Below are 72,089 nucleotides of genomic sequence, written 5' to 3'. Positions count from 1 at the left end.
CTTAGGTAGGAGGTTTTCTTCTAGTACCTTTTGTAGGGCTGGGTTTGAAGACAGATATTGCTCAAATTTGGATTCATTACAGAACAGCTTCTTTTCTCCATCTATGGTGATTGAAATTTTTACTGGGTATAGTAGACTGGGCTAGCAATTGCGGTCTCTTAGAGTCTGTAGCATATCTGTCTAGGTCTTTCTAGCTTTTAGAGAGAAGTCAGGTGTAATTCTAACAGGTCTGCCTTTATATGTTACTTGGTCTGGTTTTCTTACAGCTTTTAATATTCTTTGTTCTGTATTTAGTGTTTTGATTATTATGTGTGAAGCAGAGTTTCTTTTCTGGTCCAGTCTCTTTGGTGTTCTGTATGTTTCTTATACCTTTATAGGCATCTCCTCCTTCAGGTTAGAAAAGTTTTCTTCTGATTTTGTTATAAACATTTCCTTTGCCTTTGAACTGGGATTTGTCTTGTACTCTATTCCTGTTATTCTTAGATTTAGACTTTTCATAGTGGTCCAGATGATTTCATGGATGTTTTGTATCAGGAATTTTTTAGATTTAACATTTTTAAAATGTTTTAAGTTATTTACTTTTTATTAATTACAAAGTTTATTCACTTTGTATCCCAGCTGTAGTCCCCTCCTTCATTCCCTCCCAAACCCACCCTCCCTCCCTCTGCTCCTCCCATGCCCCTTCCCAAGTTCATTGATAGGGGAAATCTTCCTTCCCCTCCATCTGATCCTAGTCTATCAGGTCTCATCAGGAGTGGTTGCATTGTCTTCCTCTGTGCCCTGGTAAGGTTGCCCCCTCCTCAGGGGAAGGTGATCAAAGAGCTGGCCACTGAGTTTATGTCAGAGACAGTCTCTGTTCCTATTACTAGTGAACCCACTTGGACACTGAGCTGCATCTGTGCAGGAGTTCTAGGTTATCTCCATGAATGGTCCTTGGTTGGAGTATCAGTCTCAGAAAAGACCCCTGTGCCCATATTTTTTTTCTCTCCTTGTGGACCTCCTGTCCCCACCAGGTCTTTCTATGTCCCCCTTCTGTCCAAAGTTTGGCTATCAGTTTCAGCCTCTGTTTTGATACAGAGGGTAAGCAGTGTAGTCTTTCAGAGTCTCTTTGTGGTAGGTGCCTGTCCTATTCCCTGTTTTCTCATTCTTCTGATGTCCATCCCGTTTGCCTTTCTGGATAAGGATTGAGCATCTTACCCAGGTTCCTCCTTGATTAGCTTCTTTAGGAAATCAATTTGGCACTTTCTCAGACAATTAGGAATAGTGCTATCTCAAGATCCAGCTGTACCACTCCTAGGCATATATCCAAAAGATGCTCAAGTGAACAACAAGGACATTTGCTCAACCATGTTCATCACAGCTTTATTTGTAATAGCTAGAAGCTGGAAACAACCCAGATGTCTTTCAGTTGAGGAAAGGGTACAGAAATTGTGGTACATTTACACGATGGAATACTTCTCAGCAACTAAAAACAAGGAAATAAAGAAATTTACAGGCAAATGGTGGGAACCAGAAAAGATCATTGTGAGTGAGGTATCCCAGAAGCAGAAGGACACACATGGTATATACTCACTCATAAGTGGATATTAGACATATAATATAGAATAATCATACTAACATTTTCTTTGACTAATATGTTTATTTCTTCTACTATATCTTTAACACCTGACAGTCTCTCTTCCATTGCTTAGTAAAGCTTGACTCTGTAGTTTCTTTTCTAATTCCTTAATTTTTCATTTCCAAAGTTCCTCCAGTTCAGGTTTTCTTTATTGATTCTATTTTCATTTTCAGGTCTTTAACTGTTTTATTCATGCCCTTCTACTGTTCGTATTTTTCTGGATTTCCTTAAGAGATTTATTCATTTTCTCACATTGCTTGTTTGTGTCTTCCTGGCTTTCTTTGAGGGATTTAGCTATTTCCTCTTTAGAGGCCTCCATCATCTTCATAGGGGGGGTTTAATGTCATTTTCTGGAGCGCCAGCTGTGTTGAACAATTTAGGGTCTGCTGGGATAAGATAGCCAGGCTCTAAGTGAAAACAGTGTCTTGGCTGTTTTGATTTTTTTTTAACTCTTTCATGTAGGCATTTGGGCTTATGATGATTATAGGTCTAGTTGCTGAAATGACTTGATCTGTTAGGTGGATATTTTGATCCCTGGTTTCTCTTTCCTTTCTTTGTTTTTTTTGAGTGTGATGGCTATGTGTTCTATAGTAGGAAATTTTCTTCACACTTGATAGTTGTGGGACTGAAAATGCCAGGTAAATTTTTTTTCTTTTATTCTGGGTATTGATAGCTGACACTTAGGAATGGGAATAGGCCAGAGGTCTGAAGGAGTTTGCAGGAAGGAGGAGAGCAGAGTGTTCAACCAGGATCTGTTTATTTTATTTTTGTCTCTGTCGCGCGCAGCCTTTGCCGATAAGGATGACGCGGCAACAGAGGATTTGTCCAGCAGCAGTTTTATTTCGAAGCTCTTGAAAGTAGATGGAGAAGGACCCCAAACCCTGTGCGTGCTCTGCTTAAATAGCCAGCAGGGTGACTTGCTCGTCTGTGATTGGTGCTCTACACAAAACCCAATTAGCATGTGTTCTCCAATAGGGAGAACAACCAAACCTACATTAGCATAAAGTGGCGCATGCGTACATCGCAAGACAACGTTTGGCAAGAAGAACCAGGAAGCAGGAAACCGGCGCCATCTTGTAATGGCGGGAGCGGCTCCCGACAGTCTCCTTAGATAGCAAAGGGAGGTCACTCCAGAGGGTCTGCAGCAGTTCTGTGGGTCAGCTCAAAGCTGTTGGATCTTGAGGAACAGAAGGAAAGGAGACACCTTCCCTGCTTCTCTGGCAAGAGTGGACTGTGAGTGAGCAAGGAGTGTCTGCTGGAGTTGGGTGGGGGGAGGTAAAGCAAAAAATGGGAAAAGGGAAGTCAGAAAGGGATGGCCTGTGTGATCCATAGGACATGTGGACAGAGAGGCAAAGGAGGCTGCAGCAGGTGTTCTATTGCAAGATACTACATGATGAGACTGGGGGATTGGGTTGGGAGGAGAGGAGAGAGTAGTGAAGGCCTTCCGTTACCTGTTTTACCTGGCCTGCTTAGCTGTCATGTTCCCAGAGAATTCCTGCTGGTGTGGGAAGCGGGGGTGATAGGATTCGTTGGGGAAGGGAGTTTGGAGGAGAAGTATACAGGGGACTTTTACTTGCCTGTTTCAATGGTTGTCTCAGGGGCTTACTGCCTCCCTCTGCTAACCTACGCCTAATCCTGGAAGCTTCTACCTCCATACAATCTAACCCAGGCCGAAAATGTTTTTAGCCTCTGAGACTAACCATGGAATAAACTCACTCTTTCTGAGCTCTGGGCTGGCTTGTTCAACTTAGCTGTTCTGTCTCCTCTCCCAGATGACTTATACAATCTGGCTTCTCTCTCAGCCCCTGAATGTCTCTGCTTGGCCTCAAACTAACTCCAACAATCTGTTCTAATCTTCTGGCCCCTTTTCATTCTATCTGTGTGTGTGTGTGTCTGTGTGTGTGTGTGTGTGTGTGTGTGTCTTTCTCTGTCTTTCTCTCTCTCTCTCTCTCTCTCTCTCTCTCTCCTTTCTCTCTCTTCCTCCCTTCCTCTCTCTGCCTCTGTCTCTGTCTCTGTCTCTCACTGTCTATTATAGTCCCGGTAAAACTGCCTCCTCTCCTCTCTGTATGCCCCTTAGTAGCTTCCCTTTCCCATCTCCTCTGTATTCTATTCTGTCAAATCTTCTCTGATTTGTCACCTTTTCTGATACTCAATTAGACATCAAACATGGGTGCTGCCTTCTACAAACTTTCATTGTTTAAGATTAAAAGCGTGTACCAACACTCCTGGAATTAAGCTTTTCTTTACCTGATACCACAATGGCTTTAAACTCTTAACTGCTCACCTCTGTCTCCTAGAGGATTAAAGACGTGTTTGCAGGCAGACTTCATGGCTCACACCTGCAATCCCAGCACCCTGGGAGGGAAAGACAGGTGGATCTCTAAGACTTCAAGGGCAGCTACACAAAGAAACCCTGACTTATGGGGGGGGGACTGTTTTATTCCAGCCAGATCACATAGACCTAGGTCTTTGGATGTAATCTCTTGCCAGAGCAGCCATGTTCTGAATTAAAATCTCTCTATAGAGAAGATCTTTGTGATCCTTTGGGGGATGGGGTCAGAAAGGAATGGGAGACAGAGCTGGGGGTGAGATTGGTGGGATTAGAACTGGGGGAGCCGAAGAAGAGGTGTGAATCTACTATCAGCCTATCTGATGCTCTGTCTGGAGCAGTCCTTGGGTTAAGAAGTGGTGCCTGATGAGGTAGGGAGCTGAAGGAAAGCAACAAGTAAGCGAGGAGGTTAAAAGGGAAAAATCCTGAGGTGGGTTCCTCAGGAGGTAGAAACCAAGGGTAAAGAAGACTGCAATGGTGTTCTGCTACAGAGTTGGAGATGAGACTGGGGGGTTAGATAAATCTAAGAGAAGAGAGTGACACTTTCCCATGTTAATGGCTTCCTTTGCATGCTGTAATTTCCTCTTGCTGTACCTATAATGACTGAAATCAAATCATATAAGAGTCTAGGTCACTTATTTGACCAATGGTGGATGACTTTTCTGATACGCTTAAGCTCTGTGTGGACAGAGCTTTACTCCCAGGACCCAACATAAACTAGCAACAGTAGGATATTGGACAACAACCAAGCATAAATACAAGCTTTTCTCTCTTATGGTATTCTGCAATAGAGGTACTTAATGGCAGATATCATATACTATAAATTTGACCATTGAAACGTGTGAAATCAAACATCAGAGCCGTCATTAATGAGCCCTTTAAACAAACCTATTCTTAACTTTCTCATCAAAAGCTGATGCTGCAGTTCTGGGAAGACATTTCAAATTATATCTTTTATAGTCCCCAAATCTGAATAATGTAGCTTAATAAAGAAAGCTTTGGTCTCCTGGCAATTTTGTCTTTGATCCCTAGTGGATTTAAATGTCCAGGATTCTGGGTTTCTTCCAACATGTATATCTTGTTTTAAGATAAATCCCCAGAACATGCTACATGCAGGATGCTAACGACTGAAGAAGGGTTTCATCTTAGATGACTAAGCCAGAGGTACTTTGCAGCACCTAAGCTTCACGACCTGTGTACTTACCCGTAATTGTTTGCTTTTCCAAGTTTTCATCATGATCAGCCTTCAAAGTGAAATAATACCATTTCCCTCTTGAGTATTTTTCCTGAGGTCTAAGGAGGAAAAGTAGGAGCAAAATAAGCCAAGTTCCTTTTGATAGTAAAGGCAAGAGCATATTATTCTCCAGCCTGGGCACACCCAGCATCCAGCCATAGGGCACTGTGAACATCTGGAAAACATCTGTGGAGCCACAGGGCTGAAGACCGTAGGAGCGAATGCTTGTGGCTAGGCCTTCTGGAAAGATGCAGTGTGCCCCCTTGTTCTGTCCAGGCAGATGGCTAACTTTACATGAGAGTTTTGGGAAGAGAGAGACACTGGAGATAGTATACTTGCTATGAGCGAATCTGAGGACCTCAGTTCCAGTTTAATCTAACAATCCTGTTTACCTCGTACCATAGCCTATGTGTGGAAGATTTTTAAGGTTTATAAGGATTCAGACTTCCTTGTGGGATGTCAATGATTTGAATGAGCCCCACAATTTATAATTAAGCAGAGTAATTTTAATCCTTAGCTAACAGTGAGAAGGGGGTAAACTGTTTTTTTTTTCATGAACTGAAAAAAATTAAGACAAGAAAGAAGATTATGAGGATTCCACTTTCTATTAGCTCCATGTTCTAGCCAACTGCACTAGCCCATCAGATGACCTTTTTCCATATTTCAATTAATAAAGTCCTTTGGGGATCAGATTCGCAGAGGCATCAAAGCTTAGTGTATCCCAACTTTGAGGTGAGATGAAAACTGGACCTAGAGGAGTAATGGTCCACCTACACTGTACAGCACAACTGTGTCACAAGGTCTGGAAGCCTGTTGGGCTGTGACCCCAACACCAGAGAATCTGACATAATGAATCCACTTGCGGCCTGGGCATCTAGAGTTCTCAGATCTCCCCAGGTGATTCCTATGGACAACTAGGTTGAAAACCACCGGAGAAGTGGATTCCTGAGAGCCAGTGGTTCACAGCCCAGGTGACTCATTAACACCTAGAGTCCAGAGTAAATAAGAAAGATGAGATTATAACAACCCAGGTTCTGCCACTGCTACCTTATTGGTAAAGATAAAAGTTCTTGGTACAGTTATTAGTCAGCTTTCCAGTGCCGTGTCAAAACACCCAAGCAGAGCAACTCAAAGAGGGAAGGATCTATTTGTCTTGTAATTTCAGAGTTCTCAGCCAGGGCCACTGGCTGTGGTGATATAGATAGCATAGTGTCAAAGAAGTGTGGAACACAAATGTCCAGCTCATGGATGATTCACAGCAAGGGACTGGAGAAAAGGTATACCTTCAAAGGCATATAGCCCATTTCCTACTTCTCCAACCAGACTCCATCACCTACAGTTCCCACCATATTGCAATAGGTACATCCATCTATGAGTTATCCAATAGAGAATGAAAATGATGGCCCTCATAATATGATCACATCTTAACATTGGTGAGCCAGGGATAAGCTTTCAACATAAAAAGTCTTTGGAAGGCATTTTATTTCTATCTAAAGCATAACATTCCACCCCTTGCCCCCAAGGCTTATATCTATACCATAATGCAAAGAGCATTCCATATACCTCTGATGTTCCCCAACTCTCGCCAGTGGAAGTACAAAGTCTCCTCTAAGACTCAAGGTAATTCTTTTTTGTAAGTTCTTAGAAAAATAAACAGCAAGCCTTATACTTCTAAATCAAAGGGTAAACTATTTCAAGAGGGAAGAACAGGAGAATGCTATAGAAAGTTGAGACCAAAACCAAAACCCCTCATGGAAATCATAGCCCATCCCCAGTACACAGTATTCAGGAGCATGTCAGCAAGAGATCAGCTCCAAAGGGCTTGGGCAGCCCAGCCTCTATCACCTTGACATTGGTGATCCATGTGGGCACTCCCTTTGGCTAGTTTGTGCTTGTTGTCTGTGAGCGTCTGGTAGATATTTCACCTTCCCAAAACTTCTACCATTCTGGAATCTCCGTGGAGCTTTTCCTTCACTCTCACATCGTTACGCAGCACCCTATCAAGGGTTACCCCAGGGGTTCCAGCTTTGCCACACACTGCCTCACCTTCCTTTTGTGTCTGGGTGGAAACCTTTACGGTGCTACAACTCTTGCATTCTGCATGCTTACAAAACAGAATTCTATGGACAGTTCTGCTGCCAGCTCAAGCAGTAGCTGGATCCATGCGGATCTTGGGTAGAGCAAAGTCCCAGTGACTGGGTGGCTAATCACACTGAAACTGAAACAGGCAAGCATAGGGAACAGGTGAGTAACATGCTACTCTAGTTGGACTGGCTACACACACACACACACACACACACACAGCCCTCTCCAAATAATTCACCTAACAACCTCAGGACTCCCACCACCACCACCTTCACTGGGTTACACACAAATCTTGCTTTGAATAGGGAAAAGTTTCTTCTTTCCTTGACAACCATCACATTTATGAATTAATTGGAAAAGTTAGTGCTCCCGTAATCTAATCACCTCTGAATGTTCCATCTCTAAACATGGCTGCGGCAAGGACCAACCCTCCAACACATGGGGCTTGGTGGTATGTTAGATATTAGATATCTTATATCTAAGCTGGAATAGCTACCGGTCAATGCAGGTCATTCTTCTACCTACTTTTTTTTTTTTTTTTTGAGGTTGTGGGCTAACTCATAGAGATAAAAACCCAAAGTGATTGACAGCAGGTAGAGCAACTATGTTAAGGCTTCCATATCTTTATACTTCCCTCAACAAGCTATGGAAAGAGTAACAATATCCAAGGTTCCATATCCAGAGTCCAATATGTGGTCTCTCAGAGCTTATGAACAGTATGCACACGGGTATGGATATTCTGTAAACCATGCATGCAAAAGACTAGCCCTACGATCAGGTAATCAAACAGAGGAGAGTACATTCAAGTTGCCCTCAAACTGTCCAACACCAACACAAGTAATAAAAATTGATAACAGAGACATATAAAGAGAAGGATATAAAATGAAAATAACTATATAGTTACAAAAATGGAATGTTTTGCACATTAGAATTTTTTTAAAAAAATTCATAGTATTTCTATACACCACAATTCTAAGGATGTAAAAACCCTTTAAAGATGTTAGGTCACCCAAAATAACCAGAACTTTTAGAGACAGAGTACGCTAAGAAAAACAGGACCACAGTGGAGCATTTTACTTTCAATCACCTAAAATATAAAAAACTAAATAGCTCAACAAAGGGAGAGTGGAATACATAGGCGGGTACCAGTTACATGTGAAATAAAGACACCAATACAAACTGAATACATTTTGACTGGCCTGATGATTTCTAAGTATCCTAAGGTGGCTTCAGACTTACAGCCTCATGTCTCAAACTGCTTGGTAAAGTCTCAAAAAAAATACATTTTCTCCCCAAAATGTGGATCATAGACTAAGCTTTGTAGTGCATGCCTCTACACCCAATTCTGGAAAGTTAAGGTAAGAGGATCTCAAGTTCTGCCCAGCCTGTGTGGCATAGAAAAACTCGGCCTCAAAAATAAAAATAAATGTGGGCCATGACATTTCAGTGACTCATTGCTGAGATTGGGTAGATTGCTAACATCACTTCTACGTGTGGTAGGGTTGGAATGAAATGGAGAATGGATGTAACATCTCACAGCCCACTACCCATGATGATGCCGGTGTTGTTCCAAAATACCAGCAGAAAATATATCAGTAAATTTCATATCGAAACTTGAAAGTCACTGTTTTAAAGTATACTGGTCTAAAGTAATTCTTTTGCTTTTACATATCTTTTGCTACAAATATTTTACCTTCAGGTTTTCTGCCAGCAATAGTTCTCACAGATGAAAGAACGAAGGAATATATGACTAGGTTGTCACCAAAGACTGAAAGCTAGGTCTTCAATCACCAGTGCCTAGAGCATGGTGTGAAGAGTTATAGACTGGGGAGGGGACTTACTTTCCTGGTATAGTTCAAGTCACGGTCTTAGATCTCAAGGAAGCTTGCAGATTGTCACAGTAACTGATACCAGATTACAGCTTCTAGAATGCCATAACATATAAGCCGTTAAAGCGATCATGGAATGATGGAACTTGAAAACAGTATTTTTAATGAGTAAATTTTGTTCTTTCACAGTCTCACTCATGTATGCTATGTATTTTGGGCTTTGACTCTCCCACCTACTCCCATGCCTACCTCCCTCATACCAGCTTCCTCTTCCATAATGTCATTCTTCTATTTAATAATTCGGGTTTTTGTTTAGTCTCCCTCAGAGTTGAATCGGAGATGTCTGGTGAAACTAACTTTGGAACTAATCATTAGAGCCTTGTGGGCTCACCAGTGGATATACAACTGAATGTCATGCTCTGCTTCCCTCCACAGTCTGTCAGGTGCCAAAAGGTTAGCAGTATGTGATAGGACTCCATGAGTCCCTGGCCCCCCCCCCCCGTCTATGGCTACTATGAAGCCCCCACTTCTGTGGATCTAGTGCCAGTGTTCACAGCTTCTGGGAGTTCATAGTTTCCACGTCTGTGCCCTGCTTAGAAGCTGGTGTTTTGGAACGCCTTTCTCCATCCTTCCAGCTCTACATTCCCTCTCCTCCTCTTTTCTACTATTCCTTAAGTCTTAAAGAGGTTGTATAAATGTGTTTTCTAGAACTGAGAACTCAACCTTTTTTTTTTTTATTCCTAACATCTTGTACAGCCGTGGGTCTTTGCATTTGTTCTCTAAAAGGAGAGGCATCTCAAGTTAACACTGGAAGTAGCCTTTCTCTATGAGAATAAATTCATATGGTTTGACGACATGTCCATTCAGCTGAGCAGCAGTTTTAGGTTCCCCTGTCGTCTAAGATTTCTTCAGCCATGGGTTTTAAACCATGTTTACAGTATTAGGAATGGATTCCCTCTTGAATCTCAAGTCTCAAATCCAAGCAGAGAGTGACTGGTTACACAAATAACAGTCGTGCCACCACTACACCAATTTCCTGTTCCAATAAACCAAAATAAATTCTTTTTTCCACAAGTTACTTTTGGTCCTGGTATTTTATCACAGCAACAAAAAGTAATCCAAAGGAGAATCTTTGTACACTACCGGTGAGGACATAAATTAGAAAAGCCACTGTAAAGATCAGTCTAGAGATTCCTCAGAAAGCTAGAAGTGCACATATTGGTCACAGAACATGAAGAAATCAAAGTGATGTTGATGAGGAGGATTTCTCCCTGCTAGCTAGCTTGTATACACTGAAAGTTGCTAGCTAGGCTGCTGGGGGAAAAAAAGTCTTCCATAGTCTTCCTGCTGTGCTCCGTGTGAACTACAATAATGACTAGCATGGCAAACCCTAGCCATGGGTGCAGTAATAGCTCAACTGTGATAGGTGTAGCCAACTGCTTTCTCATTCACAGGAGAAAACACCTGCCTGGTACTGTAAATCGGGCCAAGAACCCCTGACTGGAAAGCTCCCAGGTGCCAGGAGTAAACCCACTGCCATCATTCTGCTAAACTGGTGCAGTATCAACTGTATCTCTGACCATTGATTAGCACAGCTCTCAGACCTCACCAGAGAAGTTTGGTTTTGTTTTTTGTATTTTTGTGCAGTGGACAGTGGTTGGGGAGCGGGGGGACCCACAACTGCCCAAAGTGCATAGAAAAAGTGTCAGTGGAGCCTTCAGCTACAAATGAGATACCTATAAACCACCACTGCCACCCAAGGCTCCACGGTCATTGCAGAAGAAGGAGCAAAAAGATTGTAACAGACCGAGGTCAGGGAGGACTGGAGCAAAACGGTGCCTCTGAACATAACATATATTGCACTCATGAACTCACAGCATCTTTGGTTGCCATATACCGTCAAGACAGTTAACATTCTAGCATGCAGGGGGAAGGGCTTCATGAATTCCCACCCTAACCAAGGAACTATGGGGAGTAGTGGCCTCCAAGGAAGGGAAAGTCCATTTTCTTTAAGGATATGGCCTCTGGTGTGTTGACTATGCTTTAGAGCATGGCTCTACTGTGGAGAGCTGCGTGTTTGTCAGGCTGTTTTGTTACTAAGCTCTCAGATGTTTTCACCCCAGCCTTCACCTGGAGACAGGGATAGGTAGGATATTTTGCCAAGTTCATTTCGTTTTGTCTGTGTGAGGATCACACAGACAGGTGGTTGACGTAAAGAACTTTGACTTCTCCATGAACCCCTGCATTGTATAGAGGTGTTTTGCTCTGATTGTAAAAAGGGATTGTGGGATAAACGGGTGTGACAGTTTCTCCTGGCAGCCCTCTCGAACTGATGCCATGTATAGTGTGTTGTTTTTTTAATTTTCTTTCAGTCCTCACTGCCCACTAGAGAACTGTTTGACTCTGCCAGTGGACTCTGGCACTCTACAATCAAGAGTATATGGTCAGGATAAATTGGACTCTGTAGGTTATTTTAAAAACAAAAAAGAAGAGAGTGCGTGAAATGAGGGGTAGGGATGTATTTTAGTCAGTGTTCTATATCTGTGAAAAGACATCATGACCAAGGCAACTCTTTTTTTTTTTAAGCACTTAATTGGGGCTTGCTTCCATTCAGAAGTTTATCCCAATATCATCGTGGTGAGAAGCCTGAAGGAATGCGGGTAGACATGGTGCTAGAGAGGTAGCTGAGAGTAAGAAAGAGAGATACTGGGCCTAGCTTGAGCATCTGCAATGCCAAAGCCCATCCCCCTCCGCTGACGCATTTCCACCTACAAGGCCCCACCTACTCCAATAAGGCCACATGTCAAGTAATGGCACCTATCAGCCTATGGGGGCCATTTTCATTCAAACCACCCCAGGGGGGATCTGGGAGGAGTTATGGGGAGGAGTGGTATGTGAATAAAATCAAAATATATTTTATGAAATTCTCAAGGAATTGGTAAAGATTTTTTTTTTAATGTAGAAGTGAAACTACCATATTACCCAGTCACAACATTTCTCAGTGGAGACTCTGAGGACGCCACATCCTGCTTCAGAGACACTTACCCATCCATGTTCATTCATGCTGTAGTCACAACAGCCAGGAAATGGAATCAACTGATAAATGGATAATAAAAATGTGGCCCGTGTACATGGGAGGGGAGGTATGAAATTATAGGAAAAATTCAGATGAAATTTTCAGGAAAACGGATAGGATTGGAAGAAAGAGTATGCTGAGAGGGTTTATCCCAGGCCAAGAAAGATGAAAGCTCCTGGCCCCATAGTTCAGTTTTGGTGCTTATCTTAGACTGCCTCGGGAAGCTGAGAAACTAGAAAAGTGGAAGCCATGTTTAAAAGCCAGAGAGACAGCACCTCATAGGTTAAATAAAGGTAAGGAGGGAATAATTGGGAGGAAAAGTTCAAAGAGGGAGAAGGTGGGGGCAAGGGAGATCAGGAAAGGCATGGAGGGTCAAAGTGAAGAGGAGATGTAAAAAAACAAGCAAACAAACCACTCAGTAACCTACTGTCTGGAAACCCAATCAGAAAACAGTGTTAAGATACAAATAACTCTCAGAGTGGTAATGTTCTCAGGAGCAAATGATTGTAAGCTTCTTCTTTGCTTTGCATTAAGAACTTACTGAGGACCTTGTTACGTGGGACTTAAGTGTGTGGCGTGGAGTAATCTAGGCATGGAGCGATCTAGGCATGGAGCATTCTAGGCATAGAGTGTGCTACTTTATCTTCTAAACCTGCAGTTCCTGATTTTTTTTTTCATTTTGGCTTTTTTTAATTTAATTACAGTTTATTCACTTTGTTTCCCACCTGTAGCTCCCCCCTCCTCCTTCCCAATCCCACCCTCCCTCCCTCTTCTCTACCCATGCCCTTCCCCCAGTTCACTGATAGGGGAAGTCTTCCTACACCTTCCTTCTGATCCTAGTCTATCAGGTCTCATCAGGAGTGGCTGCATTGTCTTCCTCTTTAGCCTGGTAAGGCTGCTACTTCCTCCTCAGAGGGAGGTGATCAGAGAGCAGGCCAATCAGTTCATGTCAGAGACAGTCCCTATTCCCATTATTATGGAACCCACTTGGACACTGAACTGCCATGGGCTACATCTGTGCAGGGGTTCTAGGTTATCTCTATGAATGGTCCTTGGTTGGAGTATCAGTCACAGAAAAGACCTCTGTGCCAAAATTTTTGGTTCTGTTGCTTTCTTTGTTACTATCTCCCCCTTCTTTCATAAACTTCCCTAAACTCTGCCCGAAGTTTGGCTATGAGTCTCAAAATCTGCTTTGATACCCTACAGGGTAAAGTCTTTCAGAGGCTCTCTGTGGTAGGCTCCTGTCCTGTTCCCTGTTTTCTCCCTTTTCTGATGTCTATCCTCTTTGCCTTTCTGCATGTGGATTGAGAAAAGAATTAGAGGAAGATAAAGTCAAACAGATTATAGCAGTTCCTGATTTTAAAGGACAGCAATCATAATACTCATTTCACAGAATCCTTTGCTAGCACTTGGCACAAATTAGGAATGAAAAGAAAGAGTTAATTTTGCCTTCATTTATCTTTATAAACTTCACCCCAAGCCCCAAGCAAGGCAGCACGTAATAGCTACTCACTAGTCAGCCCACAGGAGATGGATTGTATGGACTCTGGAGGACCAGGCATTTTTCTTTTGGACTACCTAGCTGTGTGCCAAAGTCTTCTTTAAAGATAGCAATTCTGGACACAGAATCCATCTCCCTATTGTGCTGGCTAATTTTCTGTCAACTTGCCACAGGCATGAAAGGAAGAAAGAGAGAACACCAATTGAGAAAATGCCTCCATAAGATCTGGCTGTAGGCAAGCCTGAAGGGCATTTTCTTGATTAGTGACTGATGTGGGAGAGCCCAGCCTGTTGTGGGTGGCATTTGAGGACCTGGAGTTCTATAAGAAATGACACTGAGCGAGCCACAAGGAACAAGCCAGTAAGCAACACTTCTCCATCAGCTCCTGACTCCAGGATCCTGCCCTGTTTGAGCTCCCACCTTTACTTCTTCCGGTAGTTAACAGTGATGTGGAAGTATAAGACAAATAAACCCTTCTTTCCCCTGAGCTGATTTTGATCATGGCGGTTCATCACAGCAATAGTAGTCCTAACAAACACCTATCCTGAGGAATGTTCGTAGTTGATTATGCATGTAGGAGAAAAATGCCTTCCCCTATACCACTGACAACTTTGTCTAATATTATACCTTTCTTTTTATCTTTTTATGCCTTTTCTTATGCTAGGGCCCTGTGATGCCTTGAAGGCCTTTGACACTGAACCTTATAAAACAGTTGTTGTGACTGAATGAGAATTACCTTCACACAGTAAATTCACCAGGAAATGTCTGACTGTTCTTGAGCGTATTTCACGCCTTTGTGTGGAAATGCAATGGGAGTGCTTCTCCTACTGTCTTTCCTCTCTTGAAGAGTAATAGCACAAATGGAACATTTTAAGCTTTTTGAAGAACCTAAATGAAAATACTTAGCATTGAAAAATAATAGGTAAAATACACCATGCTTTTTCAACAGAATCCACAGAAATAAACACTTTTCAAAAAGCTAAAAGGTAAAAAGCCACTTTCCCCCTTTTATTGATATGACTATGTATTTAACATATCATTTTATGCAGCCTTTATATTTCTTTGTGATGTTACACATTTCAAAAGTCTTTTAAGAATATAGTCATTCTGTTTTAAAAAAAATGATACTGACTCAATTTCCAACCAAATAACCTCATGTTTAAAGATAAGTGCTTCTTTCTGGGTTTGTGATTAATAATACTTCAGATACAGCTGGTTTCAAAACAAAGCAATCATTTGGAAGTAAGAATGTATTTTTAGCAAGATCCAAATGAACACTACAGATGAGACTCCTTACCATGCAGTAAGTGTTTCTGTTCCCTAATGACAGAGAGCAAGTATGCCTTAGACAGGTTGGTGATACCACTGAATTATATTAATCTGGGGAAATGCATTGTTCTAACTTGCCATTCTTTACATTGCACACAACTGATTTATTCTCCAAACTATAAGAGGTACATACTACACAAGACTGACCTAAGGGCAAGGATGGAAAATAGTCCTCCACGTGAAAACCATGAAAATCCTGAGCTCAAGGCTGCCAGAGTGCTAGCAGAAAGCTGTGTAACTGAAAAGCTGGCATTTAAATCAAGATAATTTGCAATCACAACTCAACTCATGAGCATTTTAACTGTGATAAATACAGCATTATGCTTTCGAGTTCTTGAGACATACTCTAACCTTCCAAACACATCATCACATGTCATGCCCAAATGCTAATTTGAACTGCAGGTGTTGTAACCCAGGCTCACCTGGAGCTGGGACAGGAGAGAACCCTTGCCGGAACGGGTGATTGGCAGTTGTGCTCTGAGGGAGCACAAGGCGCAGAGTGCCAGCACTTCAGCTTTAATTCTCGGGCTGAGGCAGATGACTCTCTAAGTTACTTTACTACATTCAATAAGAGAAACCGTGTTCCAAAGAAGTGGTACTGGGGCTCTGTTAATGTGTCCATTAGCAGTGAAACAGACACCTAAGACTCTTCACTTACTTGTGTGTCTGATCAAGACCCCCTAAAAGTCTTTTTCCCCAGGATGACCTTTTAGTGCCATTTCCAACTGACCATGGAGGCTGTGAGGTTGACCACTTCTGGGTGATGCCACATATGCAGCAGAGGAGCTCACGAGAACACGGTCACTCTCATCCCTTTCTTCATTGCATAAATGCTATGGACCAGGATGCTTCCACTTATTAATGCTAGCTGAGGCTCCATGGGTGTAAGAGACAAAGTCAGATCCGGAAGAGGTATTTATTCCTGTGAGCGCAAATCACTGGCACTTCCAGGACAAAACTGATCCAGCGATGTCAGCTTGGCACCAAACAGCTGGCTGGCCTCAGCTACTTGAATGGGACCCTAGGAGCTCAGCCTGGGATGCCCTGCTGTGAGGTTAGATATTCAGATATTGGCCCTCATGTGTGACAACCCTATACTATGTGGGCTTTGCCTTGCATCTGTGGCCCCCTCATGTGTGTGCTTAGGGTGTGTTTCTAACAGTAACAAAGGCTAGCTAATAGCAAGTATCTGAAGTGTTTGTCTATTTGAGTCTTTTAGGACCTGTGGTGGTTTGATGAGGATGGCTCCCATAGGCTCTTGTATTTAAATACCTGGTCCCCAGTTGGTGGAACTGTTTGGGAAGGACTAGGAGATGTGGCCTTGCTGGAAGAACTGTGTCACTGGGAACAGGCTTTGAGGTTTCAAAGGATTCTTGCCATTCCCAGTGTGCCCCTTCTCTCTGGATTGTGGATGGAAATGTGATCTCTCAGCTCTTCCTGTTGTCATACCTTTCTTCCAACATCGTGAACTCTAAACTTCTGAAGCTGTAAGCCAATTAAACCCATTCTTTTATTAACTTGTCTTAGTCATAGTGTTTTATCACAGCAATAGAAGAGTAACCAAAACAACCTCTTTAATAGCCCCTTCTGTAAATCACTCATTAACACATGGACGAAGCAACACACCACTGCAGGGTTGTTGGGTTTTGTTGTTGCTCTTGTTTTATTTTTGTTGTTGTTGTTTGTTTTGGGGAGGTTTTGTTTGTTTGCTTGTTTCCTATGCCTGTCTTCATACTTCCTACCATAGACTGGATTTCTGATTCAAATTGCTTTCCCTTCAGGATCATTAATAACCCTATAGGGTAGTCATTATTGTCCTGAGGCTTGTATATATTGTCATTCAGACCACTTCATCTTCCTCACAAAGCATATGGGCTGATGCACTGTTCAACGTTCTCCTAGAGGAAGGTATTTTTTCCCGCCACAGTACTCTTCGGTGCCTTTGCTGCACATTGCTATGTTGCTCTTACTGATCATTTTCAGTTCATTTCTATGAACAAAGCAATCCAATCACAAGCCAGCCTATAGACGAGTACTGTGACAGCCGTGTTGAAGGGCAAGAGGTCTGAGGTACTCACGTTCTTGGCTGGTGGTCTTGACCACCCCATTTCCATTTTGCAATGGATTGTGCTGAGCAGATCAAACAATTTGGCATGGTGGGTACAACAGAGCCCAGTCAATAACAGGCACTTCCAAATAGGAGCTCTTAAAGGCCTGTGGAATGTATGCCTCTGAGAAAGAAAGCTGTTCTCGTGGCAGCCAGCTGCGACATTATTCTGTCCTGTTCTAACATTCTGTTCAAAAGACCTCGCAGTCATGCACTTTCCCCTTTGTAACAACAAATTTAAAAAAATAAATAATTTTATGCTCTAGAAGAAATGCCCTAAAACCATTGATGAAGTAGTAAAACTCATAGATGCCTCCTCCGCCCTCTGCCATATATTATATATCCAACATGCAACCCAAGACCAAAGCTAGCTTTGAATGCGGTCCTTTTCACCTTGGGTGGCGCTGGAGCATGAACTTTGCAGATGACTATTCAGCATCTCAAGAATAAGCAGCAAGGCCTCCAGTGCTCCAACTAATCTACATCCTTGCTGACAAGTATCAGCAGCAGCAGTGTGGTAAATACATGTCCTGAAAGCTGACTCAACAATCCACATCCTTTTAGTCGCAGCACAGGACAGGAAGTCCAAAATATTCTTAGGTCAACTATACATGTATACTCTTTTCTATCCTCGTTTGGAAACTGTTTACAACTCTTCACTAACAAGGCAAGAAAACAAATGCCGTGGCTAAAGCAATGGCTACACATTGTGTCACAAAGGCCTATTCGTTTACCCTCATAAACTGGAGGCACACTGCCAGAGCACCTGAGGCACGCTTCTGCTCCTGTCTGCATAGTTCACAGTCCTTCTCCAGAATGCATCCAGCTTCCCACAGACCAGATTGGCTAATAAAATGGATTTGTGATGAGACCATCACTTCTACATCCTTAATGTCCTCGAGGAAGCATTAATTACCACTTTTTCTTCCCTGATCAGCTACTATCCTTAATTTACAAACTTGGCCAGGAATTATAGGCAGACCGTTTCAGGGCTTCCCCTCAGCTTTTCCTTACTATCATAGCTGCTACCTGGTTAAAAAAAAAAAAAAAAAAAAAAAGAAAGAAAGAAAAGTGTTGAAGAGTTGAAAAGAGTTCAATTTTTCAGTTTCTTCATCCCAATGATGTACTTTGAAGTTGAGAAAAGACCGCTTAGGAAGAGTGGGTGACTGGGTACAAGCCAAGGAGCTTTAGGGAGTCCGCTGCATAGACACTCAAAGAGTTACATACCCTGCTACAAAAGGGTGGGAGAATTACTACCCTACACACTTGCCCCTGCCACGTAGATCCACTTGAAACAAGCTAACTGCAAGTGGTGAGTTCTGGGCCTGAAAACTGGCTCAGGTCCAAGAACGGGAAAACAGACCCAGAACTTTTTATCAGAGTGAGTGCCCAGTTTCTTCCTCTTCCAAAATTGCCTTCTGAAATCAAATCCTGTTGTATATTAAGCAGTACTTTCTTTAATACTGTCTCCATTTTATCCCTAACAGTGGTATTTATATTCTATTAAGTATCTCTTCACAGCTCTCTGTAGATTTAGACCCCTTGGCTGCCACTCAGGCCTGGAATTTTTTCCAAAAACGTTCAACCTCCTGGCTTCTGGCACTTAAGTGCCACCACCTGGCCTCTACAGCTTTGGCACGCTGGAGTCCTCGTTAGTATCAGGAAGGATAGCGACAACCTATCTTGCCATCCGCTTCTGCCTGTGGAGAAGAGCTGTGTGGAAACAGACGAAGGCTACTCAAATACGATAAACACAGTCTGTTTATTCAGAGTTTTCTACAACAAGGGAGTCACTCACCATTATTGGTATTTGGCCTAGACTGACAGGCAGGCAGAGGCCTGGGCAGGTTTAGCTTGGTAAAGAAGTTTTCAGCTGTGTTCTGATGGAAGTCTAGTGGCACCAGGGAAATCGGAGCAGGTTAACCAGAAATGGGCATCTTACAGCATCACTCAGGAGCAGCCCCTGGTGACTGGTGTCACGTTAGAATAAAAAGAACATATAGAAACTAGCCATTATGACTAAGTTGTGGCCATTCTGGGAAATTGTTGCAAAGTTTGTGGCTTGGGTTCCCAGGCTGTTTGCAGCAGAGATTTTGGGCATTTTCCATTAATTTATTTATTTAAGTTCATTTATCTTTATTTTTGGCATATGAGTATTTCGCATGCACATACACATTGACTGATCTTTCAACATCAACTATCTTTTAAGTTAATGCCCCACACTTATCAACCACACTCCTGGGTAGGTCCCAAGCCTAGAAGTAGTTGGCCAACAAAAACCCCGACTACATAAATTTTTGTGAAATTTACATTTTGTTTTGGTGGGCTTTGTCTTATGTGGTTCTTAATTTTGATTTTTGTTTTCGAGGCTAAAAACAAAATGTGGGTGTGGGTGGAGAGAGAGGTGGCAAAGATCTGTGAGGAGTTGGGAGAGGGAAAGAATATGATCAAAATGGCTGTGGAAAACGCAACTGTAACTTGGCACATGTGTTTGTGGTGTTCAAGCTCAAAAGCTCTGTAACATTCTGGCTAGGGGTGGGGTGAGGAGGGGGTGTCGCTGTGTCTGCAACTTGGACATAATTGATCAACTTGGACTGATTACAATAAATTTTTGTCATCTGCATTGAGAGAAAAAAGAATATGATCAAAATATATTGTCTACAAAATCTTATAATTACTAATAAATAAACAAGAAAAATGGTGCCAGAAACCTAAAATGATGTGGGAAATTTCACAAGGTAGCTCCCCAGGATGAAGAGTACAGGCAATATCAATTGGTGCTTATAGAGGAAGAATAAATAGGTTTTCTCCAGAACAAGCTCCCTGATAGGTTATCCAATCCCACGTGGTCGGCCACATAAGCAACATTAAATGGACTCAGCTGGTTTTATATACACATATATACATATATCTTATATAAATATTTATATAGGTACTATTAATATACATAATAAAACAACAATAATTAAGGAAGACATAATGAATTTAAGAGGGAGTGAGTGGACATGGTAAGAGTCAGAGGGGAAAGAGGTAGATGATGTAAATAAAGTACTATAGTACTCATGTACAAGATTTAAAAGAGAGAGAGAGAGAGAGAGAGAAGGAAGAAACTGTTGCCAAGTGGTTGTAAGTGGTGACACGTTGACATTTAAAACTGACCTTCACAGCATCTATGCCCTACATCTCACGCCAAGCAGGCAAAGAATGATCAGTGCTTATATTAGCCAAGGTTCTCTGTAGTAACAGAACTTCCAGAATGAATCTCTCTATGTATGTATAGAAAGGGGACTCGTTAGAATGACACACAGGCTGCAGTCCAGCTAATCCGACAGTGGCCTGACAGTGGCTGGCTGTGAATGGAAAAGCCCAGAACCCAGTAATTGCTCAGTCCGCATGGCTGGATGTCTCAGCTCGTCTTCAGTGTAAGCTGGAACCGAAAAGAAGTAGGCTCTGATACCAGTGAAGAAATGGACTTGCTAGCCAGGTGAAAGCAAACAGGAAGAGCAAAGGCTTCCTTCTTCTTTCTTCCGTGTCCTTATATAGGCTTCCAGCAGAAGGTGTGGCCCAGGTCAGAAGTGGGTTTTCCCAGCTCAAATGATCTGGATTAAAGGTGTGTCTTCCTGGCTCAAGATACAAATTGAAGATGTGTCTTCTTACCTCAAAGACATGGATTAGAAATAGATCTTTCTACTTTGAATTAAGCAAAAATTCCTCACAGGTGTGCTCTCCATTTTTTTGGTTTTAGTTAATTCCAGACGTAGTCAAGTTGATAATCAAGAATAGACATTGCAGCTCCCAAATACAATTCTTGCCTTCTTGGGCAACTCCTGCTCCCTGTCCCCCAACACACTCCTATTGGGTCTCTTGAAAAGCAGACACAAGGACACTAGCTATGAAAGTTTTAAAAGGCCAAGGACAGATAGAGCTAAACATGAAAGACTCAACGCAATTCAGACTAACAAAATGTCAGCCAAACTTCTCGATGCCCAAGAAAGGAGATAGGGAACGATCCCCATTGGAACAGAACCACACTGGACAGGAATGGCTGGCATTAGCTGAGGTTGCCCAGAAAGCTAAAGGGAACCTGAAGTTTCTAGCCCTGGAGAAAGTGAGGAGACCGCACTTCTTGTAACCGAGTAAGTTCCTTCCAGAACGGTCTGAACCGCACAGGGCTGCCGCATCTTCCTGCTCATCCTTGCCTTGCCCACTTCGCCGACTGTGCTGCCACTACAGGGCTGGTTAATAGCAGATATCTTCTACCGCATTTAAAACTTTCCTGTGAATGTCTCACAGGAGCTTGACTTTAGGTTTCAGTTATTCTTTATCATGTTAAGGAAACTTGGTCTGTTTATAGTTGAGCTGAAGGACATAATTAAGAAAGAATGCAAATGGTTCCTCAGCGTCCTTTTAGGTCTTTCTAACATACTGAAGTAGCAATATAATAATAGAGTTTGGCTATTATTGATTCTTGTGTTTATTTTCATTTCCTCTAGCCTTACTCTTTCTCTTTGCCTGTAAATATTCATTTCTCCTCCTCTTCCTCCTCCTCCTATTCTTCCCCCTCTGCCTTTCATACCTCCCCGCCCTTATTTTTAACCCACAGTACACTGATCTGGTTACCTACATGGTCCTATCAAGAACAAAATCCAATGCCGTTGACTTAGTTACCTACAGAGTAACTTCTGAAGAATAGAAGAGTTCAGTTCTGCTCTTCCTGTAAAGGGCACAGCCTTCTGTGGTTTCTCCCCACATGATAACTTTCAGAGTACACTTTCAGAATATGCCCGTTAGCCCTTCCACCGTTACCAAGCTGTATCTGTCAATATAACATCCAGGAAGAGCAGACGGGTCTGGGAGCTAGCTTTCCTGTTGCAGACTCCTAGGACACCCTATTTCTTCTATTAGAAAAAATGCTTTAAAATAATTTGAGGCTTGTGGCATTTATTACTCTGCTGTCAGCCTGTAATTTTATAGGCAGAAACCATTTATGGGCCAGGTTGCATGATCTCAGTATTGATCCCTGGCTTTTTACTGGTCCTTCGGAGCCTTTACTGTAAAGCCAAAAGGGGACCAACGTAGATGAGCAATGGTCTTGAAGGGCACACTGTGACCCCAAATGTTACAAATATCCTAGAATACCTACTCCTTCATTTCCTCCTAGACTAGCCGATGTATCTTTTCACGATCTGGATGTGTGACCTTCTGCTATAGCAGCCCCCTTTATGCTGATGTCATACTCCTGTTGGCATTCAGAATGTGGCCTCAGGGAGCAGCTGAGCTTGCTGGGCAATTACTGCCCCGAGGAACAGCTCAATATCAATTAAACTAGTGGCAAGATCGCTTCTTTTGGCAAACACCCTTCAGCATTTAGATAGCAAGTACACACCAGCTCTATTAAAAAGATTAGCTCATTTCGTTATCTAATGAAACATTTTGCAATTAATTCATCCAAACCTGCTCGTTAGAATGCAGTCCAACACAAAATTAGGCAGGTTTAATTTTTTTTTTTTCTAGGAAAGAGTCAGAACACTGCTAGGCCAGTTTTCAAAATCCTCGTGATAAAACCTTGTATCAAAGTTGGATCATAGTGCCAAGACTACACAGCCATGCTGGAGGCAATGAAAGCATGGCAGAGAAAGGGTGGCTCTGCCGCTTCTCAGACCCTTCTCATTGCCTCCAAGCCCTTGGCCTACTTTTGGGATTTTGCCTTTCATGGTCCTGCACGTGTGTGACTGGTTGCCACCACAGTCCTAGGACTGTTCTGTTTTTTAGGGCTGCATAGACAGAAGTACTGAAATTTGACCCTTAGTTCCCACCACACCACGGGAAGTCACTGGCCGTCTATCTGGCTCCTGAAGGCAAGAATACTGGAGCCAGTTCCATGAAGTTAAGTGAGAACATTACGGATGCAAATACAGTTTCTACCCTCATGCAGTTTCTCACAGAACAGTTTCTTCAGAAAGATACATTCCTGGGACCCTGCCGCCACACCCAAATGACCCCTGGTGAGTCCACACCACCGGATCTCTATCCACAGTCCATGAGAGTGATCTCAAGGCTGGCTGTCACGTAGGTTTGCAAACTAAAATCCTTGGCCAAAGGAATGTAACCCCTGCCAGCTCAATGTGTGTGCTCAGTAAGTGGTTGATATTATGATTAGTATTCATAAACTAAAACTATGTCAATTAAATTTTACTTGGGAGATTATACAAAGTAGATTGCATTTCTCCTAAGCAAAAAAGATGTTTCTTTTTTTCTGAAGCTGTAAGCTGATAATTAACAATAAACCATAGTATGTACGAAATCTATACATGACCACTTTGAGCTGCATAGAAAATTTAATAATGTGGTTATATCAGTAAGCAGAAAGAGTCACTAAAGTATCAGTAGTACATAAATGACCTTATGTGTATAAGAAAGGAGAAAACATTATTATTATTAATTACTGTGTCATCTGCCAAATTGAACTATTCTTTAATAAATCAGAATGCCTTACAAATAAAATTCCAAGTTGTTATATCACAGCTGGCATAGAATAAAATCACTTAGCACCCTTCATTTAAACTTGCTTCTCCTCTCTTTGCCTGTGTGTTCATTGTTGGCATTGCCATCCAGCCATGCACCAAGATACACGTCTGAGAGGCAACCCATCTCTCCCATTCTCTCCAAGCCACCAAATCTGCACTTTCTTCTCTTTTTTGTTTATTGCTGCAATTTACATGCCTGGTCTCAATCACATTTCTCCTGGACCACCACACAGACTCCCATCTCATCATGTATCATTGGAATTCTAAGAGATCTGGCATGATTCTTGCCCACCAATCTGTACCCTATAAGTTCTATTTCAGGAATGACAGAGCACTTGCAATTCTTTATACACTTGTTTTTAGACATGATCAGTTCTGCCTAGAATGCACGTTTGTGTGCTGTTTCAAATCCATAGCTAAACATTAACCTCAAGAAACGTGATCTCCGGGTTAGCGCGGGGCCGGAGGTTGAGCTGCAAGTCCTCGGGGCCGGTCGGCGGCTGATGGGGAAGCTCCAAAAGCCCGGTGTCCGCTGCTCCGATCATCCAAGTGTTTAAGCATGGCAGAAGGGGATACCTTGGTCTCAGTGGATTACGAAATTTTTGGAAGGTTCAAGGGGTGTTTTTCCGCAAGTACACTCAGGCTGAAGGTAAAAAGCTAGGCTTGGTAGGCTGGGTCCAGAACACTGACCGGGGCACAGTGCAAGGCCAGCTGCAAGGCCCCATCTCCAAGGTGCGGAACATGCAAGAGTGGCTGAGGACAAGAGGGAGCCCTAAATCACACATCGACAGAGCAAAATTCAACAATGAGAAAACCATTGTAAACTTGGATTTTTCAGACTTCCAAATTATAAAGTAATGACCTGAATTTTAATTTTTTCAAAATAATCTCACTTTTTTTTTTAAATCAAGATAGAACTATTCTGTGCTCATTATTAGAATTTGTCAGTAAGTTATTTTGGTTGCCTATTGAAAGTTACTGTGTATTGCATGTATGCTGGAATACAATTGTGTACAGTTCTAACCAATAAAAACACATTAGAACCTTAAAAAAAAAGAAAAAGAAACGTGATCTCCAAAATCACTTTCCTAAGCCCCAAAGTGAATCCAGCCTCCATTCTCTGCTTATGCCGTCCCAAAACATGTTCCCACCATTTGTCAAAGTCCAGCACAGCAATGACCCTCCATGCTAATCTCAAGAGCAAGAAATTCCCAGGCTCTGATCTGGCTCCATCACTAATCTGCAAAGCCAGGTCATAAAGGAGATCACATGAAATGCTGATAAAGGACTTGGTACAGTGCTCGGAAAATCATAATGCTTAGCAAACTGGAGGTCTCCTCATGCTGCGTGTCTTCCGTTGGCAGACCTGTTCCAGCTCCTCATGAGATATGGATGCTCGGCACCGCCAAGCAGCTCAAGAGGGCATCGATTCACCTGTCTATGAGGAAAGGGATGAAGGAGAGAACAGACGCTCTTCCACTGAGAACAATGATGACCAGAGAGGAGGGACCATTTACTTGTTCCCAGGCACACCACGCCTGTCTTTCTGTGCGTCTTTGAGCCATCTTCACCACCTGCCCAGTGTCCAGCCAGCAGGTGACCTCAGTAGCTTTTCCAAACATGGCGCAGTAACTAGAACAGGCTGCACTACCACACTCAGCAAAGTGCCTGGTCGCACACTGGGAGTGTAAGAAACATTTCAAAGAAATAGTCTTAGAGTTTCTATCCTCGCTGGAACAAAGAAACAAGACACATAGATCACAGAATGGCAGGGAGGAAACTCTTCTCTCTTCCTAGAGCAGAAAAAGATGAGTGACAATAAAAAGAACATTCAACCCCCAGCTGAGACATAAAAATACAGAGAGAGGGCCATTAAGTTCAGAATTGTCGCCCGACTCTCTCCTTGTGCTCCTCAGCATAGGTGGGAACAAGCCCAGAAGGCCAACAGCTCTCCTCCCTGCACGGCATACCCTCCTGCTTCCCACCTGCCCCCTTTCTCTCAGTCGTCGCTGCCTGCCCTGGCAGCAGCTTTGGAATGTTCTCGCCCAAGCTGTCTTGTCATCACAAACTTATTCATGTGTTCCAAATGTACGAAAAAAAAAGGCATAACTCAAAAATTTCCCACCTACCTACATTCTGAGCAAACACCCTTTTAATAAGATAAAGTAAAACCAACTTTGTACCAAATGCATGCATTTATCATCTAGCCAGAGGCTTGGCTAATTTTATAGAAAGCATCAGACACCTTCCCTTGGCATGACGCTTGGGGATGTCTACGTGTAACAGCAAATATTGTGGTTAAAACTACATATGTACCATGCGACAAGATAGATGCTTCCTACTGGATAATGAGAATCATTATCACCCAGTTTCCTACGGAGCTGAAATGAAACCACACACACAGTATCCATAGAAGTCCAAGAATGTGACTGACAGCTCAAACAAAGGTCAGGAGGCAGAATTTTTTTTCTCTCTTTTTATTACCTTTTAGTTTACAGAGCACTAAAAACTCCTTTCTTTAAAATTTTATTATTATTAAAATCTCAAACTTCTATAAAATATGGCTATACACACAGGTACCCATGTGTACACAGTTTTCTAGGAAATGATGCTTGATTTCTTTTTTTTTTATTAATTTTTTTATTTATTTTTATTTTTTTATAAGTTACATTTTATTAACTCTGTATCCCAGCCGTGTCCTGATCCCTCATTCCCTCCCAGTCCCTCCCACCCTCCCTCATCTCCACCGTGCCCCTTTCCAAGTCCGCTAATAGGGGGGACCTCCTCCCCATTCATCTGATCCTGTTTTATCAGGTATCTTCAGGACTGGCTGCAAAGCCCTCCTCTGTGGCCTAAGAGGATGCTTGATTTCTTTACATTCAAACAAGGGAGATTAGCTACAAACAAAACGAAAGGTCATAGAATCTTGTTCTATGCATCCACTGGGGACTCAGAGAACCAGACTGGTAAGGTTGGAGATTCCTTTAAGGTCAAGGTCAAACTCCTGCTTTGACTATTGAGGGAAACAGAGTCCAGAAGAGTACAGCGATTTTCCAAAGCACTCAGTCCTATGTCAGAGGAGTTGTGAGTGCATTCACAGATCCCCAGGGAAGCAAGAGCTTGTGAAATAAGGACAGGGAAACCAGTTAGCCTCCACCTGTGAGAACCGCCCCCCCCCAAACCTCTAAGCTAGAAAGTTTCAGACTGTCTATCACTAAGCAGAGACCATGTGCACATGTTCATACACGAGACTGATTGTGTGAAGACATGGCTATGCACACACAAGAATGGATGACAATTCTGCCTCATGAGTGCAGTCATGAAGGGCATGCAAACAGCTTGCTCCTCTTCTTATTTTTTGTCCCTTTTTCCCATTCACTGTTATTTTCAGTATTTCTTCTTCTCTTACATATGCTGCCATTTGGCCAAACTGTTTCTCTGAGCACCTTGTATAAAGAAATATAACAGCCATGTATGTGGACCTATCTGCATTGCCCACGTGGCACGCTGGGGTTGGCTACCCAGAGGCTATTTAAGCTGTGGGCTGGCTTTCCCCAGGGTCAGAGGATTGTTCAAGGTTCCTGAATAAACTGCATTGAAAAAAAAAAAAAAAAAAGAAATATAACAGCAGCTCCTGAGAGATCCCTGAAGCAAACTGGCTGGATAGACTGACTCAATCACTTAACTCCGGGCTCAACTGAGAGATCATGCCTCATCACACAAGGTGAAGGGCGATTCAGGATGACACCTGTGGCCAACCTCCTGCTGCCCCATGCACACCATAAACCTGTACACTATGCAACCCACACACACGTGTGTGGTGGTGAGCAGCTCCACAGCAGCTCCTTCACATGTTGGCGGGACGGGAAGGAGAGTGACTGGGCTGAGAAATGAGTGGTAAGAGCCTCGAAGGCTATTTCCCAGTGACACGCCTCCTCCAGTTATTAACTTCCCCCCAAAGGTCCTACTGCCTCTCAAACACCACAACCAGGGGAGACCTGGTGTTCAAACAGCTTGTGGGGGACAGTTCATATTCACATCACAACACTATGTGACATGGTCATATATTTCTTTTATTTGTTTTCTCGTATGTGTTGTATGTGTGTGCAGTTTGTGGGGAAACGAGGTTTCGTGAGGAAAGGAGAATGGATATCAAAGCCGTGAAGAGGTAGGTACAAACCAAAAGTCTGCAGTTGTTAAAGCAATGAGCCAGGAGCCTGGAGACAGAGGCAGGTGGATCGCTTTGAGTTTGAATACAGCCTGGTCTACAAAGTGAGACCACGACAGCAAAGGTTACACAGAGAAACCCTGTCTTGAAAAACCAAGAACAACAACAACAAAAGCAATGAGCCATGGACTCTGCCCCAGTATAAGAGGAAGGGCTCTTTAGGCAACACCACAGTCACTGGAGGCTCCAGGATGTGACAGTGGAAACTTATTTGAAAGACATTCATTTCAAAGAAGAGAGTATGAAGGGAGAGTTTCTGAATAGACAGGGCATAGCACCAGAACCAGGCTCCAACAGAGCAGCCTAGGGAAATGGTGCCTCTGGCTCCACACTGGGCACCCAGAGGCTCTGCCAGCTCTGGTGGATGGAGGCCAGGCTGCAGCTTGACCTAGCAGTTGGGTGCTATTGTCCACATGCTGCCGGCTTTGCATGCAGGAAAATGTAAGAGTAATGGAGTGCTGGAGGCGTGTATGGAGATTCCAGAAAACGGCTAAAGCCAGGCAGTGTGTGAACAAGACTGGTTTCCCTGCAGAGAGGCCCTGAGAGGCCACTGTGTGAAACTATGAAGGAAGGGCCCAACTCGCAGTGCAGAAGGTCTGCCCCACCTCCACCCCAGCCAGTTATTTAACAAAGGATAGGGAATGCCCATGGAGAAAAGCTGCAGGCAATGAGTGGAGCTGACTCAAGAAAGGCTGTGTGCCCTTCAGATGACAGAACTGGAAGGGCCGGGCTACTCAAGCATATTGGAGCCCAAGGCATTCCATTACTTGCCCTTCATGATTTTCATCATGAAGCTATAGCGTTTGTTGTTTTCTCTGCTGGTTTTTGGTCTTGTTTTTCACCTGATCTTTCCTTGCTATGCTTCCATTTGCCACTCTTGGGATAGAAATGCATTGCATATTAAATTGTTTCTTATATACAGGGCTCAGAATTAGGAGATGATCTTGAATTTCAGAGAGACTTCTGACCCCAAGGTTTGGTTTGGTTTTGTGTTTAACAAAGTTGGGAATGTAAGGCTCTGCAGACATTTGAAGTGAGATTGGATACATTTTCTACTGTGAGATGGCCATGAGCCTATGGGAAGGAATGTTATGACTTAAATATGAATGTCCCCCACGGGTTCATGAACCCTTTGTCACACTGATGGTGCAGGGAGAGGAAGTAAGTTGCTAAGGCACAAACTTGGACAAACAGGTACAAGGTCCAACCTACTTCTGGCTAATTCTCTCTGCTTCCTGGCCCACCAATATTTGACCCACCCACCATGGAGCTGCCCTCTGTCCTTCCCCACCATGATGTAATGTGTTCTCTCAAATCATGAGCTAAAATAAAGCTTTTCTCAGTGGTCACGGTGGCACACTCTGCTAGGCAAATGTTGAAGAGGTGTAGGGAAGGGAATCATGAGTCTGAGATGAACCTGAGCTGTACTTTAGGGGTGTGTGGAGATTACATAGTCAGCAGAGTGTTCACTATTGCGAGCATAAATAACTTATCTTAGTCCCTGGCACCTTCATAAAAACACAGTAGCAGTGATGTGGCTTGGAACCCCGCTGCTGCGTAGGCAGAGTTAGGATCTTTGAGGCTTGTTATTCAGTTAGCCTACCTTAAGCACTGAGCGACATGTTCACCGAGAGATTCTGCTTCAAAAAACTAAGGTGGAGAGCAATTGAAGACATTTCATATACATACCCAGATACTACACACACACACACACACACACACACACACACACACAAACAAGCACACACACTAAAATACACACCCAAATACTACACACACATGCACACGCACACACACATAAAAACCTTCCTTTTTGTTTGTTTGGTTGGTTTGGTTTGAGTTTGGTTTGGTTTGGTTTGGTTTTGGTTTTGTTTTTTCAAAACAGGGTTTCTCTCTGTAGCCTTGGCTGTCCTGGACCACTTTGTAGACCAGCCTGACCTTGAACTCACAGAGATCTTCCTGCCTCTGCCTTCCAGAGTTATGGAATTACAGGCATGTGTCACTGCACTCAGCTTTAAGGTGTTTCATATTGGTCACAGAAACAAGAAAAGTAACCAATGCTCATGTTCAGGAATAATCTGCTGACCTCACTGATTGTAACAGCTTCAATATTAGCATTGTTTCCATCACCCAATCACCGATGTAACGGTCCAAAGTTCAAAAACAACATCATCAGTTCAGTTCAAACACACTGGGGGGGGGGGCAAAAGAGCCTATTACATCTTTAGATACTACATCATTCTACTAAAGGGTAATAAGTATGGAACCTACCATATAAAATGTCCTTGTCACTATAGAAAACTGTTTACAAGTAGCAATCAGGTACAGAAGACACTTAGTTCATGCTTGCTTCAGGACCCTTGACATGGCAGAGATTGGAGGAGAGAAGGGAGAAGGAGTATTAGCTGAGAAATGATAATGACACATAGAGAAAGCTCACAGATAGGAAAAAATAAATAGATGGCAGATACATGATAGATGACATAGATAATTAGATAGTAGCTAGATAAAAAAATAGACAGATGACAGATTAATAGATAGATATGATAGGTAGACAGATAGATTATAAGTAGACAGATGATAAATAGACAATAAATAATCTTGGGTGGGTGCAGAAAGGGCAAGGAAAGAAACAAATGTTATTACAATAAATGAATGTAAACCTATTCTTTAATTTAAAAGAAAAAAAAAACCTAAAGTTTAGCCAAAGAGTAAAATGGTTGGTTTCTGTCTCTAAATTACATTTAAATTCATTGTTTTATGAACTGGAAAAAGTCATTATTACCTTAAAGATCCATAATACTATGAATTCTAAATAAACTATAAGTGGAAAATTCATATGAAAGCAAAGATAGAAGATTATTGATTATTGAAAGATGCCTGCCCCTTGTGATATTTCACCTAACTTCTTTATTTGTTCCTGAACAATTATAAATAAAAACTTTGACCTTTTTGCAATATCTCCAAATCAACCTTTAAACTACGGCTAGCAGCAGAACACAGAACCAGTTTCAGTGTCTAAAAGTCAGTGAAGGAAAATATGTCATGTTCATAAACCTAGTTCCTGACTGTTCTTTATAGCATCAGAAAACACCAGACTTCAAAATTTGCTACTTACTGCTCATTACAGGTAAACCATTACAACAATAAATTATTTAGAACCAATGACAGGAATTGAACTTGGTTTTTTGTTTATCTGTTTTGCCTATGACAGGGAGGAAACTGACTTCTTTCTTCCTTGATTAAATAAGCTTTTTAAAGTAGTTTTTAAAACATGTCAGTAGCTGGGTCTTGAAGTAGCACTAATTTTCTGAGAAAGTGCCAGATTGATTTCCAAATTGATTGTACAAATTTGCACTCCCACCAGCAACAAAAAAGGGTTCCCCTTTCTCCACATCCTTTCCAGTATATGCTTTCATTTGAGTTTTTGATCTTAGCCATTCTGACAGGTGTAAAATAGAATCTCAGAGTTGTTTTGATTAGTGTTTCCCTGATGACTAAGGACATTGGACATTTATTTAAGTGTTTATCCACTATTCAATATTTCTCTGTTGTGAATTCTCTGTTTAGCTCTGTACCTCATTTTTAATCTATTACTTGGTTTGTTGGAGTTTGATTTCTTAACTTCTTTATATATTCTGGATATTAGCCCTCCGTCAGATGTAGGGTTGGTGAAGATCCTTTCCCAGTCTGCAGGCAGTCGTTTTGTTCTGTTTACATTGTCCTTTGCTTTACAGAAGCTTTTTCAATTTCATGAGGTCCTATTTATTGACTGTTGATCTTAGAGCCTGTGCTGTTGGTGTTCTGTTCAGGAAGCAGTCTCCTGTGCTAATGAGTTCAAGGCTCTTCCCAATTTTTCTTCTAACAGATTTTGTGTGTCTTGTTTTATACTGAGGTCTTTGATCCACTTGGATTTTAGTTTTGTTCGGGGTTATAAATAATTTTTTCACCTGTAGACATCTAGTTAGACCAGCACCATTTGGTGAAAATGCTATCTTTTTTTCCACTCCTGGGCATATATTCGAAAGATGCTAAACCGAAGGACATGTGCTTAACTATATTCATAGCAGTTTTATTCATAATAGACAAAATCTGGAAACAACTTAAATGTTTCTCAACCAAAGAATGGATACAGAAATTGTGGTACATTTACACAATGGAATACTGCTCAGCAATTAAAAACAAGGAAATCATGAAATTTTCAGGCAAATGGATGGTACTAGAAAAGATCATCCTGAGTGAGTTATCCCAGAAGCAGAAAGACACACATGGTATATACTCACTTACAAGTGGATATTAGCCATATAATACAGGATAAACATACTAAAATCTATAGACCTAAAGAAGCTAAACAACAAGGAGGACCCTAGAGAAGATGCTAAATTCTCATTTAGAAGAGCGAACAGAATAGACACTGGAAGCTATAGAAAAGAGAGAGCAGGACAGGAGCCTACTACAGATGTCCTCTGAAAGACTCCACCCAGCAGGAGACCAAAGCAGATGCAGAGACTCACAGCTAAATTTTGAGCAGAGCATGGGGAGTCATATGGAAGAAGTAGGAGATAGAAAGATCCAGAGGGGACAGGAGCTCCACAAGGAGACCAACAAAGCCAAAAATATCTGGGACCAGGGAAGCCTTCAAAGACTGATGCATCAACCAAGGACCATGCATGGAGAGGACCTAGACCCACTGCTCAGATGTAGTCCATGGCTGCTCAGTCTCCATGTGGGTTCCCTAGTAAGGGGAGCAGGGGCAGTCTCTGACATGAACTCAGTTGCCTGCTCTTTGATCACCTCCCTCTGGCAGAGGTGGCCTTAACTAGGCCACAGAGGAAGAGGATCCAGGCAGTCCTGATGATGAGACCTGATAGGCTAAGTTCAGATAGTAGGGGAGGAGGACATAGTGGGGGAAGAGGGAGGGAGCAGAGGAGATGAGGGATACAAAGTGAATGAATTGTAAAGAATAATAATGAAAAAAATTGTTAAAAAAAACTTACTAGAATTTCTAGAAAAGACAAAACCTATCAATACAAATGACCAATCTAATCCTGAAAATGCAAGCTGTGGGAAGCTTCAGGTCCCTGTGGTCCTCATTACGGATCCAGCATAGCACAGGTAGAGTGTCCTCATTTCTTTACCATGTCAGTATTAGAGTAGCTTTTCCACTACCTATGAACACGGGGTACACAGAGAACAGAGACCTTGAACTTGTGTTTCCTTAGGCCGAATGTGAGTGAGTTGACAGCCTCATTATGGCAAGGGATGGGGTGGGGGGAGAGGCGTTGCTCGCATGCAGGCATGCCTGTCTGTCTGTCTGTCTGCCTGTCTGTTTCTATCTGTCTGTGTCTGCATGTGTGGTGTCTTCTCCAAACTGTGAAACGCACTCAGTGGTGTTTCTCTCGCCTGCACATGGTTAGTTGTTAGTTTTTTCCTTTTTTGTTTTAATTTCAAGAAAAACTAATGAGTTCCCAGAAGCAGTGTGAGTGCTTGGGGCTGACTGTGATTTAAAGCAAGCAGTAAAAGAAAAGGAAGACAGGGAAGGTAGCTGGTTAATTGACCTTTATTGTGCCTTCTGGTTCATTTAGAATTGGAAATTAAATTAACATGATAATTCAGTCCTACTGTGTTAAGGCTGCTATCAACCCATTAAATTTTATGGCCATTGATTTAGCATTTTTTTCTATTAACTGGGTTTAATTTTCAAAATTGTCATGCAGGTTCTGAAAAGTGATTCATTCATCCTGGTTCCTTCAAGTTACTAGTGTGTAGCCTCTTTTTAATAGTATTCACATAATTATTCAACCATGGAGAGCCCAACTGCCCTTCAGCGGCAGGATTCATGTGGAGACAAAGATGTTGAGGTGAGGGGGGGTCCTGCGTGGGGGAAGTCATCTCCTACAGCAAAATCAGATTTCCTAAAGGCCGGACCCCCAAATTCAACCTGCCAGAGGGTGACAGGTAGGGTGTATGCTTTAAGTTGACCCTTCTGCTTTTTATAGGTGTGTTTATTTGTAATTGTGTCTGTTGTGTGTCTGGGTGTGGGTATGTGCGTGTGAGGTCACGTGCCCCAGCAGGAATGGGATCCCTGACACTAAAGTTTAGCCGCCCAGTATGGGGCTGCGAAAGGAACTGGGGTCCTCTGAAAGACTAGTTCCTGGGCATAACCATTGAGCCACATCGCCAGCCCCAGCATTCCTATTTTTAAAGTGTTCAGCTAATATAAAAACCTCGTATCGTAGAGTTCCCAAATACCTTTTTATCTGCTGACCCAGAATTACATTTTTACTGGCGATCTGAAGCTGTTTTTGGCAGACGTCGATTGTATGTGCTCACTTTTCTTAGCATAGCAGGCCTACTACTATTCTTTTAGTTTATTAGCTCAGATACTCAAGTTACACTCTGAGAACCATCGGTGTCTGAGGTCTCTAAGAACCTCCAAAAGATTCTCTTAGTATCTCCATAGTTAGCTCCATAGTACTTTCGAGAAGCAGAAATATAACCTCTTTAGATCTGTATACTTTACCACTAAAGAAAGAAGCGAATGCCTTACACAGTCAGGAACAGAACTTTAGGCCTGCCAACCATCCTGGGCTTCCGACCCTCGGATTAAACTGCCATCATATTTTTTCATTATTTGTAATGGTATGCTCAATTAAAATGGCTTCTTTTTTGCAATCCTGCATCATGGCTGATCTGTTACTATGATAGTCTAAATGGCTGTTTTAATGTGTGCAGCATGCTTTTGTTAGTTTTGTTTAACAATTGGCAATCATAATTAAAGGTCCTCGGAGCCTCTGAAGATATTTGCTCCTGGAAAATGGCGTATAAATACTTGGCTTGCTTTTGAGCAAACAAGCCATATCTAAATACCGTTGCCTTCCAGGCGTGTGGTCGTTGTCGACAAAGTTCACACCAAGGAACTGCACAAATGAATTACAAAAGAAAACAAAACAAATCACAACACACAAAAAAACCCTCTTAATGTGAAGTCCGTGACTTTGTGTTAGGCTGCGTTCACAGCTGTCCTGGGGCGAGCACGGCCAATATGCTACAGATCGGACACGCCTGCTGAATGTTCCCACTCCAAGCCAGTGTTTGTACAGCCTCATATGTGCTTTCTGATTTAATGAACAACCAGATGTGGTACCAATAGACAATGTCATATGAATGTGTGTGTGTGTGTGTGTGTGTGTGTGTGTGTGTGTGCGTAAGCTTGTGTAAATGAAAATTATTCTCTTAAAGGGATAGCAAACATTAGATTGTTAAAAACGGAACCTAGTGAAAAAGTACCCCTACTACTTGCTCATGGAGACTGTGTGTGTGTTGGGGAAGGGGGGTGCTGGACATGGAGAACAGAAAGTGACAACAGAAAGGAAGCCAAAGTCAAAAAGTGTAAGCATGCAGGAAGCTCAAGGGAGACCGCTGCATAAGAAGAGGTGGGGCGGCACTAACGGGAAACCAGCTGACCCCTGAGAGAAAACAGCAGAAATAAGAGGGAGGACGTGAGTGCTACTAGGTGTGGTGGAGAAGGTTTATTGCAGATATGAGGGAGAGCACAGCCAGAGGCAGAGGCAGAGACATCCACGGGAGTTGAGAGTGAACATAGCCTGCAGAATGAGTCAGGGCAGAGCAGAGAGCCAGGAGACCAATAGGCCAAAAAAGCAAATGGGGCCAAAAAGGGCTGGCATAGCCAAAATTAATGGGTTATATATGAATCAAAGAAGCTGGAGGAAGGGAAAGCTTAGCCCAGTTGCTGAGCTGGAGAAGTTGAGAGTAGAGGCAGTGTGTGACAGCCTCCTTCTCCTCCTCTTCTTCCTCCTCCTTTTTCTCCTCCTTCTCTTCTCTTATATATCACATCCTGACTGCAGTTTCCTGTTTCTCCTCTTCTCCCAGTCCCTTCCCCCTCTCCTTCCTCACCCCCCATCCACTACTCCTTCATTTCTCTGCAGAAAAGGGTAGGCCTCCCATAAATATCAACCAAACATGCCATATTACATTGCAGTAAGACCAGGTATGTCCCCTAATATTAAGGTTGGAAGAGGCAACCCAGCCTCTGGTTTCTGGCCCTTCTAGCAATGCCAGGTGTAGGCTCCTTCTTGTGGCAAGGGTCTCAAGCTGGACCAGCCCCTGGCTGGCCACTCCCACAACTTCTGCACCACCTTCGCCTCAGCACATCTTGAAGGCAGAACAAATTGTAGGTCAAAGGTTTTATGGCTGGTTGTTGTCCCAATCTCTCTACTGGAAGCCTGGCCTGATTCCAGGAGATGGCCACTTCAGGCTCTGAAGTCCCCATGGCTAGGAGTCTTAGGTAGGGTCACCTTCCTAGGTTCCTGGGAGTTTCCATTGCACTAGCTCTCTAGCTCCTCTGCAAGATGCCCTCAATTCCAGATGTCTCTCCTAGTCCTCTCTCCATCATTCCCTCACCTGACCCCTCCTGTTCCCTTCCCCACCCCACACCTCACTCCTGTCCTTTCATGATATCTACTCTATTTTCCCTTCTCTGGAAGACTCGTGCATCCCCTCTTGAGCCCTCCCTGTTACTTAGCTTCTCTGGGTCTGTGGATTTAGCATGGCTAGAATATAGATGATATTCACTTACAAATGAGTACATGCCATGTTGCCTTTTCTCAGTCTTTTACTTCACTCAGGATGATTTTATTTTTTTGTAGTTCCATCCATTTGCCAGAAATTTTCATGATTTTTCTCAACAGTTGAGTAATACTCCATTGTGTAAATGTACAACATTTTCTTTATCTGTTCTTCTGCTGGGGGACATCTAAGTTGTTTCCAGTTTCAGGCTATAAAGAATAATTCTGCTATAGCTGAGGAAGTGTCCTTGGGGTAGTATGAAGCCTCCTTTGGGTATATGCCCAGGAGTGGTGTAGCTTGGCCTTGATGTAGGTCGATTCCCAATATCGTGAGGAGCCACTCTATTGATTTCCAAAGTGGTTGCACACGTTTGCAGTCCCACCAGCAGCGTAGTGTTCTCCTTGCTCCGATCTCTGCCAGCATCGGTGTCACTTGTGGTTTTGATCTTAGCCATTCTGAAGGTGTACAATGGAATCTCAGAGTCATTTTGATTTGCATTTGCCTGATGGCTAAGGATGCTGAACATTTCTTTAAGTGCTTCTCAGCCATTTGAGATTCTTCTGTCAAAAATTCTGTCTAGATCTGTACCCAATTTTTATTTGGATTTTTTTTAGGATTTCATTTTGATGTCTACTTTCCTGAGTTCTTTATATTTTTTTGAAAATTAGCCGTGTGTAGGATGTAGGGTTGGTGAAGATCTTTCCTCATTGCATAGGCTGTCATTTTGTCTATTGATGATGTCCATACCTTACAGAAGCATTTCAGTTTCATGAGGTTGCATTTATTAATTGATGATCTTAGTGACTAGACTATTAGTGTGCTGTTCAGGAAGCTGTCTCCTATTCCACACTTTCTCTCCTATCAGGTTCAATCTATCTGGTTTTATGTTGAGGTCCTTGATCCACTTGGATTTGAGTTATATTCAAGGTGGTAAATAATGGATCTGTTTGCATTCTTTTTCTGCCTTTGACACTCGTTAGACCAGTACCATTTGTTGAAGATGTTATCTTTTCTTCCAGTATATATTTCTAGTTTTCTGTTTTTATCAAAAATCAGGTGTCCATAGGTGTTTGGATTTACATCTGGGTCTTCAATTTGATTCCATTGATCAACATGTCTGTTTTTATGCCAGTACCACATGGTTTTTATTAATATAGCTCTGTAATAGAGCTTGAAATCAGGGATGGTGATATCTCCAGAAGGTCTCTTATGGTACCCGATTGCTTTAGCTACCCTGGGATTTTTGTTTTTCTATATGGAGTTAAGAATTGTCCTTTCAATGTCTGTAAATAATTGTATTGGAGTTTTGATGGTGATTGCATTAAATTTGTAGATTGCTTTTGATAAAAATGGCCATTTTCACTTTTAATCCTACCAATCCATGAGCATGGGAGATCTTTCCATCTTCTGATATATTTTCCAATCTTTCTTCAAAGACTTGAAGTTCTTGTCATACACTTTTTCACTTACACCAAGATATTTTGTATTATTTGTGGCTATTTTAAAGGGTGTTTTTTTTTTATTTCTTTTGCCACCCATTATCATTTGTATATGAAAGGGCTACTAACTTTTTGTAGAGTTAATCTTCTATCCAGCCACTTTGCTGGAATTGCCTCATAGAATTTTTGAGGTTGCTTATGTATACCATCATAGCATCTGCAAATAGTGATATTTTTACTTCTTCCTTCTCAAATTGTATCTCCTTGATACCCTTTAGTTGTCTTATTTGCTCTAGCCAAAACTTCAAGTACTATATTGAATAGATATGGGGAGAATGGACAGGCTTGTCCCTGATTTTAGTGGAATTGCTTTGAGCTTCTCTCTATTGCTATGTTTAAGAATGTCCCTAGTATCCCTGATCTATCTGAAACTTTAATCATGAGGGGGTGTTGGAATTTTTCCAGAGGCACTTTCAGAATCTAATGAGAAGATCATGTAGTTTTTTCTTTCAATTTGTTTTTATGATGGATTTTATTGACAGATATGTTGAACCATCCCTGCATTTCTGGGATGAAGCCTACTTGATCATGGTGGATGACATTTTTTATGTGTTCTTAAATTTGGCTTGTGAGTATTATATTGAGTATTTCTGCATTAATGTTCAGGAGAGAAATTGGTCTGTAATTCTCTTTCTTTGTTGAGCCTTTATAGGGTTTGTGTATTAGAGTTACTGTGGCCTCATAGAATGAATTACACAAGCTTCCTTTTGTTTCTATTTTGTTGAATAATTTGAGGAGTATTGTGTTCACTCTTCTTTTAAAATCTGTTAGAATTCTTTGGGGTTGGGAAACTTTTATTGACTGCTTCTATTTCCTTAGGTCTATTTAAATTGTTTTTCTGATGTTGACTTAATGTTGGTAAGTGACATCTATCAAGAAAATTGTCCATTTCTTTTAGATTTTCCAATTTTGTTGAATACAGGTGTTTTTAAGTATGACCTAATGATTCTTTGGATCTCCTCAGTGTTTGCTCTTATGTCCCCCTTTCTGATTTTGTTAATTTGGATACTGACTCTGCCTTTTGGTTAGTTTGGATAAGATTTGTCTATCTTGTTGATTTTCTCAAAGAACCAACTCTTTGTTTCATTGATTCTCTGTATTATTCCCTTTGTTTCTCTTCTATTGGTTAGAGTCCTGGGTTCGATTACTCCCTGCCATCTACTTCTCTTGAACACCCAGCTTTTTAAACGTGAGTTCTGATATCAAATGCAGGTCCTCGTGCTCCCAGTGAAAGCATTTTGTCCAATTGAGCAATCTTCCCAGCCCAGCCCTCTAACTTTGTCCTGCCTGCTAGGAGAAGAGTGTATGTAGGAGAAAAGAATAAGAAGTAAAACCAGCATAGGGCATCCAAGCACCTTTCTCTTGTTTGGGGGAGGGGGGCTGCAGGTAAAATTGGCCAGAGTAGTGTTCACTTTCTTTCTCAGAACTTTCTTTCCAGAGAGCAGAGCTGGGAGGCAGAATGGCTGATCACTCTCATCTCTTAGTTGTACCTTAGATGTCCCTCTGCCTTAACCTACCATTACCTCTATCATGCTTCTTCAGTTCTTACACGTCAGTGTCCTTTAGACCCCCAAACTTGAAGATGAGGGGTAGTGATAAGGACTGTGGCAGACTCAACCCTCTCTTCTAGATGAAGATGTCAATCCTGTGTGACTCGATTGTGCTTGGTGAGCAATGGCTGGGATAAGCCAACAGTGATCAAGAAGCAAGAGGAAGAATATAGAAAATGTGATGCCCCTATGCTTCCTGCAAAATATATTCAAGAAAGTTTATACATATAAGTATAAATACTGTTTGCTAATTTTGCTATTATTTTAAAAATAACACAATAAATGCCGGGTGAAATTTAAGGGCGCTACATGCACTAAACTTCACATAGATGCCATTTGACTAGTTGTTTTTCTATTTCATACCTGTTTGCTGGGAGGACTTAGAAATAATAACAGCCCAGAATTAGTAAGCACAAACAATACACAGCTCTTCGTTTCTTTCATTTGTTTTTTTATTTAGGTTTTTGTTTTGTTTTATTTTGTTTTTTCAAGAGAAGGTATCACCATGTAGCACTGTCTGTCCCAAAACTCACTATGTAAAACAGACTGGCCTCAAACTCACAAAGATCCACCTGACTCTGCTTCCCAAGCATTTGGAGTAAAGGCATATGCCGCCATCCCCAGAAAGATTTTGGTTTCTAATACCACAGTTTAAAAGAACTGAAGCTTTTTTGATGAAATAATTAATTCTAGAAGCACAGAAGAGAATATGTAAGATAAACATGGAGTGTTTTATAGAGTCGTAAAGTAAAAGATGTACTCAGAAAACAAAGGGTGGGCAGATAGCAAAGAGGCAGAAAAGACAAAGCAATTGCCAGAATTGCCAAAGCTGGAGCAGAGAGGGGACCAAACTGAGTGTAGCTGTAGATTATAACACAAAAGGTAGGGTCTATTCTGATACAAAATAATTGAATGCATGAAGGAGTGAAAAGAGAGTAGGAAAAGACAAGAGGACTTCCAACTGGTTTCTGGAGAGACTCCAACCTCAAGAAGCTGGAACCTAACTCCTCACCACTCATGTGTGCTGAGATTAGTGACTTCTTTATGAACAGCAGATGACAGGGTGAGAGTGACAAAAATTACTGGCATTGGAAAAACCAGTGATCAGTGGTGTTTATACAGTGTTTATCCAGTGATCAGTGGTGTTGCCACAGGGAAAGTCTAAGAAACTAGCAGACAGCAGAATAACAAATTATGTTGTCTCTTTCGCATGTACTCTTAGAATTTTGAATGGACACCCGAAGAAAGAGAAAGAGAGAAAGAAAGAAAGAAAGAAAGAAAGAAAGAAAGAAAGAAAGGAAGGAAGGAAGGAAGGAAGGAAGGAAGGAAGGAAGGAAGGAAGGAAGGAAAGAAGGAAGGAAGGAAAGAAGGAAGGAAATGGGCAAAATTGTGACATCCAAACAAGCTGTAGAGATTGGTTAATTAATAGTGCTCCAATATTGTCTTTGATTATGACAAGTATAATACAGCAATAAAAGATGTTTAAAATTAGAAAAACTGGATGGAGAAACACAAAAGGGCTGTTGGTACTATCTACAAATTGGCTACAAATCTAAAACTATTTTTTTCTAAATTAATAAATAGAAAAATCTATGTATTAATATTTACATTAAGTTAAACATCTTTATACTGAGAAGTAAGTACCTGCCAGGTATTTCTTTTATGCCAGCATTTCTTAGTGTAGCTGGGTGGGCCTAAATAAGGTATATGAAGGTGTTCCATGGACACATGGAACCTTTTAAAGACACACATTGTTTGATCAGATCATATAACAACTCTATAGAAACCTTTTCCAGTTTTGACTTTCCATATCACTGTCCTTTGCAATATATAATGTTTTCAATTAACAAAACATGCTTATGATAAATAGGGCTTGTACTGACTGATCAGAATGTCATATCACTCTGGGTTCAGTTAGTGGTCCAAAGACTGAGTACGGAACCCAAGCGGTGTCAGGCATAGACAAGGGATAGATGGTTACAAAATAGTTGGTATCCTGAAAGTATGAGCTGTGCTGAATTATATAAACATTCAATCACCAGAACACTTTTCCAAATTGTAAGATAGTCTTTCCTGGGAGAAAACACTCAGAGGGAAAAAAGAAATGGATGTGAGAGAAAGACATGACATTCTCTTAAAAGATCTGGATGGAATAGTTGACGCCCTCCCCCAGACCTTCAGGTATCTGATTTCATAAACAGCTGCTTTCGCTAACGGGAATCTGAGTCATATTTCTGTTGCAACAAATATCTTAATTAATAAAATAATGTCAAGATTGATTGGCTAGATGGGTCATTTTTCACTAATTCTAGTTATGTTTACTATAATAAAGTACTAAAAATTCTAGCATAGCTACTTTCTGCCAAGTAATGTACTAAGCCATAGAAACACAGAGATGTAAAAATTATAGTCTATACAGGAGATAGACAAGAAGGTGAAAAATCTGCAGTTCAATGTGATGCATAATACACTAAAGTGTGTATTATTTATCGGAGGCCATGCACCCTAGACGATAGTGCTCAATGCAGAACTGCTGTGACACCCTAAAGAAGGGACATGAGCTGAGTTTAGAAGAATGAGGTAGAGTGGGAAGCAAGCCGAGATGGGGGTGGAAAGAGACTGACACGGAGCAGAAGGAGCAGCTTGTGTGATACAGAAGCAGGAGGAAGCCTATCTGCTTTAACTAACTGCACGGATTCAACATAACAAATCCATGAGGACAGAGCCACAGAAGAGCATATGATAAACAGGGGAGTTGGTGACTAAATTATAGTCCAAAGACAATTAAGAATTACAAATGACAGTGGATTGTATCTCTGTGGGTAAAGGGCACACATTTTAAATGTTTTCTATTCACACACACACACACCTTTCATCTTATTTAGCCATGCATATTTTTCCAAGATTCAGTAAAATATCAAAACAAAACAATCCTTTCATTTGTAGCAGATCAACCTGCTTTAGGCAATTTGGACTGACTATTCCTCTTCGTCTACACGTGCATTCAGGGTGTACTTCAAATTCCCAGTAAGAATTGTTGTGAAGGTTTTGCTTTGATTGATGAAATAAGAGGAGTGCTTTCTTCCTTAGGAAAAAACATGTTCAATGGCCTATCAACGACTCACTTACTACAGACGGGTACCGAGAACATATTATCACTGGTTCATGAAATTCAATGAGAATTTATTTAGCACAATTGTGGTGTCTGAGGACCAATTTGAAAAACTGTGGATCTGGTTCAGTCCAACAAATACCCATTAAGTTGCTACACTGTGAGGGCCTCTCTTCTGGAGATGCTAGAGGGACAAGCTGAATTCCCCATGCAGGAACAAATTTCCTCAATCATGCAGTGAAGGGTTCTTTATATATCAAAGTTGGCAGGAAATAGAGAACTAACATCGCTTCAAACTGTTGTTGGCAGTAGGCTTCTGTGTGTGTTAATTACACTCTGTGTTTGATGCTCCTCATTCAGTCAACAGTAAGAGTGCTGTGACTGACTAAATACCAAATTACTATGTGCAGCTTTGGGGATTTTTTGGGTTTATCAAATTTACATCATTTCCACACTTGGTGATTTAACAATTTGGGAAATTTTTCCAGCCCTAACTCCTTTGATAAATAATTAGTCATAAACATAGCGAGTGCAAATACAGACGCACTTGTGAAAAGGGGGCTTGAAAGTTAAGGACCTTTGAAGACAGCTAGATATTTACACAAATCTCTTCAATTTTTTGTTTGAAAGGACCTATGGCTTAATAAACAACAGTTGATCTGCATCTCAGCATCTTCTACTTACAAATGAGTATATCTGGCATGGACATAAGGAAAAAGTTAACAGAATTTAGTCAATAATACAGTCTGTGTGCCTACATGCTTGTGTAATCTGTAATGGTGTGGGGGGGGATTGTTCATTAAAATAACTGAAGGTAAGAAACATAACAAACACAGATAAAAGGGAAAACGTCTGCTTATTGTTCTTGGTTTTATGTTTGATGTGCAATATTCAATGTTCAGGTGGAATGGGTATTTTAGCATGAAGTCGGGGCCCAGCGGGCTGCCTGTATTCAGTCGTGTGCTGGAACTGGCTTCCAAGAGCCGGTTATGTGAATCTTGTTGGCTCAGTGCTGAGTGGCTTAATATATGGCTCTACTGAGGACAGTTACCCCACAGAAATTGGCAAATGTTACAAATCACTGCCTTTCTCTTCCAGGAGAGATTTTTGGTAAGCATTTATCAAAAGACCACTGCATATACACATGTGCACACATGTACACATGTGTGCATTGTTTGTATATAGAACATATGCACATATATGTGCAGAGTATATGGAAAGGAACAAAAAATTAAGCAAATACAAGCTAGTCATTTATTTTGGTACACTTATATAGACATTAGGCAGACTTTCTCTTTTGTAGGGGAGATGATAATGTCAGAAAAATGCTAGATAATAAGTAGATAGGTTGATGATAGGTAGATAGTAGGTAATGTTTGAAAAAGTAAATATAAATTTAAAACTTACAGCAAATAAAAATATTCCTGTAAAGGAAAATAAGCAATTAGCTTTCTTTTATTACAACAAATGCCTGAAATAAAGGAAAAGGTTAATTTTCACTCCATTTTGAAGTTCCAATCCATGACTGATTGGCACCATTGCCATAGGCCTGTGACGGTATATCATGGGAGATAAGAGAAATAGGAAGGAGGGAATCTGTCTCTCACTGTTCCCTTCCAGGTCATGTTCTTCCACCAACAACATATAGAATTCTCACTTGGCTCCACCTTATAAAGGTCCCCCTACCTTCCTTCTGAGGCCAAGCTGGGGTTGAACATATGGGTCTTTTGAGACATTTAAGTTCTAGACAACAGCAAATGTTGATTAACTACGATGGTGATGCGAAGAAGAAAGGAAATTCTGAAGCATTTTTAAGAACTGTTAAAAGTGAGGGAGGGAATTTCTTTTCAGTGACTCCAGCTGTTCAGTTCACTGGGAAGAAGACAGATGCACAGACATTTACGTGACTTGCTATAATCGTAAAGTGAAGAAAGCTGAGGAAGTCGTAATGAGGCTCGGGTCTCCAAACCTGGGTTCTCAACAGGCGCATTTGACTGTTGTGCCCCTTCATGGCACCTTAACAGAGTGAAACATCAAATCAAAATCTTCTATTTTCCATCAGGCCATCCTGTTATCACAACAAAATATCATTTGCTTTAGGATCTCTGGAGGGGGAAGAACTATAGCACAGATGTTTCAAGCACCTCCAGTTAGGGTCCTTCTACGTGGCGGCTATGATCACCGGCATCCTTTAGAAAGCTTGGAGCAAAAAAAATTTGAGGTGTTAGCAGGCTTTAAGTATTTCCTTTGACAAGATTCCTTCTCTAGCCAATTGCGTTAGCAGTTTACCTCATCATGTGATGTAACCATAAAGAAAATGTCTTGATCGTCTCGGAGTCCTAAGCTAAGCTACTCTTATTCTTTATTTAAATTTTTATTAGCTTACGAAGTAACAAGTTTCTCCATGGCATTTTCTTTCTTCATTATGAAGGTCTCATAACGTATTTACATAACGTACATAACGTTATGAAGGTACATAACGTATTTAATTAATTAATAATACGTTATGAAGGTACATAACGTATTTAATTATACCTGCCTCCATTGCTCTCTCTTATCCACTCCCACTACTGTTAAATTGTCTTCCTCTTCCCAGTGGCTCTCCCTGCTATTGTCATGTCTTTTTTCATGGTTTTATAAACCATTGAGTTTTGTTGTCTACAGGGCATGAGTGATGGGTTGTTTATAGAAACATGGACACCTTTACAGTAGTGATACCACTGAAGAAAATGTCTCTCCTGCCCCCGGAAATCATCAGTTGCATATGAAGACTCAAAGAAAGGTGAGGCCAACACTTTCAAACCCTTTCTAATGAAGTCAGCATTATCCTTGTACCAAATCAGAGAAATACAGAACAACAACAAGAAAGAAAATTACAGACTAATCTTCTTATAAACATGATTGCAAAAAAAAAAAAATCTCAATAAAATATCTGGGAGCCAAATTCAAGAATACAGCAATGCCTCCCACAAACGGCCTCTGAAAGGTTCTACTGATGGAGGTATCAAAGCAGAGGCTGAAACTATTCATAGCCAAACTTTGGGCAGAGTGCAGGGAATTTAATGAAAGAAGGGGGAGATAGAAAGACCTGGAGGGGACAGGAGCTCCAAAAGGAGACCAACAGAGCCAAAACAAAACAAAACAAAACAAAAAGCTGGGCCCCAGAGGCCCTGCAGACACTGATACCCCAAACAAGAATCAAGCATGGAGAGTACCTAAACTCTTGCTCAGATGGAGCCCATATACTCAGTGTCCAAGTGGGTTCCCTAGTAAGGGAAGCAGGGGCTGTCTCTTGCATGAACTCAGTGGCTGGCTCTCTGATCACCTTCCCCTGGCAGGGGTGTAGTGGGGTGGGGGAATTGCAGCCTTGCCAGACCACAGAGGAAGACAATGCAGCCAGCCCTGATGAGACCTGATAGGCTAGGGTCAGATGGAAGGAGAGGAAGACCTCCCTATCAGTGGACTAGGGGAGGGGCATAGGAGAAGAGGGAGGGAGGGAAGGATTGGGAGGAGAGAGAGGGGTGCTACAGCTGGGATATAAACAAGGACATTTGTTCAACTATGTTCATAGCAGTTTTATTTGTAACATCCAGAATGTTAAGAATAGGGAACAACCCAGAATGACTTGGAGAAGAAGATATGAGTAGCTCAGAGAAAATGATCGACAGTGGCATACTGGAGCTAGAAATGGCACATGGTTTATCTCTTCCCAACTCCACTTTGAATGGCATCCCATCAGTAGCTTGAAATGGCCTTCGAGGGGTGTTGATGGCACAGAAATTGGCAAACCTTATAAACCCATCTTTCCCATGTTCCAGGCTTTTACATAACCAAGAATCATCCCAGGAACCCCGAGTAAGTACCACCGATTTCATATCCTTACTATCTGTCTTCTCTGGCTGATGCCCAAACTCAGTCAGAAGACACAGGTCATGCAAATTCAGTGATTCCCTTTCAGGTAGACCTGACTCACTCCTATTTATAAAAGGGGGTGGGGTAGATATGGAGTCAATGTGCTAACATTTTTCCATTCCTGTCACTTTCTTTATTGAGGCCAGCTAACAGACTTCCTGGGGATGACCAGAGTAAGTCTTTCTGTAGTGATTTGAATGAGAGATGCCCCTATAAACTCAGTCATTTGGACACTTAATCCCATTTGGTGGCTGTTTGGGGAGGTTATGAGGAGTCCCCACTTGCTGGAAGAAGAATCTATACACATGGAAATCTGTGATAATGGGGAATTCCCCGTCTCTAGCACAAGTCAGGGGTAAAATCACCAAGTATCCTTTAGTGCATATAGTTACTGGCCTACCTGCTTCCAATAGTGTTCTCTTATGTACAGCAAACCTTCTCACCATGTCCTGAAGAGAGCAATGATGATCTTATTTGAGTAACTAGATCATTATTTGGGAAGTCTTAGCCTGTCTGATTCTGGTCTGACCTCTGGAGGTTACAGATCGATAATAAATGGTGATGGAACAGTGGGTATTAGCTGGGAATCTGTCTTCATGTATTCTCTGGGCTTCTGCATGTGGCTATTTTCCTTGGGCTAGGTTGAGTTTTGTTACATTTTACATTTAAAATGTCCACAGTGTCCACATGTTTTGAGATGTTCCCTAGCTGGTAACACCATTTGGAGGAGATAATGGAGCCATGAGATCAGGCCAGGCTTGCAGGCCTTTAAGGGGACAGGCCTTTAAGGGCTATAGCTATGCCTTTAGCTTGGATTGCTCTCTGCTTCCTCATGAGCCACAATGTGAATAATAATTCTTTACCATGTGATCCCATGTTACCACCATGCCTTCCCTTTCATGACAGACTGAAATCAATCTAAGCTCGGGAGCCCAAATAAGCGTTTCCTCCTTTCAGTTGTTTCTAATCACATATGTAGGTCATAACACACTAAAGTAATTAATTCAAATTTCCCTCTTGTAGCACATTGGCCTTGAGGTGTTTTGATGATTTAGAAACCTAGAGCAATTATTTCAGGGATCTATGCAAAAGCTGAATTATCTTTTATCAGCTAGATAATATCACAGTGGTCATGGTGAAGAGCCCATCCAGGTTCAAGAGAAAACATAAAGCCCATAGCATAAACAGAGATATTACAGCTGCCATTTCTGGTACATACTGATTGCCAGAGGTACCAAAAAGGCACTGATTCAAATGAACCCTTCCCAAACCAACAATGGTACCCCACTTTCACTATTCATTTTCTATCAGAGGGAAGGTCTGATAGAAAAGGACTCATACTGCACTTCAGCAGAGAAATGTAAGAAAGAGAAAATTATCTTAACTCTCCTGATGCAACTTTGAAAGGAGAGAGAAGCCAGGTGCGGTGTCACATGCCTGTAATCCCAGCACTCAGAGAGACAGAGGCAGGAAGATCTCTACGAGTTTGAGGCCAGCTTCATCTACAAAATGAGATCCAAGACAGCCAAGGTTATACAGAGAATCCCTGTCTCTGAAAAAAAGAAAGAAAGAATAGAAAGGAGCACGAGAGAGAAGTCTAGTTGTTGTAGAAAGTAAAGTAGGAAATCAGTAGGATGTTATCTCCTCTCCCTAAGAATGGCTCTATTTGTTGTCAAATGAAAACACATTCCTCTGTGGTGTTTGGGAGCAAAAAGAACAATACATCCTTCAGATACAGTGGGAAGTTACTATTCTTATAATTGTACAGAGCCCCACAGGCTTGAAGGAAAGAAGATGTGGATGAGTAAGGGTCGTCTGTACACACGGATGTGACAAGTGGTCCTGACTGCTGTCATCACCAAAGCAAGGCCTGAGGGAATGCAAGTACTCCATGAGTTCAGAGCAAGGCTAGATCCGTGGGAATCCTGATGACCTACCTAGAGATAACTCTCCAAGGAGGAATGATAATTGTGGTGTTGGGAACAGGCGGCTGCTTTGCTATGTGATTGATTCCTCTGGCCTTGGACCAGGGAGAAAGAACAGTCTAGGGCTAACATAACCAACTGTGGGAGTCATGTTTGAGAGAGGCTAATTCTCTTTCTCAGTAGTCACTAGTGGCCCCAGAAACCATATGCACACAAACAACAAAAGTGGACTCAGTAGGTTGTATTTATATATTCGTGCATGTTTGTGTATGTGCAAAACCATAATAAAAAGTGATTGAAAATAAAAACACTTAACAAGGACATCGGCAGAAAAATCCCAAGTGTTCACTCTGCCCTCAACATTGTGAAGGTAACATCTCCTTCCTCCACAATAAATAGGAAGTTATATCAGAATAAAGGAGAAAGAACCTTGGGTGGAAAAAAATCAAGATAGTCAATGCTGAACTCACTAAATATTGAGTGGAGCCATGCCCATTCTTAGCTTTACTTTTTGCGATACCATCTTGCTATACATAGCAAGTTCATACCAGCCTTGAACTCACATCAGTTCTCCTGAATAGCAGACTTATAGCCACATGCTTGGCTTCCATTGTATTTATCTTAACAACAACAACAACAACAAGATCAGTGCTCTGGACTGGCTTAATTTGAAAACCCAGTGGCAGAATTTAAAGTCAATCTTGAAGTAAAGCTAGGGTTTGGACCAGAGACACATGACCACACAGCTAGTCCAGCTCCAGGTATGTGTGACACTCTGCAGCGTAACCCAACCTTCCTGACACGGTTTGTCACTAGTTTGGAAGTAAAGAAAATGGAGCTTATGAGTTTAAAAGAAAAACGCAAGACAGTTGAGAGAGAACATTGGAAAGAGTAGAAGCCATTGACAAAGAAGTGTCAAAACACTTGTCAAAAACAGCCAGAAGACATGAGATTGGGACGCTAGTTAAAAAGTGACATTTTTTCAAGGGATAGCAACTCCAGGGCGTGGCTTAACTTTGTTCTTCAAAATCTGAGAGAAGAGATAATGCATGCGTGTGTGTGTGTGTGTGTGTGTGTGTGTGTGTGTGTGTGTGTGTGTGTAAGGCAACCAACTCTTAAATGGCTCCTCAAGACCCACTTTTATCTTTTTGAGATATTCCCATGTTTCCTAGGCTAGCCTTGAACTCTATGTAGCCGAAGATGGATCTGAACTTCTGCTGCTCAGGCTCCCACTCCAGAACACTGGAATTACAGGTTTGCACCACTTTGCCCTAATTAAGACCCATTTTAATTCTGGCAAAAAGCACCAGTTGAGAGAAATTCTGACAACCTAATTGTATTGCAACCGAAGCAGACAATTTTTGTTTTCAAATCCACTGGCAGGGACCAGGATTCCTTCCTCTCTACATTGCAGATGATACTATGTAGATTGACTATATTTAAACCACTCCTTTTAAAGCTCACACAAGAAAGTTGCAACTCCCTCCCCACGCCTTCCCACATCAAAGTCTCTTTTTCTAAAATATGTGAATATCAGACTCTTGCTAATTGATTTTACTGGGGAAAAAAAATCAACCAGCCTCCCAGTTCTTAGGTTCCTCTAGCCTGGCTTTGATCCACTGGAAATTACCTGAAATCATACTTTAGCAGCCATACACTTTGCCCTGAGACAGGGAAACAAGGGAGGAGGCTTTCTGCCAGGGTCCCAATCTAACATGGATTCAGGTGCGCATCGTCTTCAAACCAGGTGTGACCTCTCCGCAGTGGCTGCTCAGGGCAAAGGCAGCAAACAGCAGAGAGGCTCCAGGTGGGACAAGTGCAGCCAGACCAGCATCTCCTCTACCGAGGGAAATCGTCCTGGGGAGGGTCTGTCCTGAAAGCTCACTCTGCCTGAAAGGGCCCACAGTTCCCTGAGTGAGGCAGGCTTCCGGGTTGTTGTTGTTATTTATCTAGAACCCCAGGTGTACAGCGAGCTCTGTAATAGGTAGCACGTGCCAAAACAAAGAATGCAGCCTTTGCCCGGAAAGGTTTGCCTTCTAAAGGCACATTTGGGAACTATTATGCTCCATGAATCGGCAAAGCTGAAAATAGAGACACCAAGGAACACATCGTTGCTGAATGTGTCAGAACTTTCAGAAACGGGGGGGGGGGGGGTTAGAAGAGTTGTGGCTTTTGGTTTTTGTTGTATTTGGTAAGAGGGAAAAAAAGGAGAGATTCTGCTGTTCTTAGGATTCAAAGAGATCTTGGACAGCTTAGAGCAATTTAAGGATCTATGTTTGCGGGGGGGGGGATCAAAAGACAATTTAGGAGCCAGTTATAAATGACTATCATCAACACAGCCTTACACTTGAACACCCCAAACCTGAAGTTGATCTCAGGATGAAGACGAGGCAACAACCGGGGTTTGGGCTGTACCCACCACAGCCCTGCCCATCGTGGCCAGGCACCTCCTCCTAAATCATCCGCAGCTCCTGAACCGTGAGGTCAGCTGGGACCAGATTTATTCAAAACATGAGCCTGGGAGGTCCCCTTAGAGCTGATCCAACAGAGATCTGGATGACGAATGTGATGTGGTTCAGGAAAGCCCCAAGCAGGGTCTAACCTCAGCCAAGCTGACACACAAAATTAACTACCCCAAGTAAGAGCCCAGTTGCTGTGCGCTCTGGCTGGGTGTGGGTAGTGTTGGGCCGTAATTCCTCGGAACCTGAGGCTGCAATCAGAGCTGCGCCAACAACTGCCACAGAGAACATATCCCAACAACCTCGGGTTGCCCAGATTCACCTGGTAATGTTTGTAAGGATCCTGCCTCCCTCGGCCAGCAGGTATGTGTCTGATTAGGGAAGGGGCGCACGCTCTCCCCTCAGATCCTGAATCGTAACATTCCTTCCAGCACTCCGGGACTGCTGATTAGTGACCACAATGCGGACACTGCAAATACAGGAAAGGCTTCAAGTTCGTTTCAAAGGGTACAGGCTAAAGGTCCCACTGCTGTTAAAAGTCAGCTGTGCTGACTAAGGAGTACTGGAGATGATGCTCGCTGATTGGCAGCCCCTGCTTTCTCCGGTGACTGCGCTACTGCAGCGTCTGTAGTACCCGCGCGTCATTACCTATTCATGCATTCCACATGCCATCTTCCTCCTTTCCCGTTTCTGAGTGACTTTTCACTTGGCCTTTTCTGTAGATCAGCTTCTCAGAATAAACCATCTGGGAAAATGAAGAGTGAGGCATTGCTTCAAATTAAAAAGGGGAGAAAAAAAAGTAAAGAAAGAGACTTTTCATCACCTCGAATTAGACCCAATTCTCCCACTCTGTCACCACCCTCACAAGAGCTGGCACGCTCTTCAGAAGCTGTCCATGCTCCTTCTAACCACGACAGAAGGAGGTGATGAGAGGAAGAGAGGAAAGGAGGGGAGGCAGAGAGGGGATGGAGAGGGGGCACGAGGAAAGGGGGTAGGGGAAGAAAAGACAGGAAAAGAGAGCGCTAGAGTGAGTGACAGCAAGAGCAGGAGAGACAGACAGAGAAAGTGGGAGAGAGAAAGAAAAAGCCATCCAATGCGTTAGGTAGACGTGGCTGGATTGATGTCACTGCTCATTAAGAAAACAGGCAATCTGCATCTTGTTCTCATTGGAGAAAATAAATCTGCACGGAGACCAGCCAAATAATGTGCAGCGAATGATCGATGTTATCCGAGGGAGAAGATGATTGATCCTTTATTTCTTCCAGCCTCTCATGCATAATGCATGCGATCCAGGATGTCCCGGCTTGCCTCGGGACCCAGCAATGATGCACCACATTACCATGCAGAACACTCACTCTGAATTTCTAGCGACAGGCTTCATACCCCTGAGCAAGTGGGAGCCAGCAATGCTTCAGAATCCAAGAGTTCCTGAGAGCAGGATGATGGTTTCTTGAATTCCTTCCAGGCCTTTCACAAGCACATCCCTGACTCATGGGAAGTCTCCGAGAGGCTTTGGAACTCAACAGCCCCTCTAACGCGAGATCAAACTGGGAATATCTATCTCCTTCCCTCAGAATACCAGTCAAACAATTAGAAAAATGGGAACTCTAAAGGAACTGAAACTGGAAATGATGACCAAGGATGGTGAAGAATCTGCTTTTTTTTTTTAATTTTTCATCAATTACACTTTATTCATTCTGCATCCCCCCATAAGCCCCTCCCTCCTCCCCTCCCAACCCCACCCTCCCTCCTCCCTCTGCTTGCATGCCACTCCCCAAGTCCACTAATAGGGGAGGTTCTCCTCTCCTTTCTGATCTTAGTCTGTCAGTTCACATCAAAAGTGGCTGCATTGTCCTCTACTATGGCCTGGTAAGGCTGCTCCCCCCCAGAGGGAGGTGATCAAAGAGCAGGCCAATCAGATTATGTCAGAGGCAGTCCCTCTTCACATTACTATGTAACCCAATTGGACTCTGAACTGCCCTGGGCTGTATCTGTGCAGGGGTTCTGGGTTATCTCCATGAATAGTCCTTGGTTGGAGTATGAGTCTCTGGGAAGACCCCTGTGTTGGGCAGAGTGAATGGAATTTTAGGTAAGAACTGGGAAATAGTAAGAGCTGGACAGGACAGGGTCTCCACAAGGAGAGCAACAGAACAAGAAAGAATCTGCTTTTCATTACAAAGATTGAGTTTCAGAGACCCAAGGAAATTATTTATGATTATGGAGAACGCTGACTTCTCAAAGGTTAAATGTTAAAGTCATGTTGGTGGTTCCCCATAGTCATTAAAGAGGATAGTGGTGGTGGTGGTGTTTGCGGTGGTGATAGTGATGATGATGAAGATGACAGTAATGACAATGATAATAATGACAGCTAATACAATAAAATGCATGCTGGTGGGGTGTGAATTAAGAATTGCATGTGTAATCTCATGTAATATAAACTGTAACATAAAAAATTAATCCACCTATCATTTATCATTGATTTTTAGCTAATTTCTGCCTCTCCATAGAAATGCTTCTAGGCTATAGTTACAGATTAAATGAAGGAAGCAGAAATCAAAGAGGTATTTATCTTCAGCAAGTACACATGAAGGGTAGAAGATCTTACAATCAAAAACTTGCAAACAAACACCACACTTGATGAGTTTAACCCTCTCAATACGGGACCCGTCACCGTACTGGATTCTTTGTGTAAGTTGTAGTAATGATTATTGATGATGACCAGCTGATGGGATAAGCAATTGTTGCTCCGTTTCAAATGCCCATTCTCTGCTGCTCTGAGAGCACAGGGCTGGACCCCTCGGACCACATTTCCCACTTCTCCCAAAGATGCGCCGACTGACCTGTGCCTGAGAAAGGCTGCAGGCTTGAGGAGAAAAAAACAAAAATTGGCCTCTATATTACCTGCTCAGCCTCTTCACAGGACCATCTCTCAGCTGTGGAAACCATATTCCTTCCAGCATACCATATCAGCTTTCATCTAGCAGAAAGGGTATATATAGTTTTTCTAGTAAAGAATCTGCCCCTCTGTGCTGTCCCTCACCATCTTCAGAGGGCTGCACCCTAGCTCTACAGAGCCTTCCTTCCAATCTTCTTCACTTCAGTTGCTGCAGTTTCTTTCCTTTGTTTCCTTTGCTGAGGAGGTGGCAGCTGCTTCTTGGTGTGTCTCCGTGGTATCTTGCCATTTGTTTGATGTTTGTCATTTTCCTTTTACCTGTTTTGTGTACATTTTATGTGTTAACATTTCCTAAAGCTAAGTTCTCTCCATTGATGTCACTTGTACCATTGCTGCTTCCTGGCGAGAGTTCAAGTGGCACAGGCCCCTGTTCTGCAGCGAGGGTGTGTTACACTCACTTCTGAGCCAATAAAAGGAGTTGAAATTACTACCTGATGCCCGCCAGGTTATCACATTCCTCAGGCTATCTCCCCAACCAAGGCAAGAGCATATCTGCTAAACAGGACGTAATGGGAAACATGCAACGTCATGCTAAGTACACACCATGATTATCTCTATCCTGTGTAAAGTAGAGGGAGTCTATGCCCAGATACTTCTTACGAGTATTTTATTGACGTAATGATTACTATGTATATGTCATTCTGAAATTCCTTCTTCCTTGGGTTGGCTTTTCTTTCCTGTTTCACGTGCTGTAAACCCTTGTCACTGCCCAAGGATGTAACATGGAAACTTTCTGCACGGGAAGGATCTAATTCTACTAAGAATTTTGAGCAGGATATAAAGAATGACTTGTAACATTCTCATACTAAGAGGAGCGTCAAGATCTTCAGAGATGTAAGCATTTTCTGTTGCTCTAAGGAAGTAACTGAACTAGTCAGCTTCTAGTGAGAAATGCGTTAGCTGAGCTTGTAGACTGAGCACAATGCAGAGTGAAAATCATGTGCCTCATGGCCAAGGAGCAAGAGGGCCTGCAGAGGGCTCCTTCAACATAATGCCACGAATGACCTCAAAAGCTACAACCTCCCAACAGGCACACCCTGAGGACCAAGCTGTGGCTATACAGGCTTTTGGAGACTACTTATCCAAAACAGCAGAGCTCTGTCACTTGGAAGTGTCTAGCAGGATTCCATCCTGTAACAACAAATATCCAGAGACCAAGAGAGAATAGCGTCAAGGGACGTAGGAGCTTATATGCAGACACCTTGGACCCATCTGAGGAAATGACAAAATGCCTTAACCTCTGCACTTCAAGACTTAAGATAATTGCTGAGTACAAACACAAAGGGAATTACGAGTGCCAAATCTATACTTACCACTACTCAAGAAGTCAAAACAGGCCCCCGAGAAAAACACAGAGGATGCCCTGGAAATCCCAGCATGCCATGGATAATGAGGTAAGTTGGGTTATTTTGGAAGATGGACCTATAAATATTCACAAGATCTATTAAGTTCAATGGCATAGACATTGCCGTGAACAGAAGCCTTTAGGCTAATGCGTACATGATATTTACCTTTTTTCAGAAACTTTTGTTCCAATCGATGGTGCAAGTTGCAGGCATCTCTTGCTCCTCACTTTGCTTTGCTGTTTAAATGCATGGCGTTTGCATACCTACCTGGAGCTCATGTTGCACTGAGCCCATATGAAAACACATGATGAGTGAACTGCTATTTGCATGCTAGCCTAAAAGAACTGACACGACGTTATGAATAATTTGACCAAGCAACTAGCCTACACCACATGGAGAAGTAGAAGAGTGGACTACAGAGACAAATGGCCTCACTCTTCCCTTGCAATGCTTCATTCTAAATAAGTGCCCTTGGCAGCAACTATCCCAATGTCACACATCCCACAGATGCCTAATAAATACTGCTTGCCTCTGATAACAACGACAGGACACAAAGACATTATAATGAATAGTGGGTGATAAAAATATATATAGGTAACGGCTCAGGACTGGTTATGTCTTTATACAGCAGTTTAGAACAATAAAGCCTGTTATTTATTGTTCTAAATATATATATATATATTTATATAGCTGGATAACATTAGATGTAAAAACTATAACCGTCTTGTCTTATGTTACCACAGGAAAATGGAACTAGAAAGACAGCACACAATTCCTTTCCATGGCTTTTAAAACATCACGGTGCTCAAGTGTCTATGTTCTGATTTAGAGACAAGGTCGGAAAACATAAACTCAGGGAAATTGAAAGTACAGAATCCAGAATTTAAGAGCTGAACACAGTTAGTGGTGTCAAGACTTCCAGTGCAAATGTGTTGCCGTACAGATTTAAGCACCAAACTGAGGCAGCGAATTTGAGAAAGGCAAAGCAGGATGTGGGGCTGGGGAGGAGCCCCAGCTGACAGACCACTTACCAAGCAAGCATCAGAGTCTGAGTTCCGATCCCAGAACCCATGTGGAAAGCTGGGGATGGAGGCACGTCATCATCCTTGCACGGGGGTTGCAGAGACAAGCTGATTTCCAGAGCTCACTGGGCAGGTAGTCCTGTCCAATCAGTGAGCTCCAGGCTCCATCTCATAAACAAAGCTGTAGAGTGAGAATGGGAGAGCTCTTTACTGAGCTCTGACCTCCGGCCTCCACATGCTCATGCATCACATGCACACTAACACGTGGTCCCCACTAATCCTAAATGGGAAATGATGTGTTCAAACACCCAATATCCTGCACAATAGAGCTATGACCTAGGAAATTAAGAAACACCATTGTATGTGTACATGTGTTTTAATGACATCCACCCATACATGAGTACATAAACATACATACAACACAAACATAAACAGAAAGCAAGACAGACAAGAGAAACACAAGCTGATCTATTGCATTGAAAACAAGCATAATGGAGAAACATCTCAATAGGAGAGACATGTGTATAGTAGCAAAAGAGGAAGGGTGTGTATTTGTTAGTTTATCCAACAGTGAACAAAGTAAAGTCACAGTATTAAGAAAAGAGGATTCCTGCTACTGAAGGCATTTTTCTGCTTTCGAGAAATCAGCATAAAAATATATTGGCTGAGGATAGAAAAGGAGAGAAAAGAACGAATACACATCAAGTCGTTTCAGAGACACATATTCAAAACAAGTCTTGCAATCTGGATGAGTCCAAACTCATAAATAAATTAGTTGAATCAGACTTCATCAAGAAAAGGTACCAGGAAGGAGACAACTCGCCCTGATACCCGCAATGTATACTGCCCATTTGGGAAATCGAAGCATCATAGTGATTGATAGATATAAGAGAGTTGAAAGTGAGAACTTTACTGTCCTGACAAAGTGGCAGGCCAAAGAAAAGTCTAGACAAGGTATGTGGACCCATAGCAATCCCTACCTAACTAGAGCTGTAGTCTTCTTGGGTAAATAACGTTCTGCCCATATACCTGTCAGATGTGACTTGGTCCTTGAAATCTGAATTGACTTACGAGCAACAAGATCACAAAGCTGAGAAGCAATGACTGCACCAGGTCGCTGCTGCTCCGAATGTCTGTCCTGCAATGTGTCTCCCTGCTCACGTTCCCACACCTTCCACATCAGGCCCCTGTTGACCTTCTCCGAGAAATAGAGGTTGGGATGTGAGCATCACCTTATCCTTAGTTAATTATCACTTATGTACGTAACCACTCCAATGAAGTTATAAAAGAAAAGATGAATGGAATCGAGTCCCCTAGGAAAAAAGCAAGCAGAAGTCATAAGGAAACAGAGAATAGTGAGTGAATATGCATGAGGGGGCTGGAGAGATGGTTTGGCAGTTAAAAGCAGCAATGGGTCTTCCAGAGAACCCAGCTTCAGTTCCCAGCACCCACATGATGGCTCACAACCATCTGTAGCTCCAGTCCCAGGAGATCTGACACCCTCTTACACCCCCTGCAAGACTGCTTGTGGGGTGCAGACACACATGCAGGAGAACACCTGTACACAAAACAAATCAAATTTGTTTAAAAGAATATGAATTGTACACACATTAACACATGAAAGAAATTAAATCTTATGAGCAATAAACGTACATCAGGACAGAACACTTGTAATATTTTAATATAGAAGATTAATATAGTTTTACAAAAACACAAATCCTAATACTGTCCAGACCTGAGAAAACAGTCATTTCCACACACTAGTGATGGAGGCATGAACTGACTTTGCATCTCTACATAAAAGTTTGACTACAATATCAACGTAGATGAAAACTATTTCCTAACATAAACTAATCAAATATAAAACAAAAACACTACAGAAAAATTCAGCATAGACATTTGTTTTAAAAGCAAAATAGTAGAAAAAAAGCAATTGTCCATTGACAGAAAAAGTGGCCAAGTAATGACCAGTCTTTGTAACTGAACGCTGCATGACTAACAGAACGATTCACATCTGAGGACTGCAGACATGGCTCAGCCGTCCAAAGCGTGAGCAGCTCTTGTAGAGGACCTGAGCCCATCAGGCAGCTCACACTGCCTGCCCCTCCAGCTCAAGGTCTAACGCCCCTCTGTGGCCTCGGCAGACACTCCACTCAGAAGCCAAGCCCACATATAGACACATACCTCACACACAGCATTTTAAAACATTTACATACGCTTGTGTGTCTTACATAAAATGATGCTGGCGTTGTGTCAGCTGAAAGTTACAGATCATTAAAAGACGTAAATGTGGTTATCTTGTTATTGTAAAACGTAAGTATGTGTAGTGATGGTTTACATATGTGTATGTAACAGTATGGAAAACTGTAGGTCAACACATTAACAAGACTTACCATTAGACACTCACGTCACAATCGAAAGATACTTTCTCTTTAGACACTCACGTTACAATTGAGAGATACTCTCTTTTATTTTTTTTCAGAATATTTTGCATTAAACATTTCATTTTCATCACTGAAGTGATAGACAGGAGGGATAGCAATTCACAAAAATGAGACTTTCTCAGCTCCTGAGAGCTTTTTCGATTAGTGCTTTTACTACAATATGTGATGTGTCTGCCTACCTAAACTTAACAAGTGTCTGTCCAGTGATGCCCTCAGTGCTGGGAAAGCCTTTGCTATCTACTGAACTCAGGGAAGAATGGGGGGCTCTGAGGCACCAGAGAACATCAGATGCCATCCCAAGAGTTCACCTAATGGAACTTCTGTTTTCTGACCCTGAAAACCCAGTAACGAAAGGGGCCATCAGTCCATCTTTTCATATTTTTCGTTCATGTGTGAATTGTTGACCGCCAGGTGGATTATCAGTGGTAGTTGTGTTGTTCAAGGAAAGTGGAAGGTGGAATTTACAAAACTATCCTTATGTCATGGTGTCTTATATTTGGGAAAAAAAGAAAAGCAGAAACATTTTGTGACCTGTCAATCTTCTCCCTGCTACTCGTCCTGCTTACTCAAATCTCAGTATGTACTCTCAGAGACATGAGACCCCTTTCAAGGGTCTCCAGCAGAGAAGCCAGAATGTCCTGCAGCTCCCTGTCTCCGACTGCAGCAATTGGTCTGCCGTCTCTTGAGCTGGGTGGGATGACCCGTCCGTCCCTTAAGACCCTTATTGTACAGCAGCTGTCCCACACCCCCCTATTGTGGTGAGGATCAAGATAGCCCTTCACACAGCCTGCGAGCAGCTGCTTGGCCATTCCTTCCACAATCTGTAAAAAAACTCCCAGGAAAACTCCCAACTGTGAAGCGAGGATGATTGCGAACACTGTGAGCCCAAGATTACAAGCAAGGAAATTGCGCTAAACCCCACAGGGGTGTTTTTTCCTGTGCTTCACGTGGAGGACCCCCACCACCACTGACCCTTTGATTAAATTGTTAGTTGAATAAATTGTTATCTTGCTCCTTCAGGAAACTATCCCCTAAGACTTTGTTTTTAACCGAAAGCCTAATCCCACTAGTGATGATTTAAAAAAAAAAAAAATGTAAACTGTATTCATATAGAAACACAAATTGTATTCTTATAGAAACACACACACAAGCACACGCAAGCACACAGCACCGCGCTAGGGTAATCACCACAATCCTCAAGTATCCCTCATCCTGTTAGACCCACACAAGTAATGGCTTACATAGCAATTGTCACATTAGATAGAAATGACAGGGATATAACGAAATGAATTGCACAGAGAAAGCCAAGGGGATAAGGAGGCAGCTTTCATTTGCACATTTATATAGCTACAGGAAGTATGCAAGTAATGAAAGCTGAAACTTGTTTACCCACAGTTCTTTTCGTTTGTAAGAAGACCTGAATTTTTAAAAGATGAGAGATAAACAGATGACTGAAGGAGACTGTGTGGTGAATTATTCATCCTAGCTGGGCCATTCTAGGTCACCAGACAGGAGACTTCTGATAATCTTGCATGAGATAGAGGCTGAGGACTGCGACTCTCCTGTATCAGCTCATGCTGTATTCAGTTCCTGAGAACATAGGTTGACACAGCATGGGGAGAGCTAAGAGAGACAATGAGACAAGTTGTCAGGTAGCAGAGGAGAGCGGGCCAAAACAGAAGGCTGTTCTTTAAAGCAATTTTTCCAGAAGGCCAGACAAAGGGGAAATACTACATGAGACTCTTTCCCTTCTCCCAACTTTATGCCACCATTATTAAGATACTTTAATAATAGCTTGCATGGTACATTTTTAGGGTGAACAGGAACAAAAAACTATACAGCCTGAGACTGGCTTTTTAAAAAATTCTGAATAGTTATAAAAAAAATGTATATAGAGAGAAAATTTTAAAGGGAAAGTCAAGAAACAAACAAAGACGATGATTAACACTTGGCATAAAAACCTTGGTCTATTTTATGAGGCTATACATGTGTTTGATAGCTACAGGAAGTATGCAAGTAATGAAAACTGAAACTTGTTTCAATCAATCTAAACTACATATGGTTATATGTAACACATAATTTTCCTTTAAACTGATATAAATAACTCCCCAAAGTTGCTTTTTCTACATACTACTTATAACCTGGTTTCTTTTCACTGAATATTACTGAGTGTTTTATTTTATTACATGTGTTGGGGTGCCTAGAATAGGATCCCTAGAGCTAGAGTTCAGTCAGTGGTGAGCCATCCCACCCCAGTGCTGGGAACCTAACTCAGGAATAGCGCTTCCTCAAGATCCACAGCTATACCACTTCTAGGTATATATGCGAAATATGCTCAACTATACAACAAGGACATTTGCTCAACCATGTTCGTAGCAGCTCTATTTGAAATAACCAGAACAGCAGGTTCTGGTTATTATTCAGTCTCTGGAATAATCCAGGGACATCTAGAAACAACCCAGATGTCCCTCAATGGAGGAATGGATAGAGAAATTGTGGTACATTTGCACAATGGAATACTACTCAGCTATTAAAACCAAAGAAATCATGAAATTTGCAGACAGATGGTGGCAACTAGAAAAGATCATCCTGAGTGAGGTATCCCAGAAGCAAAAATAAACACATGGTATATACTCACTCATAAGTGGCTATTAGACAAATAAAATAGGGTAAACATACTAAATCCATACTCCTAAAAAATCTAAACAATAAGGAAGACCTTAGGGAAGATGCTCAATCCTCATTCAGAAAGGCAAATGCCATGGACATTGGAAACAGGAGAAGACAGGGAACAGGACAGGAGCCTACCACAGAGGGCTTCTGAAAGACTCTACTGATCGATGTATCGAAGCAGAGGCTAAGACTCATAGCTAAACTTTGGGCAGAGTGCAGGTAATCTATGAAAGAAGAGGGAGACAGAAAGACCTGAAGGGGACAGGAGCTCCAAAAAGTGACCAACAGAGCCAAAACCAAACAAACAAACAAAACCTGGGCCCTGGGGGTTCTGCAGAGACTGATACCCCAGCCAAGGACCTAAAACCCCTGCTCAAATGTAGCCCATAGACTCAGCCTCCAAGTGGGTTCCCTAGTAAGAGGAACAGGGGCTGTCTCTGGCATGAACTCAGTGGCTGGCTCTCTGATCACCTCACCCTCGGAGGTGCAGCCTTACCAGGCCACAGAAGAAGATGGTGCAGCCAGTCCTGATGAGACCTGATAGGCTAGGGTCAGATGGAAGCAGAGGACTGATGACTAAACAGAAATTTGGGGTCTTCTAGTGCCAGGGTTATAATGATAATAAAGAAATAATAATAAACACAATCAAAAAAACTGCTGCTCACAGTTTAGTATGAAACACTTACGAGTAGCAGTGGAAAGAGTAAGAACAGAGAATCATTCTTGTTTTACAATTTGAAACAGACACCTCTGTCACAGGCATACTTTGGGGGTACCAGCTTGCTTCAAGTTTCTTAGTGTCACAGCCTCCTTCGATGAGCCATAAAAGGCTGGAGATTTCAAATAGCTCTGTCACCTCTTATAAAGCTACAGGCTCTTAAAATATGACCTAAAATCTCATCGTTGGATGTTAATCCCAGAGTTACCAAACTTATGTTAACATAAAAACCTATAAGTTAATGCTCATAGCAGCTTTGTTTAGAGCAGCTCCAAAACTGGCCACAGTGTAGATATCCTTCAGCGGGCATTTACTCACAGTGATGCCTTTCACTGTAGAACGTCACTCGGTGATAAAAGGAGGGAGCCACTAGGACAATATCATCCTGGGAAACTCTCTCCAGAGATTTATGCTGGAGGGAAACAAATCCCAAAAGTCAACAAACAGTGTGATTCCATTTCTGTAACATGCCTTATACGACACAGTTATAAATATGAGGACCAGGGTAGTTGTCTGGGATTAGGGATGGCCAGGAAGTACGTGCAGGACTGGAAAGTGTAACAGGAAAAATCATGTAGTTAAAGCAAATTATGAGCGTGATTACACACATCTGCCCATGGCAGAGCTGCATAGACCTATACACAGCACACACAGACACATATGCACACAGACCTGCATACCCACTCATACACACAAGAACATGAAGTCTCATGCTATATATTTGATGCCAATGTCGCTTCCTTAGATTTTATATTCTACCACAGTTACAAGTAGGGAGAATACCAACCCCCCCACATACACACACCCCAAACTGTCACTTCTGGTTTCCTACTTTCCTGTGCGGGCCACGTGTGTGCAGCCTCGGATGCTGTAAGTTCACTTGTGCGATGCCGTGCTGTGTTCCGAAAATGCATGTAACTAAAGGTGTTCACTAGCTCTGACCCCTACAATCTTCCCACCTTTTCTGTGACCTGTCAGCCTTAGGGGAAAGTCTCTTAAGCAATGACTATTTCTAAACCAGGTTGTTTAAGAGGCAGCTCAGCACATGCATTCTGATATGGGGGTATACTCTTACAAATTAGAGCCAAATAGAATCATGGGCTGATCCCCCGAGGACGTAAAAAGTGAAAATGATGAAAGGGAACTATTTTTACTTAATATGTTTCCATTCAATTGTAATTTTTACTTGACATGCTTTGATGCATGTCAAATTTTTAGAGAATAAGTATATCACTTTTAAAAAATATTGTATATTCACTTGCCTTTTTAAATGACAAAGGATCTTTAACCTCCTCGTGGACCCCAAGACCCATCATCCATGGATTTGGTGAAGGGTGTGTGCCAGCTGGTCAGGAGCCCTGCTTTAAAAATCAGGGTACCTACACACACGAAGAGAAGTAGGGCTCCGGAGACTCATTAACCACGTTCTGTAATCACTTCCGTCTCTATTCGCTATGACTCTCAGCTGTCCTCAAGTGGGAAATAAAGATTCATTCCTTTGTTTCTTTGAAAATGACTGAATGGGACCCCTGCATTGCAACTTTAGAGCCACACCAACAGTGATCTCCACAAACATGAAGGAATACATTAACATACAAATGACTTCTTACTAAGAGTGCTTAGAAAAACAAGAGGAGAGAGAATGATTCTTTGAGCATGTGTTTACTGGTTATTGTCCAGGCAATAGGCTAGACATTGGAAACAAGGCCAGGGAAAGCAGACTTGTTCTCCATTCAGAAACTACTGGAAGGGTACTTAGCCTGCTTGCTGAAGAAAATCCCATCTTTCTGAAAAACCTGCCATGTAGGAACTACAAACACAAAGTGTATGCAAAAAGTATTGAACCAGTGCCTCCTGGTACCAATTCTTAACGAAAGTAGAGCAAAAAATATATATGGAGACATGCTTAATGCGAACATTTGATTTTAAGTAGTATAGTATGTTCTATGCATTTATCATACATGCACACACATGCACACACACGTATTTGGCCATCAGATCAATCATTCATCTAGACCACTTTTCTTCAACAAAACTCTCCAACCTTCCAAACTGTTCTATAGCCAAACCGAACAGGACAAGGAAAGCAAAATGACTCGATCATCCAGCCATATGATATCTCACTGTTCTTTTTAATGGACGTCTTTGTGGGGAACTACAAGAGCGCATTAATAGCACTAACAAGCCTGGTAAGAAGATCCATGAAATATTCAAAACATTAGAGTTGAGAAGCAAAATGGCGTGGAACATGTGCCGATAATAATATCGACTCAGAGATGACTTGGATCTGGAACCTGCCATTTGGCACCTGTATGTCCAAGCATATTGCCTAAATCTCTGGTGGCCCTATCATCTCCTCTGTAGAAGTGATGCATGACAGGGTTGAGAAATGGAATAAATGAATTAGAGCACTATAAAATGCGTGCAAACTTTTGTTGAACATTACATAATAGCCAGAGTCCTCCAGAGAGTCAGAAGCAAAATGATAAATAGAAAAATAAATAAATTTATTATGAAAATGGTTCAGATCATTCACAGGGACGGGAAGTCCAGTGGGCTGCCATTTGCAAGCTTGGAGACCCTGGAGCCCTGGTGGTAAACTCAGCCCAAGTTGGGAGCTGTCTATGCCGTGGAGACAATTGTGTAAGTTTCAACCGAAGGGCAAAACACTGAACAGTGAACTGTCTTGGGTAAACAGGCAGACAAAAAAGAGCACCATGGGCTATGCCTCTCAGTTCTTTTCAGGCCTGAAACAGATTATAATGATTCTCAGTCTCATTAAGGAAGTCTACTGATTAAATTGTTCATCTCCTCCCAAAACTGCTCAGGAGATACACCCAGTCAAATGTACACATGAAATTAACTACCACATGTTTGTTGGGCTGAAGTCAAATACTATGGAAAATTCAGAGGAAATTCATTTTTTTCTGACAGGATAGATAGGAATCTACCAAATGATAAAAAATAATATCTCTCTCTCCCTCTCCCTCTCCCTGTCCCTCTCCCTCTCCCTTTTTCTCTCTCTCTCTCTCTCTTTCCTCTCTCTCTCTCTTTCCAGACTCCCCAAGATTCCAGAGGTCAAGGAAGAGAGGGAAGCAGGTTGAGGAACAGCAGTGATATCAGGGCCAGCTGGCTATGGACATGCATTTGTGCCTTCAGAAAGACACCAAATTAGACCAAAGACTCGGAACACAAGACTCTGACTTTGAGCTGCTGGGCTGAATGTCATAGACAAGCAGTGAGACCTGTGAGAGGCCTGGACAAAGAAAATCATGACCAGTCCTGCGCTTTCAGAAAGACAACAGGCCCCGGCATTCCTTTGAGGAAGTAAATGTGGGTGCCAGTTAGGAAACTTCTGTAAAGAAAAGGGCCACTAGAAATGCAGTGGAAGCCAAGAACAGAAAAAAAAAAAAAAAAAAGAGTCAACCACTAAGAATAACTGAGAAAGGAGAGAGACTGCAGAAATGACAGGAGTATTATAAAATAAAGAAATTGTGAAAATAAATATGAGAAATTATTGCACATAAAACATATTAGGAATGTGGGAATGTGCCCTAAGTTTTGGTATTTCACAGTCCAAACAATCATATTAATATATCTGTGGAAGATAGTAAAAATTATTCCCATGTCTATTCCATAAGACTCTAAAGATCAGAAAAGTAAAATATTTTTTAAAAAAATTAAAATTACCAATCAGATATGGGGGTACCTGCCTGTATTCCCAGGACTTGAGGGTTTTAGATAAGAAGATCACAAGTTTTAGGTATCCTGAGTAACCTAGTATGCTCAAGGCCAGTCTGAACTACAGGGTAAGACTCAGTCTCAAAAATACTAAGGACCTGAGCTATAACTCAACCACACAGCTCTTGCTTAGCATGAGCGAGACCTAGAGTTAGATATCACAAAAACATAAAGGAAGGGAGGGAGGGAGGGAGGCTGGAGAGAGGAAGGGACGAAGAATAGATGGAGGAGAAAGGACTGGCGTTTGAACCCTGTCTTCCTGCCTTCTGAGGTCACGATCACCTCCTTAGACCACTGTGATTGGCATGGTAGATGCCAGCACCCTCCCTAGATCCATGGGTAAGCGCCCCCATGAGCTTGTACAATGGGCAGCTGGAAAGGGACATGCAGGCTTGAAGTCAGGGTAGGAGAATCAGTGTTGGAAAGTTAAATGTGGAATCTTTCTGAAAGACTTGTGAAGCTGGAATGAATGATCAATAACAGATCATTTCCACTTATTAACTCCCATGCTCATGTACTAGGATATAGCCATGTTTGTCAGAAGAGCCAACACAGCAGTATTTAAAAAAAAAAAAATTACAAACAGAAGAAAGCTACTGTTCTCTCTAGTAAGCAATATTTCAGCAGCAAAACACCCTGTGAACGGTTTGCGAGGACAAAGCAGCCAGCGTTTGAATAGCTTCTTACAATATCGCCCGCTCCCCTTCCACTCGGGAAGCACAATGCTACCATAAGCAGATACTGACAGAGCACAGATGCAGACGCGGATGTCAGCTCAACGCTGTCCCATCCTCCCCAAAACCCCAAAGTACTGCGCCTGCATAAATCGTGCATTTCATGAATCACTGCCATTACAGCCACCTCACGCTGAAAATGTGTGCCTTTGATGTGAATGGATCTTTCTAAACAGTTTCCTTTCTCTCGGAGAGTAATTTATACTTGACTGTGTAGCACATCCAAACAGGGCTTCGCTTCCTGGATTGCCCAAACGGCAGCCTGTGCTCCCTGCGCCTCAAGTTCGGAAACGCGGTCTAACTGTAATCCAGAGGGGCAGAATCAACGCGGCGCCTCCGCTGCCGTGCTCGAACGTCCAGCCACAGATTCAACACTTCCATTTCTTCACCACAGGGGCTTTCCTGAGCCCACAAATACATCCAGCTATACGATTTTATGCTTTGTAAAAGGTGACCTATACTTTCTTTACAAATGCAGTTTCTTTAATGAAAATATTGTAATGTCAGTCCATGCAAAGCAAATGCATATTAATATGCGTTTACATCTGTCTCCTATTAATATTCATGCCTGAATCCACATCCCTACACAAAGCCAATTTTCTGACCATCTGTGTGATGGCTGGTGGATGCAATGAATAAATTTTATTTGTGAGGAGAGTGATAAATCATGTATCTTCAGTTTTTCACCCACAATCTTTCCTCGTAGGTGCAAAAATGTTTTCATCATAGTTTAGAATATTTAAGTAAAATGAAACCAATTAACCCCTTAACATTCCTACAGACACTGACAATTTTGTAAAGGTCAAAAAAAATGCAATCTCAATACCTAGTAAAATAAGAAAAACTATGAATTTACTTGCTTATATTTCACTTCCCGAGCTCCTCTGTGAGTTCTAACCCTTTGCAATAATTTTGTATTGCTTAAAATGTACTCTAGCTCATTTTGAAATACTGCACAGGTCAAAACAAGAACACTGTAAAAAAGCTATGTTTCTGAATAAAATCCCCACAGGCACCAAGTATCTATCTTACGCAAAGAGTGGCAACACACAGGGAAGGCTCCAAACAGGAAACACGGTTCCAGGGGAGGGAAGCAGGTGGTCCTTAGACGTGAACTTGGTGCTCTCTGTTTTACCCAGTGAAAACTCCAATATTTTAACAGCCACAGCGTGTTTGTAGATTTGGTGAGCTGTTGGAGATATTGCAGCCAAATTTGAGAAACAATTACTTCTCAGGATTTGAGACAAGTGCTGTTATATAACCTGGCCCAAAGAGCCTGAAAGGAAGGACAAAACTGAAGAACAGCTACCCCGTGGTAGGAAGAGGCTGTCAAATATGCTCCCAAAAGATAAGAGTGAGATCTGATGAATACTGATACCAGTGAGCTTCTCTGCCTCTCCCAAGAATGGCTTTTATGAATTCTAGATGATTGAGCTACTAAATGAATCCGAACTCAGACTTTTAATTTGATTTAACTTAACCTTCTTCGCATTCAAGCTTCTCTGAGGTCGCCAAGAACACTCGCATTTTTAAATTTCATAAACCGTAACTTCCAGGACAGAGCAGAAATAAGTCAGAACCTATTGTTCTCACTCAGTCTGCTAACGTTTCTACTGTAATGACACCAAACTGAGTCACTGCCAGAGACAAAGCCTATTAGCGAAGGCACGCTCACAGATGCAGCAAAGTTGGGGGATTTTATCTTAAATAAGCTTTAGTTATTTACTGAGCACTGTTACTGGCAAAGAAAGAAATCAACAGGCCATACTATTCTGACTTCAGAAACGTTACCAGCCACTCCGTTTTGTGAACAGATTCTCCCACAAGAAACTTCTCAACCGCTAAGTTGGTGCAAGATAACTATGTGCTGAGTGATAGAAAGGTAACTTAAAATTGATGATTCTCACAGGCTCTGATAACAAGGAACCTTTCCAAGAGGAAGTGAGAATCAATATTTGGGGCTAGAGAGGTTAAGATGATGGAAAGAGAGAAGTCTTATCAGATGGGAGAAGCTTTGCAAATGCACAGAGCGAAGTATTTAATGGGGAAGAATAGTAAGAAGTTAGTAGAACTCACTGGCCACAGCTGTGCATTGATGGCATAGAGAAACTTACCTGATGATATCACAGGTAAGTATTAAATCACAATTACCCACAAAGTCAGAAAAATAGTTCCTCAGGAACGTAATTGCCTTGAGAAGACAGTCTGCTTGGCATCCCGCATCTTGTACCTCACTAAGACTTGTTAAGTTCCTTTTCTGTTTTAAAGGCTTATATTTTTAATTATGTGTATGTGTGTGTTCGTGTGCATGTGAGTACAGGTGCCCTCAGAGGCGGGAGGTATCGGATCCCCCGGAGCTGAAGTTGAGCCCTTGTGAACCACCCAACCTGGGTGCTGGGAGCTGAGCTTGGGTCCCCTGCGTGAGCAGTGTACGCTCTTAACCACTGAACCATCTCTCCAGATGCAAGTTTTCTTTGTTTAGGGAAGATAAGGCCAGATGTGAAACTCTAAATCTACAGACTAAAATCAGTAATACTATTTGGTTGACTGTGTTTATTGTTAGTGCTATGTACTGAATTCAAACAAAGTAACACTCAGTATTCTTTTATTTGTGGTGGTAAAATACCACTGTGAGGGAAAAGTATTCCAAAAAAAAAAAAAATTAATTAGCTGTTTTACTGGTATGAGCAACTAGGTCTGGCTTTCCATAGCACAATAAGGTGCACTTTGGTTAGAACAGTCTGGATGTAATTCAGAATAACTTGAAGAGTATGGAAGTTACCAACACAGAAATGGTCGTTTGAAGACAAAGAAGAGATTTGGAAGCAGATTTCACCCTTACACATCACATAACATAGATCAAGTTATCATGCTGTGCCACTCACAGATACACAGATATGTCTCCGGTCTCCAAGCTAGAGGGAAGAGGGAAGTGTAGCGCTCACCGCTCATCAAAGAAACTTTTCTTTTTGGAAACAGATGGAGACTATTACAGAGACCCACAGCTGGTCAGAATGTAGACATGAGATACCCAGCATGCCATTACATCTACTTCACCCGTATGCAAAAGGTTCAGAGAAAAATCATCCGGGGAGCCGAAAAACTCTAAGAAAGAACCTGCTATGAAACAGAGTCCCTCTAGACAGGGAAGCTGCTCCCGTGGTGATATCCCTACAGTGATGGCCTAAACAAGGCCCACATCCTGAGAACACCGGTCAGCATGGGTGGTCCTCACCTTATCAAGAGCTTCTCGGCTGCTGAGAGCAAGAGAATCTGTGCATGCGTGCGTGTGTGTGTGTGTGCACTCACGTGTGCGCACACATGCACCAATAATAATTAAATAATTAAATAGAGGGAGATGGCGATGAGATGAGAAGAATTGGAAGTGGAAGGGTAGAAAGGGTGTAAATGCAATGCTCATGTAATAAATCTTTAAAAGACAAACACCTAAGCTAAAAAAAAATAAAGGAAATAATAATTATTATTATTCCTTTAGCAAAACAAATGCATACACCCTTACAAGGATGTATAATATGCACATTAATATACATATTTGTGTGCGTGTATGTGTGAGAATTGGTGAATGTGACAAGCAAACAACTTAAGGTTGAAAATCTCTAGCATGACATAGAAATCGGTATCAGTTTGAGCTTTGGCGGGAAATACCTCAGTTCAGAAACTGAATAGAGTCACCCGGCCTGTGATGTAGATTCAGTCTGATAACTCTAAGACTCTGTGTTCTCAAATGTGTGGTCTTGAGGTCAATGTTTGTAAAATCTCTTCCAGGCCTCAAATTTAAAATAAAACTATGTCCAAGCAATTTCATTTAAGCAAAAGAAGCATTTTCTAAGTTGGTACAAGAGGTAGGAATAAAGCATAATAGGTCACCCAAGTCCTCAGAGAGTTATCATGAAATATATAAGCATAAAATAATCCAGCAGGAGCAAAAAAAAAATATATTGCTTTCATTAGATTGCTCTGGATCCCACACCATATACTTAACTATTGTTTAGCATAATATTGATACTTGTTTATCCCCACTCCTGCCTATTTCCCAGTGATACGGTAAGGATTAGTGATATAATGTTTCTTAAGACGTCTCAGCTCTTAGAAGAAAATATACACTATAAAAATCAAGGTAATAGTAATAATAGTCATCACCGTAACAGCAATAACCACTCATGCATTTTCAAACATGGGCTCCGTGTTGATGGAAAGGGAAATTAGGCTTAAACTCAGGCTTACCAGCCGGTTGGAGCACAGAGACTTAGCGTGGGATATGGTGACACTCTCTGCCGTTTGTCAGTGTCTGGAGTGGGGTCTGAGTTCCTGCCATTTGTAACACCTGGTGGGCTGCTGGTGCCTCTGCTCTGGGGCCACACTTGGAGCGGTCAGACCCCCCTGCTCTTTCAGAGTCAAATCTAAGACATATGTTGTTGGCTCTCAGAGGGCCTCAGGAACCATCTGAAGGCATTTTAACAAATCTGTCCCTACGGCTGCTGCCTGTCCCATCAGTGCAGCCTTCATTCTTGGTGTTTGGGTTTTGCTCTGTGAGAGGGCTTTGGCTAGGGAAGTGAATGCTGTGCCCTGAGCATGTCCTCAGCCTTCACATTCACCTCAGAGCAGCCCCTGGCACTTCCAGTCAGTGAGACATAGAGAAACCCACCCTCCCTCACCTTTCAAAATGCTCCATAGGACAGCAGCATTAATCCCAATTTAAAACCATTCCAACTGGCCTGTGTCATTCACAGGGTTCAGTAACTGAAAACATTCAGCAGAACCAGAGGTCCTTAGATACGTCACCAGCCCCCTCAGAAAATGAGCTTCCTGTCCAAGCCTCATTTTTGCTCCTTTGATAAATAAGCCTTACAAAGAGCCAGTGAAATAACATGTAAAATACCAAGAGTTGGTAACAACTTAGTTGCCTAGCCAAGTGTTTCCTACCCATTTGGACACTGCAGACTGACGCATTCCCTGGGGTCAGGTGGGCCAGACGGCTGCTGCTCTCTGGAAACTATGACTGCACCAAGTAGACTTCTTCAGCCATTTGGGCAGACTTCCTTTCTTCCCCGCTACAAGCCATAGCTACAGGCGGTCCCCTTCTTGCCTGCCCCTCTCACCTCCTAACACCACAGGGACTTTCCTCCTTTCATAGAGGGTTATGAAGTTCCATAAAGTATCTAGGGTACCCACAATCCCCTTCTTGCTGCCCTAAAGAAAAACACGCTGGCCTTTGTAGTCCTGATGTCATCTGCCCAGGACTGTGGGGTAAGGATGGTAGGACAGGCTCACACTAAGTTTATAAAACCCTGAACCAGCTTAGTCCCAGTAGCTCAGGACTGTCGGGAGAATTCGGTTTTACTACCCTCTTCTTGCTTTGACTTCTTGATTTTGCTGGCTAGACACCGTTTGTAGTGCAAGGATGTAAGGAAAGGAGGTCTGAATTTGGCTCCCTTAATGGCATGGATGGTGATGGGGGTGGGGCATGCAAGGCATTCTCAGCCGTGAGGAAAAGTGATCAGGGGGATAAGAAATTATGAAGCTCTTAA

The 72,089-nt window shown here is 42.1% G+C and overlaps 2 long non-coding RNA genes and 1 pseudogene across 2 annotated transcripts; 2 read left to right on the top strand and 1 right to left on the bottom strand.

Annotated features, from left to right (window-relative positions):
- Nucleotides 1-2,438: 2,438 nt before the first annotated feature.
- On the bottom strand, nucleotides 2,439-6,274 carry LOC132654763 (uncharacterized). Its single transcript, XR_009592479.1, has 2 exons — nucleotides 5,152-6,274; nucleotides 2,439-2,873 (listed from the first exon to the last, which is right to left on the bottom strand). It is a non-coding gene; the product is annotated as an uncharacterized LOC132654763 (long non-coding RNA).
- Nucleotides 6,275-21,090: 14,816 nt separating this feature from the next.
- Nucleotides 21,091-24,690, top strand: LOC110562442 (acylphosphatase-1-like; annotated as a pseudogene).
- A 6,182-nt stretch (nucleotides 24,691-30,872) lies between these two features.
- Nucleotides 30,873-66,028, top strand: LOC132654570 (uncharacterized). The gene is made up of 5 exons (XR_009592192.1): nucleotides 30,873-30,993; nucleotides 45,278-45,395; nucleotides 46,432-46,468; nucleotides 49,623-49,704; nucleotides 65,124-66,028. It is a non-coding gene; the product is annotated as an uncharacterized LOC132654570 (long non-coding RNA).
- Nucleotides 66,029-72,089: the final 6,061 nt, after the last annotated feature.

Source organism: Meriones unguiculatus, chromosome 6 (assembly GCF_030254825.1).
Source record: "Meriones unguiculatus strain TT.TT164.6M chromosome 6, Bangor_MerUng_6.1, whole genome shotgun sequence".
Taxonomy (NCBI): domain Eukaryota; kingdom Metazoa; phylum Chordata; class Mammalia; order Rodentia; family Muridae; genus Meriones; species Meriones unguiculatus.
This window is presented reverse-complemented; position numbering and strand designations above follow the sequence as displayed.